This window comes from Canis lupus, chromosome 2 (assembly GCF_048164855.1).
Source record: "Canis lupus baileyi chromosome 2, mCanLup2.hap1, whole genome shotgun sequence".
Taxonomy (NCBI): domain Eukaryota; kingdom Metazoa; phylum Chordata; class Mammalia; order Carnivora; family Canidae; genus Canis; species Canis lupus.
In genome coordinates, this window is record NC_132839.1 from 67065866 (window position 1) to 67137954 (window position 72089).

Consider the following 72089-nt stretch of genomic DNA (forward strand, 5'->3'; position numbering starts at 1 on the left):
TGACTTACTTCACTCAGCATAATACCCTCCAGTTCCATCCACGTTGAAGCAAATGGTGGGTATTTGTCATTTCTAATAGCTGAGTAATATTCCATTGTATACATAAACCACATCTTCTTTATCCATTCATCTTTCGTTGGACACCGAGGCTCCTTCCACAGTTTGGCTATAGTGGCCATTGCTGCTAGAAACATCGGGGTGCAGGTGTCCCGGCGTTTCATTGCATTTGTAATTAATATTGTGAAAATGTCAATGTTACCCAGGGCAATATACACGTTTAATGCAATCCCTATCAAAATACCATGGACTTTCTTCAGAGAGTTAGAACAAATTATTTTAAGATTTGTGTGGAATCAGAAAAGACCCCGAATAGCCAGGGGAATTTTAAAAAAGAAAACCATATCTGGGGGCATCACAATGCCAGATTTCAGGTTGTACTACAAAGCTGTGGTCATCAAGACAGTGTGGTACTGGCACAAAAACAGACACATAGATCAGTGGAACAGAATAGAGAATCCAGAAGTGGACCCTGAACTTTATGGGCAACTAATATTCGATAAAGGAGGAAAGACTATCCATTGGAAGAAAGACAGTCTCTTCAATAAATGGTGCTGGGAAAATTGGACATCCACATGCAGAAGAATGAAACTAGACCACTCTCTTTCACCATACACAAAGATAAACTCAAAATGGATGAAAGATCTAAATGTGAGACAAGATTCCATCAAAATCCTAGAGAAGAACACAGGCAACACCCTTTTTGAACTCGGCCATAGTAACTTCTTGCAAGATACGTCCACAAAGGCAAAAGAAACAAAAGCAAAAATGAACTATTGGGACTTCATCAAGATAAGAAGCTTTTGCACAGCAAAGGATACAGTCAACAAAACTCAAAGACAACCTACAGAATGGGAGAAGATATTTGCAAATGACATATCAGATAAAGGGCTAGTTTCCAAGATCTGTTCAGCCTTTTTTAAAATTTAGTTTTCCAGAGTAGCAAAAAAGCAAAAAGATAGCTACTTTATAGATATTGGGCTCCAGGAAGTTGAACTTTCACTTCTTTACAGAAGAAAGATGAATGCTTATGGCTTTCCCCACAGTTGCAGTCCGACTACTGGAGTGGTTTGGGTACTGGATTAATCAGTTTAATTAGCCCATGAAATTAGATCAAGGGTCACAGATATCAGATCTTATTACTAAACAAGCCCTCCCCACTATTCACCTTTCTCAATGCATCTTGGGAAAAGACCATGCATTTACTCTACCAAATTAAGCTTAGCTGAAAATTGAAAATTAAAAAAAAATCTGCCAGAAGTTTGTTTTCCACTCCCTATCTCCCCAATCTCTCTGCCAGTTTTATTCTCCAGCCTCTCTTCAATAGACCTGAATTTAACAAGAAAACAGTGACTTCATTTACCCAGCAAGGGAGTGCTTTTTATGTTTGAACTTTGAAATGAAAATTGTCTTTGGACAGGCTTCTCTACAGCTCTATCCAGGAACAGCAGGATCTTTCATTGTGACTATGGACTTGGGGAAAAGAGGCAAGACCTCAGGAGGCAGCGAGAACCCGCAAAATATTTCTTTGGGTAGGGTCCTGTGCTGGTGGAGGACAGAAACTAAAGGTGATGGAAATACAGTGTTTTATTTAGTCTGAGGTGATACCTATCTGATTTTACAGGCTGTAAACATTAAATAAATAACTCCTGTGGCTCTTAATCATAGACCTTAGATATAAATATGACCACTGATCTCAGTCTCTATGCCAAGAGGATTTAAATCCACAGTTTTATGCAACATGTCTATGAATGTTCTTAAAGTAAAATGTGGATACAGGAATAGAAAGGTTATTTCCAGGACAGACTGAATTATTTCAAAACATTTTAACAACATCTATTTTTAGCTGCTGCTTCTGAGTAGTAGGCATACACAGGTGAAAATGGTGTGTTCCCTGTTTTCTCAGGATTTAGGACTTGGTAATAGAAGTAGTCACAGAAATGAGTAATTATGTACATGGTAATCAGTAATATTCTACTCAGGACGCCAACACATACTGTAGGATAAGAGCCTGTACATTAGAATTGCCCATATCTGGGCTTAATCCTGGGCTCTGCCTCTTAACTCTGTGCTTTGGGCAAGTCGCTTCATCCCTCAGAGATGAGGAACATCTGTAAAATGAGAATGACAACATCTCACTTCGTGAATGAAGTTACCCAAATAAGCAATTGCCTGACATGTACAGTAAATGCTCAAAAAATTGCAATTATTGGTGTAGTTCTACACCAATAACTTTGGGATGTGGGGGAAAGAGAAAGAAGTTCTGATTAAGGAGGTGGTTCTGGAGAAAGGTTTATTTCACTGGACTGAGGTTGTTAAAAAAAAAAAAAGGCATTTCAGGGGATCCCTGGGTGGTTCAGCAGTTTAGTGCCTGCCTTTGGCCCAGGGCATGATCCTGGAGTCCCGGGATTGAGTCCCGCATCCGGCTTTCTGCATGGAACCTGCTTCTCCCTTCGTGTATGTCTCTGCCTCTCTCTCTCTGTGTCTTTCATGAATAAATAAATAAGATCTTTAAAAAAGGCATTTCAGATAGAAGTTTGCTGAAGAAAGCAGACATGAAAAGTAGAATATGAGGTTCACAGTGGGCTGATGTGCAGTGGTAGATTACTTCATGAAAATTGGATGGGGCCAATAGAAGACTTTGAATGCCCATCAGAAGAATATGCACTTGATTGAACAGATAATGGGATGTCATTGAAGATTTTTGAGTAGAAAAATGACAGACTGAAATCTTCTCTTCTTCAGGAAGATCACTCAGGAAGTTGTGAGTGGGGTGTTGGATCAGGGGGAGGGGAGCCAGAGAAAGACCTCAGGGTCAGTGCTGTGGTGGGGCAGTTGCAACGGGGTGAATATCAGAACAGAAATGTTACTAGTTTAGTTTGCAAAAATGAAGCATGATTCTGATTTTTTTAGGGACAAAAAGTTAATTTTTGTCCGCAAAGATCAAATGTAAAAGCTAATAACAGAGATGCATGTCAGAAGGAGATAGAATGTACTTTCTTGTCTCTTTACCTCAGAGTGTTGCTCCAGTAAATCATTTTGCAGAAGCAATCAGCACACCTGTTAGTGAGGCTTGGCATTTAATTGGCATTATCTGCTCCTGCACAGAAGCAGACAATGGATGTCACTGCTGTGTGAGTGGAACACATTTGCATTTCATAGACAATTGAGAGGGAGCTAATCACGTTTGTCTGCAGCCCTCCTAGGGAGGACACATCTGGCTAGGACAAGGAGCTACTTGCTTCCTGGAGTCAAAGGACTGTAAGGACTCTGAGACGGCCAGATCCTTCACTCAGTCTTTGATGAGCCCTCATAATAAAGGAAGGTGTGTATAAGACCAAATTGTTCCTCAGAGCTGGCAAGTGGAGCAGGTGTCAGGCTGAGGTCTGGAGGCATCAGTTCTTGTTCTAGTTGCCCTACTTACTACACTCTTGGGCTTGGTCACTTGCATTTTATGTGTTTCAGGTAAATTTTCTGGAAAATGGCTCTGAAAGTAAGGAATCTATGTTGTTGTCAATGGAGGTGTTCCCGTGGCTCTGGTTTTGTCAAGCTGGGTCATTTAGTCGAGCTTGGTAATTTCTCAGACTCTTACTGAGCATTTCAATGTTCTAGGCCCCAGGATCAGCTCTGGGTACTAGAGTACAGTTCAGTAAGATACTTTCTGTTTTCAAGAATTTCACAGTGTAGTGGTACCAACATTTAAACAACTATATTGATTTAAGTGTAGAAAATACTATGAAAGAAGTGGGTACAAAGTCTAATAGAAGTCTGGCAAAATTTAAACAGGACTTTGGGGCATGAGGAGCATTTGCTTTTTAAAAAAATTAATTATTTAAAAATGTTTTATTTATTTATTTGAGAGAAATTGTATGTGTGAGCAGGGGAAGGAGTAGAGGGACAAGGAGAAGCAGACTCTCCATGGAGCAGGAAGCCTGACTGAGGGCTTGATCCCAGGCCCCCAGGATCATGACTAGGAGGCTGCTTAACTGCCTGAGCCACCTAGGTGTCCTGAGAAGTATTTTCTAGAAGGACAGCAGGGGGAATGGCTTTCTCAGTAGAAACAACAACATAAACAAAAACGCAGAGATATTTAAGTATACATCCTTGTTGGGAAACAGTATGTTAAAGTATTTGAGGGGCAAATTGTGAAGGATAAGTTTTTGAAAATGGTTTATGGGTTTAGGTTATGAGAACTCAGAGACTTCTGTTAATACCATCCCATAAACATCTGAGAATTTTTTCAGCTGAGATTAATTTTTGATGGTAATCAATCAATAATACAGTATGGAACATTTACTCTGGTCAAGGCCCCTGAAGGATAGGAGAATAAAATACATTATCTTCACATTAGATTCTCTGCTGAGAAACAAAAAGGCTACTGACACAACAAACCCCAAAACACCCATTCATTTGTTCATATATTCATCCAGTCATTTATAAATCCTAGTGAATCCCTATGATGTTCTAGGGTTCTAGAATAATGAATAAATGAAATAATGCCCTTGTCTTTGGAACGCAGAGACAATGAAATAAATGGTTATACTGCCCAGTGTTACAGATTATGGCAAAGGTACGTACAAGGTTTAGAGATCTAGTGGGAAGTGAATTTAAAGACCTAGTGGGAAGTTGGTTAAGGAGGGCTACCTACAGGAACCAGCAGCAGTGTGACCCCTTAGAGTATAACTATATCAAGCTAAGGAGGGCATGAGTGTTGTGCATGGTCTAGAGGGAGCAGAGAAGACAATTTTCGGAAGGATTTTCAGAGCAGGAAGTGAGGAGATCCTGTGACTGGAAGGAAACATTTATAGGTGGAGGTGGGCATGTCAGGAAATGGCTGGGGCAGGACTAAAACTGAGTAGGCTGAGTAGGGCTTTACACCCAGGATCTGGCTTCAGATGAGGGGCTGTCCATGGTACTGAGGAGCACAGAGGAGGTAGCCTCTCAGTACTGAGACTTTGCAAAACTTCAGAGACAAGAAACTTTTCATAGAAATAGAAAACCTTTTAAAAGGTCTTCTATTTTATTCTGAAGCCTAACTAAAGAAGGTTTCCAGTTCAGAGAAAGAGAGGGAAAAAGGGAAAATTTAGTTTTCACTAAATATTTTTCCCATCCCATCACTCATTTCAGAGCATGGTTCCTTTAGTCTCTGGGAAATGCTCAGATAAAATGAGAAAGAGCTGATGGGAAGATTGAACTCCATCCTCCACCCCTCTCATCCATGCCCCATGAAGGTAAGGCTTTATTTTCCTTTGGTGAAAGCCCCTGGGAGTGGGCTTGTCTACTCTGGGGACTGACTAGATGTCTGAGGCTGTGCAAATGGGAAAGCTCCAGACCCCAATAATGCCCAGAGGCATTATTCACCCAACCTCCCAGAGGGCTTGTCCAAAGCTATCCCAAGGTAGTTCTTAGAGACTTAGTTTAATAATTCACTAATTTTATTGTGTTCCTACTGAAATGCTTCTCAATCAGGACTCCAAAAATCAGTGGCAGAGTGGTATTACTGTTAAGAGAATGAAGTCCAACAGGAGTTCTGATCCTTAATCTTGTCTCTCTCAAACATGTAAAGGAACCATTACTGGAAGGGATTATAGCAGAGTTGTTCAATGCCATACAAGTCAGACTGCCCAGGTGTAAAGGACTTAGCCATTTGCTGGGCTAATTAATTAAGCTCTTAGGCCCTTGGTGTCTGTATTAGTCTCCTGTGATCGTTACAGCAAATTACTATGTATTTGGTAGCTTAAAACAACTGAAATCTATTCTCTCACAGTTCTGGAGGCCATAAATTTGAAACCAACGTCCCTAGGTCAAATCAAGGTATCAGCAGGGTCATGTTCCCCCTGGGATGCTTTTGGGAGAGTGCCTATCTCTTGCTTCTTCTGATGGCTGCTGGTATTCCTTAGTGATGGTGACTGTCTAATATTCAAGGCCAGAATCTTCAAATCTCTCTGAGTTCCATCTTCACATAGCCTTCTCCTCAGGGTGTAGTTAAAATGTTTCTCTGCCTCCCTCTTACAAGAGTATATGTGGCTGCATTTAGGGCCCACCTGGATAATGCAGGATACCCTCTCAAGATCATTTATTTAATCATATCTGAGAAAACCTGTTTTTTTTTTTTTTTTACATATGGAGTATCTTCAGGGTATTTGTTGGGTGGCTACTTTTTCAGCTTACCACATTGTTATTAAATATAACACAGATCTAATGAAAGCATCTACTTTATTGGGTATTTGTGAGGATTAAAGATGGAACTCTTACCTCCAACTTTCTCTTTCTCTCTCTTACACACAAACACACACACACACACACACATCAGTATCTGCCGTATGTATGGTACATGGTCAGTAAATATTAATAATGATTGCTTTTCTGTTAAAAAATACCAAAAAAAAAAAACCACCCAAACTGAAAAAACCCTTTTATTTCTTTTCTCTGCCAAAATTTCTAGGGGCCTTTCTTCCCCCTCTCATCCTATCTTCATTACCTTGTTTTTCTTTTTTTTTAATTCCTTCTTTTTTTCAGTACTTAAGCATTATTTTGATGGCATCATCCATTTCCTTTTGTTAAAAAAATATTTATTTATCTATCTATTGATTTATTTGACAGAGAGAGTGAGAGAGCACACAAGCAGAGGGAGCAGCAGAGGGAGAGGGAGAAGCAGGCTCCCTGCTTCAGCAGGGACACGGGGCTCAATCCCAGGATGAGGATCACAACCTGAGCCAGAGGCAGATGCTCAGCTGACTGAGCCATCCAGGGGCCCCAACATTATCCATTTCTGATGACAACTTTTCTTTTCCCAGGATGAGCTTTCTTCTAGGAATTGACTTCTTTGTCCTTAGTGAATAGGGGGTGAGATTAGAAGTTAGAAGAGAGAGAGTTCGGAACAAATAAGGAGAGAGAAAGGGGAGATCATAAATCTATACACATTAATATTTTCTCTTCCTTTAAGAACTTTTCCTCTCCTAACCTCACTCATATCCCAGAGCATCACCCATGTAACCATGGAAGGGTATATCTATACACCCACATAGGGAAGTTAGAAGGAATCTTGGACTCCTCCCCTTCTCCATGCCTCTTCTGACTCCATTGCTACTCCCCACTTTTCACCAGCTGAAACCCAGTAGAAACATCTCTTGATTGGGCCTCGGTTCTCTAGTCCCAGTGTCAAACTCCTAGTTAGGTCACCACTACTCTTAGGTCACCACTACTCACCACTACACTCTTAGGTCACCACTACTCACGCTGATGATTAAAACAGCCTCCTAATTGGTTTTCAGCCTCTTAATTTGCCCCATCCTTTATACTTTCCAAAAGCTCATTTTTGTTTGTTGGCTTGTTTGTTTTCCTCTTCAGAGGAAAAATGAGAGAATGGTCTTTGGACTCAGATAGGTGAAGATTCAAGCTTTTACTCTGTTGCTCAAGATATGCAATTTTTCTTAGGCTTGAGGATAGCCTAAAAGAGCTATTGTAAAAATTGTCTAGTGAATACAAAGCATGATGCCCAGCATCTAGCAGGTGGCAGATAACTAGTTCCTTTTTCTGCGTTTTATAAGATAAATAAAAACTTCTCATATCATGTTCCTATATACACATCTATCAAGGACCTTGTTTTATCGATTTTTCCTTTTATATGTTGCATCCTCAATAAGTATTCCTTTTGATTAGATCATTCCAATCAGCGTACATAATCACTTGACTTCACTTCTGGGAGTCCTCACCAATTTCTATGTATTTCTCTGCTTCAAATATTGAAATAATTGTCTCTTTTCAATTTCTCTCCTCTTTTCCCTCAAAAGCAATTTAAAAAAGTCTTTCTCTCCACCACTCTGTGGTAACTGCTCACTTCAAGGTCACCACTGAACCCCCAAATTATTGAATCCAGTGGTCAATTCTCAAACTACATCATACTTGATTTACCAGTAGCATTTGACACAGGTGATTCACTTCTCTTTGATATACTTTCTTTACAATCCCCAGGACTCTAAAACTTTATGATGTTTTTCCTACTTTACTGATGATTTTTTTTCTCAGTTTACATTATTGGTACTTTGTTGTTATGACCTCTTTATCTGAGGTTGCCCCAAGCTCAGCATTTGTCTTTTCCCTCTTTCCTTACAAGTTTATTCCCTTGTTGATCATGCAATAGCCAATTTTAAATACCATCTATGTGCTGAAGGATCAAGACCTCTCTCCCAACCTTCAGGTTTAATATTCAGCTGTTTCACATCTCTATTTGGAAGTCTAACAGACCACTCAAATTCAATATGCCAATTACCTTCTCACTCCATCCACTGTCACAGCCTGATCTTTTCAGCCACCTTCCCATCTCATTTGATGACAAATCCTTCCTTCCATTTGCTAAGTCCAAAAATATCTTCAACTTGATCCTCTAGGGTACCATATTTGGTTTTAGCAAAGATGGTTGTGTTCTCACAGTACACTGTATAGACTGTCAATGTGATATTTATCATATTTTTTTCTAATTTATGTTTTTATCTGTGTCTTCTTTCCTTTCTTGTTTAGTTGTACCATCAACTCCCCAATTATCAAGCTAGGGATCTATTTGTTGTGTCTTCTAAGTATTCAGCACAATGCTCAATGTACTATGGTCCATGATTCAAAAAAGTCAATTTAAAATATGTTAAAGGTGATGAATAAATATATGAAAATGCAAGGAAGTAAAAACTAGGTGGAAAATATATAAATATTTAGTTGCTTTTTTTTAGTTGCTTTTTAATTTTATGATTGAACACAGTGATTTTTTTTAACCAATGTCTGATGAAACAGAACAGAAAGGTTGAATAGATCAATTAAAAATCTACTCAATAAAATAGCTTTAGGGCAAACACAGAATGGATGCTGCAGGTTGTATGCACTGGAAGGACCTGAGCTCTAAATCTGGAAGACTTGGACTTGAGTGAGGCTCAGCCTCATCATTCACTAGTTGAAGACTTTGGGCAAGCTATTTCATCTCCTTGAGCTGAAGCTTCCTCATCTGTGAAATGAGCATCATAAATACTCACCTCAAAGAGTTGTTTTGAACATTAAGTGAGGGAAAGCTTGGTTCATCATCAGTACTGAATAAATGGTAGCTATCATTGTTAGCCTCAAGTAATTGTCTCAGTAGCAAGAAATGACTGTCAATTGAGAATTTCCATCTTCTAAATGTTCTGTTTTTTTCTCCCTTTTTTCAAAATTCTTATTTACATGTGTGTGCACGTACATGCATGTGTGCATTTGTGTGTGTGTGTGTGTGTGTGTTTTGTGTTTGTGTGTCTATGGCTATGGGTTAGAGGAAAGAGAGAGGAATGAAAGTGACTGAAAGGCCTCACCATCTAGCTATGGAACCATATGTAGCCACAAAGACTCAGGTTGTTTCTTCAACCTATCCTCCCAACACCTTGCCTGATATCATCCACTGTTAAGTCAACTACTCTCCACTTTGCTCTTTGCCACTATTGCTAGAGAAAGCCACATGGAGAAAGCCATGCCAAGGGTATACTCTCTAACCTCAGCTGTGAGCTCTCACCACATCTCCTTGCCTTATTTATTGTGATCCATTTGCTATGGCATGACTCCACTTGGAAAATCAGCAATATTTAAAGTCCTGAGGAGCCCCAGTAGTTCTCATTTCTTTATCTTCAAAGACAACTTTGTAGGAAGCCATTTCATTTATGGACAAAATATGTTACAAATATTAAATTTCTATGTGAACACAGAGAGTTCCAACAAGAAAATCTTAAACCTTGTAAATGATTAACTGCCCCATTTACATATGAAGAACTCTCCATCCTAATTCTGATGTGTTCATTGCTTCCAGAATCCTAGTCCTGATACTCTGCCAAAGCCTTCAGCCTGGCAGCAACTCAAAAGGGCCCATCAAGTGCATTTGGGGTGAATACCCAGTAGTGCAATTGCTGGATCATAGGGTAGCTCTGTTTTTAACTCTTTGAAGAACCTCCACACAGTTTTCCAGAGTGGCTGTACAGTTCACATTCCCACCAACAGTGCAAGAGGGTTCCCCTTTCTCCAAATCCTCTCTAACACTTGTTGTTTCCTGTCTTGTTAATTTTCCCCATTCTCACTGGTGTGAGGTGGTGTCTTATTGAACTTGGCCAAAGCAACTACTTGCAAAATACATCTATGAAGGTAAGGGAAACAAAAGCAAAAATGAACTATTGGGACTTAATCAAGATAAAAATCTTCTGCACAGCAAAAGAAACGGTCAACAAAACTAAAAGACAACCTACAGAATGGTAGAAGATATTTGTAAATGACATATCAGATAAAGGGCTAGAATCCAAGATCTATAAAGAACTTATTAAACCCAACACCCAAGAAATAAACAATCCAATCATGCAATGGGTAAAAGACAAGAACAGAAATTTCACCAAGGAAGACATACACATGGCCAACAAGCACATGAGAAAATGCTCCTCATCACTTGCCATCAGGGAAGCACAATTATTTACTAACCTGACCCTCACTTTGTTTCTGTTTAATAGGACATGGATATTTCAATCATGGGGTTGTTGTCATGGACAAATGGAGACCCAGTTAATACTTTCACCCTTCCCTTTTGGGTTCCTATTTTAGCTCGCTCGCTCTCTCTCCTACCTTTATATCCCAACAGTCTACTTCATTCACAGTAAGTGCTTGATGAATGTGGTGATCTGGGTTAATGAGGAGCCAGTAGAGGATAAAGCCAGCTCCTGCAGCCTGATATCATATTCTATGTACCCTCTGATATCTCTTGTCCTGGAATACCCTTGTGCACTACTTCACATTCTCTCAACCCCACCTTTTATGCAGCCATTTCTATAGTAACCAGTTACATGGAAGTTGAATTGACCAGGTGAAGCCTGACAGCATCTCACCTAAGCCTGCACTGAATACCTCTTACTTCCTGCCCTAACGATTCTCTGACACTGAAGATTGGGATGCACTGTCCACATAACCTGAAAGTGTAGGAGACATAATGACTATGGGGCTATCCTTGACCTGGGGAATAAATGTCCTACCCATATATCCCTTGTTTAGAAATATTTCATAAAACTTTAGAAAGTCATTCAGGATTGATGACCAGTTGGATTTCCCTTGTTTTGTGACCCGAACCGCCACTCCTCCTTTCTGAGATCACATTTCTAAATAAACTATCTGTAGACAAGCCTTTGCCTCAGTCTTTACTTACAGGAAACTCAAGCTAAAGCCTTTCAACCCACTAAAGCACATTGTAGTTCCTTGAACATAGTACAGTAAATAGTCGATGCAATTGTTTACTTCACGCATTCACTTCATTGCAGTGAGAACAAATAAAAGATTCACTAAAGTTTCCCCTCTCAGACTGACCTCTTGAACATTTTTTTTCTTCCTCTTGAGTCTTTTCACCATTCACATTTCCTTATGTTTTGAATAAGTAATGCTGCAACCCTTGGATATAGCTGTTGATTGAATGGCGGACATCTGACCCAGAGGGAATCCATTCCTCAGTAGGGTGAGCTAATCAAATTTCCTCCCCAGAATTTGTTATCAGTATGTGGTGACACTAATCTCATTTGGTTGGATTATTAACTGGGAGATACTAAAACATCAAGAAGAAGATATAATAAGAGTGTAGAGAAAACCAGACTGTAGATAAAAAAGATTCAAATATATGAGATGAGAGGACGCAATAAACACAGGAATTGAAAAGGGAAAGCTGGGCAGGCCTGGTGGCCCAGCAGTTTAGTGCTGTCTTCAGCCCAGGATGTGATCCTGGAGACCCGGGATCGAGTCCCACATCGGGCTCCCTGCATGGAGCCTGCTTCTCCCTCTGCCTCTCTCTCTGTGTCTCTCATGAATGGATAGATAAAATCTTTTAAAAAAAAAAGAGAGAGAGAAAAGGTAAAGCTTTCCTATTTCTGTTTCTAGTCCTTATAGAAGAGCAATTGTACTCCCTGCCCTTTGGTTTTTAGTTATACTCTTGTCCTTATAACAATTAATTACTGAGTTTAAATCACTTCAGTGGCTTTCTTTCCTATGGACTTGGATCCTCTTTAGAACATTCAAGGTGATGACTAGTCCTTTTATCCATAGGATAGCAAGACCCTTAAAGGCCAGAGTTGTGTTCTGCTTATACGTGTATCCCCAGTGTCTCACTTACAGCGCTACATGGTAGATTTACATGTTTGATAAATAACTGACTAAAAGAATAAGCCCTTCCTTTATTTCTTTTATTCTCCCTTATCTTCCTAGTCAACCTGAACACCAGCATACAGTCCACCCCTGCACCCTTCTACCACTCTGAGGTTTTCTTTTTTTTTTTTTTTTTAGTTTTTTTTTTTTTAATAGAAGTAATGTCTATTGGTGTTCAATTTACTAACATACAGAATAACACCCAGTGCCCGTCACCCATTCACTCCCACCCCCCGCCCTCCTCCCCTTCTACCACCCCTAGTTCGTTTCCCAGAGTTAGCAGTCTTTACGTTCTGTCTCCCTTTCTGATATTTCCCACACTTCCAACTTTAACTTCCTTAGTTCTCATCTTCCTAACACCCTGACCCAGTTGGTCCACTTTCAAGTCTATTGGTTTTTCTGTGCTCCATGCCAGCCCCTGCTGCTTAAGGAAATCACACATGTATGATAGTCAAATCAATGACAAGTTAATTCCATTTAACCTCAGTTTAAATCTGCCCACAGCTTAGCATCCCTAGGTTTATCTTTAAAGGGATCTGATATATTACCAAAGCAACAGCTACAAACCTTTTACATTGTCACCCCAATTCTTTACCCACTTACTCACCACTGACTCACTTCCTGCCTCACCAGAAAAATTGGTGAGATGTGCCATAGCTATTATATATCTTTACACAGTTTCTCTTCTATTGTTTCTTCTTCCTTGTTTGCCCAAATTAATAATTTTACTTCTTCACTAGGTCACCATGCCCACCTTTTTTTTAAAGATGTCATTCCATCTCTCTACTTAGTTTTGCTATAAGGATCTTAAAAATGTCTTATTTATATACAGCCTCAGTGTTATTATGATCCAGTTGGTCCTTCTGTAATCTGGGTTCCATTCATATACCTCTACTAAATTGATGGGTTGACAGTGCCCTTACAATTTCCAAAATTGTTCTGTCCTCATCATCCTCCAACACATCTGATTTTGCTGACTACTTACCTTCACTCTTCAGGCTTTTGTAAAACGTATTTCTCTTGGTCTTCCTGCCAACTTGATGGGTATTCTTTGCATGAAAATCATCCTTAAGCTTTAGTTATCTTTGCATTTTCTTGGAGCTATCTTCCTCTGTGGTATTGCTATAAGTATTGGATGGCTCCCCCAAGGACAATAAGGGAATTAGCTTCTCTTGTATATTCTGGTCTTGAATTTCTAATGATTGGAGTTTCCTTGGTTCTTCCCTAAACTGTTATATACTAAACATCTACTTTTACCAAAAAGACTAAATCTATATGACTTGTATGACTGATTCAGAGGGGGAATGCCGGAAAAGAGAGAAAGATGGAGAAAAGCAAAAAATGGGTTTTAGATTTTTAGCCACTGCTTTACTAGTGGTAATGTAGATAGAAAAAGCTTAGAGGCATTGGGTCATTCCTCTATCCATTCCTACTTCCAAGATAATTGGGTAGGAGGGGAATGGTTAATTATTGAGTTCCTACTGCATGCCAGACATTAACATACGTATTTTATTTTTTAAAACTTTAAAAAATTTTTAATTTCAGTATGGTTTACATACAATGTTATATTAGTTTCAGATGTACAATATAGTGATTCAACAATTCCATCTATCACCTAGGACATGTGCACTTTTTAATCCTCATCACCTATTTTACCCATTCTCCTCACCAACTTCCCCCTCTGGCAACTCTCAGTTTGTTCTCCATAGTTAAGAGTCTGTTTCTTGGCTTGTTCCCCCGCCCCCCTTCCTTTGCTCATTTGTTTTGTTTCTTAAGTTCATATGAGTGGAATCATGAAGTATTTGTCTTTCTCTGATTGACTTATTTCACTTAGCATTACACTGTCTGACTCCATCCATGTTCTTGCAAATGACAATATTTCATTCTGTTTTATGGCTGAATAACATTGAATAACATTACATTATATATATATATATATATATATATATATATATATATATATATATATACCACCTCTTCTTTATCCATTCATCTGTCAATGGACACTTGGGTTGCTTCCAATTTGGTATTGTAAATAATGCTGCTATAAACTTAGGAGTGCATGTATCCCTTTGAATTACAGGTTTTATATATATGAATGTCCAGTAGTGTGATTACTAGATCATAGGATAGTTCTATTTTTAACTTTTGAGGAACCTCCATACTCTTTTCCAGAGGGGTTACACCAGTTTGCATTCCCACCAACAGTGCAAGAGGGTTTGACATAGGCATTTTAAATGGGCTATTTCATTTAATTTTCAAAACAATTTTGTTTTACATACTTTCTATTACTGATTATATTTTACAGGACTACAGTATTTTAAGTGAGATTTTTCAAGATTATATAATGAGTTGTAAGCCCAAGATTTGTCCTGTCTATTCAACTTCAAAAACTATCTTTCTCATCATAGCTCATAATATGGAAATATAAGGAAATACATAAAGCCTTGAAGATTAAAGCAAAATTAATGACTGGCTTTAAATTCACATTTACAGCCAGAGTCAAGGTAGGCTTTTGTTTTGTTTTGTTTTGTTTTGTTTTAAATTGTGGTGGTCAGTTTAAGTCCTAGTCCTTCTATTTAGGAAATTCTTCTTTCAGATATTACTGAGAAAAAACTCATTTTATTCAGGGTTTCTCTTCAACTAGAACTCTGGAACACAACTCTTCTTTTGGTACTCTTATTTATACTTTTTAAATATGATTTTATTTTTTATTAATCTCTGCACCCAATGTGAGGCTTTAACTTACAATACCAAGGTCAAGAGTCACAGGCTTTACCAGCTGAGCCAGCCAGACACCCCTATAATCTTTTTTTTTTTAAACACACAAACACATTCCTACATCAGGGCTTCTCACCATGTTATTGGCATTTGGTGCTAAAATTCTTAATGTGGGTAAGGCTATCTTGTGCATTGTAGCAAGTTTATCAGCTCTCTGGTCTTTTATCACTAACTGATAGCATCTTCACATTGAATGACAACCAAAAATTCTCCAGATATTGTCAAATGCCTTCTTAGGGGTTCCATATCCATATCATCCAATAAAAATGCTTGTGTGGTTCAAGAAGGCTGAGATTTATTAGTCTTGCTCACAACTCTATCCCAGTACCTGGAAAAATACCTTACACATGCACAGCACAAAATGCAATAAATATTTATTGAGTAAATAAGTAAATGAAGAGGAAGAAGCAATTTTTAAATGGAGAAACTATTTTATGCTATATCCTTCATTAAGAAATTTCCTTCAAAACAACTCTGCGAGGTTAATAATAATAAACTTATTTCCTAGATGAGAAAATAGAGGATCAGAAAGGATGACTTCCCCGAATCACACAGCTAGTTAGTGTAAGAATTGTCATTTCAATCTGATTCTGTCTATATTAAATTTTACCCTTTTTCCCAGGATACCAAATTGTGGTATAGAATTATAAGAATGAGAGTTTAAGACTGGACAGATGAATTGCTAATTATCATTCCAACTTTTTGCAGGGAAAATGTCTTTGAAATCATGTGTTGTCCAAAATAGAATTTTTGAGTACTCTTCTCCAAACTTTCCCTACTTCCTACCATGGGCAACCTTATTTCTCAAGTGAAATGTTTAGTGATTTGTCGTGATTTGTTTCTTTTCCTCACTGCACATCAGAAGCATGCAGACTTAAAGCTAAATTGTTGCCCCATGTGTTTTGCCCAATTTGATCCCTCCTTCTTGGACTTCTTCTCATATGGCTATCCTCCTTGTTCATTAACTTCTCATCAACTGCCCTTTTTGCCCCTGCATATGTCACTCACATCAATGTCATGGATGTTTTTGTACTTGGTTTTCCCTGTCTTTGAAATGTTGTTTGAAATGCTTATTTTGTAAATAAAGTTTTATTACAACACAACTATGCCTATTTATTTGCATATTGCCTGTAACTTCATTCATGCTACAATGGCAGAGTTGAGTAGTTGTGACAATGGATGATCAGTGATAAAAAAGGAAAAGGAACATCTTTTATGGAGTGCTTACAACAAATTTTGCAATGCTCCAACAACCTTGGCTTGGATGCAAATCCTGAGCCTATAAAGATAAGCTTATAGATTTAGGGGAAGAAATCAAATAACAACCAATATATTACCCTGGGGAAAATGGAGTGGTGAAATATTAAGGAAATGTCCTTTTACCAGTTTTGATCAGGTAAGATTAGAAGAAGAGATTGACTTTTTCAAAATGATACCCAATACTGTAATTATTCATTTCTGTTTTCTTTCCAGAGAACACTACAAATTGTAAAGTTACATTGCTTCCTGAAAAGAATAAGTTTTTCATCTGCTTGGCCACTCAGTGATGTGAACATGTTCCCAAATTGCTTATGACACATTCGTTGCCCAGATACAAGGGCTTGGTGAGGTTGATCAGCTAGGTCTAGCTGCCACTTTACCCATAGCTGAGAATCACAATCTGAAAACCAGCAATCTTTGACAAAAGTATTATTTCCAAGCACTTCAAGGAAATACGCTCTTTACTTTGTTGTTTGGAAGAAGCCTGGAAAGAAAATGGACAAATGCATCAAGATTTTTCTCTTGACCTAAACTTCAGATATCAGAAAGATTGTAATGAGTTCCCAGGCTAAAAAGTTTCTTTGATTGGAATGACTTCAGTATAACAGTGGAGTTTCAAGTGTTCATTCTTTTCTCTTAAAAGTGAAAAGTTATGTGATAATAATTCTAATGATGATAATAATAATGTTAAGCAAGGTGAGCTGCATGCTATAATAAAGAATCTGAGGGTAGCTTAGAAATATTGATATTCCCAGTGAAGCAGACCTCCTGGGTACCTTGTTTCCAATGAACACCTCAGGGATGCTGGCTTCTTGCAGCTTTCAAAGCCACCATACTCATCACTGGGCCTCCATTGCAGTGGAAAGAGAGGACATGATGAATGTTTGCCATGTATTTGAATTCCTTGTCCTGGAATTAACACATACCATTTCTGCTCATGTTGGCCATACGTAACAGGACCCCACATAGAGTAAATACAAGGGGATTGGAAAGCATAATCCCTGGTTTGGCAATGACTTCCCAGCAACAACTCTATAGCATAGAAAGGGAACATGAATCATTGGTAGTCTGCATTTATTGTATATTTTAGGCACATTCTTAAATTATACAAGGTTAATTAGGTTCATTTCCATAATACTTTTCACTACAAGTAAAAAAAAGTATGGTATCATTGATCTTTTTTTCTATTAAATAAGGTTGTAATATGAATTAAATAGGTTAGTAAATGCAAAATGTTTAGAATAATGAATGGCACATAGTAAGTATAATGATTGATATCTATCATTTTTGTTATGTTTTCTGAAAAAAAAAACACCTTTTAGCTTTATTTTTTAATAGTTATTCAGGGATTCCCAACAAGACCCTGTTCTACATTGGTATTCAATTCAGTCCATTTGGTTCTACAGATATTTATTTAATACCTACCATGACTGAAAAGTTTATTTTCCATGGCTGTCTCTTCCTTCTCTGACCTATTATGAAATCCGTAAGCTATCTGAGGTTCCACTGAACAGATGAAGGGATATTCCATTTTATGTTCCATAATCAATCAACAGGTACAAATTCATGAGACTAATAAATCCCCAGACTAATGTGGTTTCTGTGGTGTTGGGGCTACTGCTAGCAAAGTTCAACAATTGCTTCCATATCTTTAACTGTATTAATTTCCTGTGGCTACCAAAACAAATTAATACAAACTTGGTGACTTAAACAGCAGAAATTATTGTTTCATAGTTCTGGAAGTTAGAAGTCTGAAATCAAAGTGTTGACATGGACAATTTCTCCTGGAGGCTCTGAAGGAGAGTATTCCATGCCTCTCTCCCAGGTTCTGGTGATTGCTGACAGTCCCTGGTATTCTTTGGTTTCTAGTTGCACCACTCTGATCTCTGTCTTCTCTTTCCATGTCATTCTTCCTGTGCCTCTGGGGCCAAACTATCTTCTTATGACACCAATCATTGAATTAGGGCTCATCGTAATCCGTTATGACTTCACCCTACTTGATTATGTCAAAGATCCTATTTCCAAATAAGGTCATATTAATGGGTGCTGGATTTTAGGATATGAAAATGCATTTTATGGTGAATGCAATTCAATCCACAGAACTAATTAAATTGATTATACTGAGATGATGATGATAAGGTAAACATTTATTATATGCTTGTTATATACCAGGCATTAGGTTAGGTATTTTATAAGGATTGCCTTATTTAATCAGAACACGCTATTGAAGCAAGGATATTATTATTTTTACTATTACTATCATCATCATCATCATCATCATCATCATCATCACACCATTTTCAAATGAGTTGACTGAGATATGGAAATGTATGGATGCTTTGCCGTAGGTGAGAAAATGAATTGACAGAGCTGGGGGTGGAATAAAGTCAGTGTGAGTCCAGATCCAATGCTGTCATTTAATATATTGTACAGTCAACATCTGTTTCTAACTCAGTAACTGCTCCTGAAGCCAATAAAAATGTAGATCCTTCCTCCAGTTCCAATACAGCACATGGGGCCCTTCTCTTGCTGCTGTTCCCTTCTTATGTTTTCCCTTTGATCCTTCCTGTTTATATAAATGTTTTCCCCATTTCCATCTCAGAGCTTTCAGAAGATGCTGCTCTTCTCAGTTAACCACAGCCAAAGAAGATTAGCTGAACCTTTTCCTGAAGCTGTGCTCTGGCTCAAGGCAAGCTTTCAATGCCAGCTTCCTTCCTTGGAATCTCTGGCTAATATGTCATGTAATTGCAGAGCAGAGAAGCCTTTCTACTCATCCTGTTTGGCCTGAATGTTTGCACAGGGCTTTGTAAAGAACTTGGGTTATTGTTCCTCCTACCTAAAGAGAAATCAGAAATTACTATTTTGGTGGGAAGAAAACTTTTTTCTTCATCTGAGGTTTATAAATTATAATCACTGAGGCAGTCTGGGTGGCTCAGCAGTTTAGCACTGCCTTCAGCCCAGGGCCTGATCCTGGAGACCCGGGATCGAGTCCCACATTGGGCTCCCTGCATGGAGACTGCTTCTCCTTCTGCCTGTGTCTCTGCCTCTCTCTCTCTCTCTCTCTCAATCTCTCATGAATAAATAAATAAATTCTTTAAAAAATAAAATAAAAAAAACAAATTACAATCACCTGTTATAGTAGGTAAAAATTAAGGACAGAAACAAAGCTATATAATGGCCTAATGATCCCCTCCACAGTAATACCTGCATTTCCATGCTTCTGAGGCAGCCAGTGTCAGTCAATAAGCTCATATACACCCTTCTGTTTTTCCCACTGTTCTGATACATGTATATAAAATAAGTGTAAAATAAAATAAAATAAAATAAAATAAAATAAAATAAAATAAAAAAGTGTTTAGACTCATTTTAAACCAAACAGAATCATACTATACACATTACTTTGAAACTTGTTCTTTAAAACAAATCTATCATTCATATATATATATACACATATATATAATATATATAATTCATATATATAATATATATATAATTCATATATATAATATATATAACATACATCATGGCTATTTTCATCCAGAGTTTAATCCTTAGACCTCTTCTCCAACTCATTGTTCTCTTGGAGATACCATGCAGTCCCAAGCCATTGCAAGTCTCTAGGTTGCTGACTCCCAAATTTATATCTCCAGTCTGGGTCTTTGCCTGAATATCAGACTTGCATATCCTATTATGTCTTCATCATCACTCTTTGCATGTATTATAAAATTTAGCATTCTCACACAGAACTCTAATACTCTCTTCAAAACAGACTCTATTTGTGCTCTGTCCCATCTTAGTTTATGGAAATCTCATCATTCCATTGACTCAGGTCCCAAAAATCTTATAGCTGTGCATATGTCCTCTCCTTCTTTCCAAGGATAAAATCCTTACCAAATTGTTCAGCAAATCCCTTTGTCTCTCTTTCAGTGTATATCCAGAGTCAATCACTTCTTATTCCTTCATTATTTTCATTCTGGTTTAAATCAGAATCTAAATTTTATGATATATAATATAACATACACTCACACATATTTATAATTAATAATGTATTTAATTATATATTATATTCCATAACATTATATAGAAATTATATATATAATACATATAATCTTTGTTCTAAATTGACATTTTACACAAGTGGGATTATACTATGTATGTTATTCTACTGTCATCTTTCCTCTCATTCTCCTATTTTTATTTTCAATTTCTGCTGTTTTTCTTGCCACACATTTACCTTATCTACTCTCCCCATGGTAAAAAAAAAAAATGCATCTTTTTATGCATAATTTCTCCAACCTTTATAAACATTTAAAATATATAGATATCTATTCACTTATAAATATATAAATTAAGGGATTAAGGAGTTCCTTGTTTGCTTTAGAAAAAAACTGAATTATATCTCCCATATGTTTTCTATATCTTATTTTTTCGACTTGTCAGTAAATAGAAATCTCGCAAGTTAACCTTTATTGCTCAAATTCATTTTAATGACTGGTCAGTAGTCCATGAAAAATGTAGATGCAGTAAGATTTATTTAATCTCATTCTCCTGGTGGATATGCCTTGTTTCTGATTTTTTTCCCCCTGTGAAACAATGCTGGAATAAACACTCTTACATTCAGTTCCTTTTATTTCTAGGGTAGGTTCCGGAGAGTGAGACTTCTGGGTTGAAAGAGATTCCTAGGTCAAAGGTGTATTTTTATTTTGAATAGATGTTTTCAGGTTTCTTTCCAAAATGGTTGTAATAAGTAACGTGTCTACAAGTGATGCATGTGAGTATATTCCTCCATTGTTGTCAGTAGTCAGTGTTATTGTACCTTTTAAACTTTGACAGGAAATAGATATATAAGGTAATACTTTGCTCTTTCTCATCTACCAGTGAACTCGAGCATCTTTTCATATATTTGTTGTCCATTTGAATTTTCTCTTCTACAACTTACATGTATGTAGACTTTACTATTTTATTTTTTTGATAATATGTGATAACTCCATGTTATAGATACTACTTCTTTATCTGTCAACTGTATTGCTACCCCTCCCCCTCATTCTTCCCATTTTATTGACTTTATAGTATCTTTTCTCCCATTTCTATGGCCATTTGTGTCTATATTCTTTTAAGTGCTTCTGGGTTTTCTGTGTTTATTGAGGTCTCTCCAAACCCTAGGTTGCTGTGTGCTTTTGTCCTTTAATTTTGTTTTTCACATTTAAATAGTTTATCCATTGACTTTTTTCTTATATTTAGCATGAGATAGATATCCAACCTTATTTTTCTTTAGGAAGATAATCAACTGTGTTAGAACTACTAAATAATTTATCATTTTTCCATTGTCTTAAAATACCACCTTTGACATATATTACATTTTTATATATACTGAGGTTGTTTTCTGGAATATTTTTGTAGTTTTTCTATTTGTAGATTACTGTTCAATACTATATTAGTATGAATACAGAGGAGTTGACATTCAGGTCACATTCTATACCAGTTAGCTATTATTACTTAGTGCCTTACAGCAATGATCTTTCTTTCCTTTTTCTCCTTCTTCTCCTCTTCCTCCTTCTTCTTCTCCTCCCCCTTCTCTTCCTCCTCCTCTTCCTCTTTCTTCTTCTTCTTCTTCTTCTTCTTCTTCTTCTTCTTCTTCTTCTTCTTCTTCTTCTTCTTCTTCTTTCTTCTTTTCTTCTCCTTCTTCTTCTTCTTCTTCTTCTTCTTCTTCTTCTTCTTCTTCTTCTTCTTCTTCCATCTATTTTGTTAGTTGGCTGGGTGGCTTTTCTGGTCTGAGTAACTTCTGATCCCTTCTGGGCTTTCCCATAGACCTGTGGTCAGCTAATGCCTTGTCCAGTAGCTGGATGATCTAGGATGGTCACACCCATAATGCCTGACTGTTGTAGGCTGTGCACTCTGGTGCCTCAGTCTTCTCCACTTGACCTCTCCTACTTTAGCAAACTAGTTTGGGTTCAGGTCCATGGTCATCTTAGGTCATCTCAGGTCATCATCTCAGGATTCTGAGTATGGTGAGAGAGAGAAAGTCCTAATGTGCAAGAACTTTCAACCTTGTTTATGTCATGCTTATTAATGAGCTAGTGGTCAAAGCAAGCAAAAGCCCAAATTCATATTCAAAGAAGGAAGGGTGAAAATTTACTCTGCCTCTTGATTAAAGAGATATGTATGCAGGAATTGGAAGACTTTGTAGCCATTTTCAGAATCTTCCACACATTAAGAATCTGAATGAGACTTTGCTTTCCAGTGTCAAATAGGATCCTGCCACTCTCCATCTTATAAAATTGCCTTGGCATCTTTTGATCTTCAGAACTCTCAGCATGACATGGTCTGGTCTCTACCTACCTCACATCAGCAATGCCCATTCACAATACCCTGGGCTCCATCATGCAGAACTATTTTATTTTCCTTTTACCTGTACCTTTGCTCAACTTAAGACAATAAGATAGCTTTCTTGCTTTCATGTTTCTGCTTTGATTCATATTGGAAGTAAATGTTTCCCTTGATTCACTATGCCCTTGCTTGTTCCTACTCTCCAAAAAGAGGCTATTTTCCCTGGAAATATACTAGCAGCCACTGGCCACTGGCCTTCACACTTGATGATCCTTAGGAGAAAGGTCACTGTTCTCTTGCACCTGCAATACTTGGGAGGAGCACTCCCTCTCTTTCTTCCTCATCTCTTGTGGTCTACCCATCAAGACTGTTCCTTTCCCTGAGGAGGAAGCTCATCAGGGACTGGGTGGTAAGTCACAAGTGAGATAGGAAATAAAAGGTCCTGTCACATCCTCCAATCAATAACTTCACTTTTGCAAAGGTTTGGGCCCATGCTTGCTATAAAAAAGCAGATAATCCCACCCTGTCTTAGGTAATTAATTCTCATCTTTGTTAGGTAGACTCTGGACAGAACAATGGTGATGTCTTACATCCTATGTTCCTGTGTCTAGAATGTTCTTCTTTCCCTTTTCATTAATCTGCCCTTTCAATTGATATTTACTGACTGCCTGCTACATGCCATTGTGCTAGATGTTGAAGATACAACAACAGATTAGATCAACCCAGTCCCTGTTCTGATGGTGTTTGTAAGTCAAAGTGATTCTCTTATAAAGTCTTTCCCCATTTCACTCACATCCATTCCTACTTCCTATAGCAAGTACATCTTTTTTTTAAGATTTTATTTATTTATTCATGAGACACACACACACACATACACACACACACACACACACACAGAGAGAGAGAGAATGAGAGAGAGAGAGAGGCAGAGACACAAGCAGAGGAAGAAACAGGCTCCATGCAGGGAGCCCGATGTGGGACTCTATCCAGGGTCTCCAGGATCATGCGCTGGGCTGAAGGCAGACACCAAACCCCTGAGCCACCTAGGGATCCCCGTCAAGTGTATCTTTTAATCTTTGGTATTACTATAATTTTAGCTCATTTGTCATTCTCCAGGGGAAGTATATACATGCACATGCACACACATATCTAGGCTTGCTTCCCCAAGTTATACATGCTAGGAGAAGGACGATAACACAACAGTAAGGAAAAGGCACTTTTGTATTTTTTTTAAATATTATATTTATTTATTCATGAGAGACACAGAGAGAGACAGAGACCTAGGCAGAGGGAGAAGCAGGCTCTCTGCAGGGATCCTGATGTGGAACTCCATCTCAGGACCCTGGGTTCAGGACCTGAGCCAAAGGTTCAGATGCCCCAGGAAAAGGCACATTTGCATTGGAGCTTACACCCAAGAATTACTATGAATCCAATCCTTTGACTTTCTTTCCTTTCCCTTCAGGATCCCTGAAAGTTCACACATTTTGGGGGGTGATTAGTAAAGTGCTTTCCTGGTAGTTCAAGGACTGATTTCTATTTTCTTTCTTGTGGCTGTAGCCAGAGCTACTGACTGTCTCTTGTATTCAGCTCTCTGAGACCACAGGCTCTGGACTCAGACACTCACTGCAGCTCTGTAGTTCTGGTTGGGGTGGGAAACAGGTACTTTTCTGGGGTTAAAGCTGTCTATTTAACTCCTCGATGTAACAGTGCTACACTTTCAGGTTGGTTGGTTGGTTGGTTTGTTTATTTATTTATTTATTCATTCATTCATTCATTCATTCATTCATTCATTCATTTGACAGAGAGAGAGCAAGCACAAGCAGGGGGAGCTGCAATAGGAGAGGGAGAAGCAGACTCCCCACTGAGCAGGGAGCCATGTGGAGTTCTATCCCAGGACCCTGGGATCATGACCTGAGCCAAAGGCAGATGCTTCAGTGACTGAGCCCCCCAGGCACCACGACTTTCAGTTTTCATATGGAATATTTTTTAAATAGTTCTGGAACAAGTTCACCTATTTCTGATTCAGAAAACACTTTTTTATGAGTTTTTTTTATGAGCAGAAAACATTTTATGGATCTTTTTGTTTTCACTTTAAAGGATAATATCATTATTATGATGATGATGATCATCATTATTATTATTTAGTATGCAGTTGCTGGATCTTCTTTTTATTTCTGTATGAATTTTATTTTTCAGTTGAAAATATAGAATGCTTCACAAATTCGTGTGTCATGCTTGCTCAGGGTCCATCCTAATTTTCTCTGTATTGTTCCAATTTTGGTACATGTTCTGCTAAGCAAGAACTAAATATATTTCCTCTTTAGTGCTTAGTGACACTAACAAATCTACTCATTTTATGAATGAGGGATCAAAGGCCCAGAAAAAAGCCTTGCTCAGAGGCAAGTAATTCTCTCCCTGTCCCTCAGTCTTGTTCTCAATGTCCCAGGCTGGATTTTCAGCTCAAGTATTCATCAGGTTCTGAAGCAAAGAGGTTTGCTGGTGGTCTTTGGGGGCTTTCTGAGGAGTCTATATGAGCAAACAGATTAGGTCTCACCTCTTCCTCAACACTATCTTCATTTGTTGAGGGACATTTGATTGGCTGAACATGAGAGAGCACTCTGTCCTTTTCATCTCTTGGGTCTTGGAACCCAACTCAGGTCATTACTATCTAGCGGATTGTAATGAATTAAAATCTATTGGAAAATTATGAGGGTGAGACATACCCTGGCTCTTTGCTCCAGTCTAAGATAGTGATCTAATCCAAGTTCCTAAGGAAGTGTACCTGTGTAAACTTGTGAATATCATGGGACAAATAATCACCCTTCTAGTTCCCAAGCCTCTGACCATCCAGTAGAAACACCTTGCCTACTAATGCATCAGAAATAGAACAGAAATCATAATAGCTGCTACTTGTGATATGGTGCTTATATACCCACTGCAACTTTAAACTAATTACATGTATTGTCTCATTTAGTCTTAACACACCTTAAGAAGGCATTGCATTTTTTCCATTTTATAAATGAAAACACTAAAGCAGAGGAAAAAGTAACCTGCTAATGTAACACTTCAAATGACAGAGCTAGTCTTCAAATCAAGACACTATGACTTCAGTACTCGAGTTTGTAAAAAAGAGATGACAAAACAATCTCTTCATGACATTTCAGAAAATGTCTTGAAAACCACATGGGGCTTTGCTTTGTTTTGGCATTAATAAGACAGAGCAGTAGGACTGGAGCTGACCCAATAGTGAGTCAAAAATCCCAGATTCTCATCCTGACTCTGACAACTTGCATAGGCTTCTTGGACTGCAATGTCTTCATTTGTAGAATGATAGATGGAGCTAGCTGGTCATGACAAAGATGTCATGGGCTTTGTAGTCAGACAAGGTCTAAAGTTGATTTCACCATATACTAACTGTGCTTGCTAAGGCAGGTATCTTAATCATTCTGAATGTTTTTTTTTCCACATGTGGAGTGGGATTTAAAACCTTATATTAAAAGCTACTGGGGCAGATAAATGTGTCATATAAGAAGAGAAGCTCAGGTGAGGCTTGTGACAGATGCCTGATCAATGCTCCATAATATGTTCAGGTCTTTCAGCTGGTGAGTCTAGAAACAAGATGTGGTTCCCAGAGCTCCTCTCTCTTTAGCACCTTTATTTCCATTGACATCCAAGGCTGAGCTACCCTCCTGATCTGTGGCTATGGAGTTTGTGGTTTGAATGTTTATGAAGCTTATCTCCCTGGAAGCCATAATCAGTGCCAGGATTCTCCCTATGGCTCCTTGTTTTAACAACTCACTTTTCTTGGCACATTTGACTGCTCTGGGTATAGGATTTCTATGATCTCTCAATATCCTGTTTCTGAAGTCCTTGAGGGAATCTGAGCAACCCTACATCCTTTCATCCTTTTCCCCACTGAGGTGCTTTACTAAGAGAATGATACACATAAGGCAGCAAAAGAAAAAAAAATCAGAAGAAAAATGCTTTGTTAATAGCCAAGAATTTAGCATCCATTAATATATAAATACCTGATAATTTTGAGTTAAGAGTTAATAAATAAAAGAGGAAGTGAAGTGTCTTATCTTCCCCAAGTTTAGATATTGAGACCCATGGGCTGAAGGATGCCTGTGGGTGAAGGAACATGTAAATGGGCACAAAGCTCCCTGAATGTATTTACCCAACTGGACATGGGGGTGGGAAGAAGTAGGCTAAGAAGGAAGACAAGCCTACCTTAGAACTGAGATTTTTTGCAGCAGAAGACAAAATGAGAAAGAGATGGGCAATGTAGGTTCCTGCATTAAAAGGTACAGTGGCCTCATGCTCCAGTAAGTGTAGCCCAATGAATACATAAGCTCTGATCAGTCAGCTCAACAAAATAGGCCTGGCATGAGAAACAATTTCAACATTTGAAGGAAAAATTCTAGAAGTCTTCTCTCTCATAGCTTATTAATCAGAAAGGACTCTAATGTATTTCCTTTTCAAATTGCCAGATAATTCACTTAAACATTTTCATGCTAAATTCCTAGAGTATCAAGGTGGAAAGAATCCTTGAAGACATCTATTCTACCAACCAATCTTTTGAATGAATAAATAACAAAATTCCAGAAAGAAATGACTTGTCTAGAGTTGTTCCAGGGTTCTATATTCCTTAACAAGTATTCTCTCCTCTACTATAGTATATCATTAATCTTGAAATGCTGTTGTTGTTTCTTTGTTCTCTGTGCTTCTTCCTTCTTGTTATTTTAAAAATTTATTTCCAATACTGATGTATATTCTCCATATATCCAGAAAGGATTTCCTCATGTACACAGAAGACTACTAAAGAAGCAATTCATTCTAGATATGCACCCATTAGACTATACACATATCCACCAAAATAATTATATACAAATGCTCACAATTAGCTTTATTTATAATATTATCAAGCTAGAAACAACTCATATGACCATCGACAGAAACATAGATAAAAAATTTGTGATGTACTTAACATTCCATTTTACAATGGAATATTACACAGCAATATAAAGGACAAACTACTGATAAGTGCAATGAGGTAGATGGATTTCAAAGACATTATATTAAGTAAGAGAAGTTAGACACAGAAAATTAGGTATTCTATGATCTTATTTATATGAAGCTCAAGGAAGGCCAAAACTAATCAATGTAACAGAAGTCAAGTGACAGAGTTGAAGTTGAGAGCTATTGATTGGGAAGGGGTACAAGCATAGGGGAGTATGAAAATAATCAATGTCTTATTCTGGGTGGTGGTTGTAAGGGTGTGAAAATATGCAGACATGCATAAGTCTGCATATTTTATAAGTACCTAAATTATACCTATGTATAATCTTTAAAACAAATCTTTAAAAGAGCAGTAGAAAAGCTGGAACTATCCCAATGGAAAGAATAATTAACATACTCCAAACCTAGGCTAATAGAATTAATATCATTGAATACCAAATTTCATTTTAAGATAGCAGCCAATGGAAAAAAATCCTAATCATTTGTCACTCCCATTTTTTAAAATAAAAAAAAATCACCAGGAGAGAGATTTTAGAAGTGACATTTTTCTTGTAAAATTAACTTATCATATAGTCTTTTAAATGAAAGGCATTAGACAATATAATGAATAAAATTTCTGATATTAACTCAGCAGAAATGTTGAAATATCTTAATACGCCCATATTTTTCTACCAGTCTTTCATAAAGATGACATTTATGATGAAATGGGATGAAGAGATTTTCTCAGAGGAAAAGATAATGAGATCCAGGTGATCATGACTTACCTAATTGACCAGAGGACAGAGCTTTGACCAACATGTCTCAACTATGACATGTATAGGAACCACCTGGGGATCTTGTTAAAATGTGGAAGATTCAACAAGTTAGGAATAGGGCTGAGATTCTGTATTTCTAACAAATCTCTGGGTGATACAGTTGTTGTTGGAACAAAGACCACACTTTGAGTAACAAGGGCTTAGACCACTCAGGAAGTGTTAACTCATCATTTACATTACTTGTATTGGGGTGTTTGTTAAAAATAAGATTTCTGGGCTCCGTCTCCATAGGAGGTGTGATCAAAGATGTTTTTTTTTTCTTTAATAAATCTCAAGAAGATTATGGCATATGTTAAAATTGTCTAGCCACTGACTAAGAGAAATGGACTTGTGACATGCCCTTTATAGTTTTCCAGAAACTATAATTGTTGCATCTGATTTCACATATCAGGAGAAAGGAAAAGAAAGGGAAAGAACATATTTTCAATATCTTATATACATCAGTCACTTAATGGATGTGCAATTAACTTTAGTTCATTTAATCCTAATGAATATCCTATAAGGTAGGAATTATTTTCAATATTTTAGAGTAAAAGATAATAGTTGATAATTATTCAACACCTACTATGTCCTAGACACTAATAAATGCTTTAAAAGTATCATCTCAATGAGTAGCATGATGAAATAGGCTTTGTTGTTTCATCACCATTTTATATTTCAAATAATGACACCACTCTGGAATCTGTCTTTCTAGAGCTCAAGCCTCAACCCCTAAATGATATCATCTAAGAAGGCCAGGTTGCAACCCAGGTATTGTTTATTTATTTATTTTCTTTCAACTTTAGTTTGACCAAATAGCACATCTTATTTTCTTTTCATTATGCTGTTATTACTCCATCATTCAATTATTTTGTTTTGAGAAGTATCAATGAAAAGACTTAGGGTATTAAACTATAGTTATTGACATCTGTACAGTATTTTAAAACTTATATATAGATTGTTTACAAAATATTTTAGCTGATTCGATTCTCCATGTATCCTCATTTTATGTATCCTCATTTTATGAATGCCAAGTGCCAGAAAAATGGAATTAATTCTCTGTATTTCAGATGTCAAACTTCTCACTCCAAATCTGCAAGCTTCCCTTAGGTCAGTCTGCTAAGGGAAGAAAGAGAAGAATACGGGAAGTGGGACAAGCAATTACTTGGGAATCAGCAGCATTGCATTCTGGTCCTTGCCCTGCCAATAGTGGAATGAAAACTTGGGCAGTCTGGTTTCTGTCTTTGAACTATAACTTTTTCCATCTTAAAAAAAGGGATTAGAGTATACTTGTTATTTTTAAATAGTGTTGACTCATTTTTATCAAAGCTCTTTCTTTAAAATAAATCTTACAAAAAAAAATAAATAAAATAAATCTTACAATGGACCACTAACTCATAAAGTAAATCTTATGGTAGATAGTTAACAACTAAACACTGAGAACCCATCACTTTCCATTCTAGGGCAGGGCCAGAATCACATTCATTTTGTTACTAAGTTCCCAGATCAGAACAGTGGGTACTCATAAATACCTTTGAATGAACAAGGCTCCTTTATGGATTCTCTGGAGCTCCCTGGGGCACAGTGTGAAGACTATTGGGTCAACAGGTGTCAAGCTTTTTTGTGATTCTAAGAGGCCACATTTCTTAGAAACTAAAACTTCTCATAAGAGTTCAGACAAAAAGCAGAGATATCTCTGAATATCCCTACTATACAGGGACCCCAGGTGTTTCCAGGTAAAGTCATTTCCACAAAGGCAGAATTCTACAGTGCTATTTTTCACATGATGAAGTATCTTATGCTTAAGGATTGGACAATTTGTTCTCCCATTCATTCTCAAGAAAATACCAACTGAATAACAAAGCAAAACAGACAAAAAACTAGATCTACTTAGTGACTTATTTTTTTATTTTTTCTTTGCTGTGAACTCCGTGCACAAATCTATTCTTCTCCCAACTCTTCTGCAAAATTCTTGGGTCCTCATGGAAATTAGTTTTATTTGTATGTTGTCTACATATCTAACTATGACACAACTGACACTTTATTTTTCTATTTTTAGATTTTAAAAAGAGGTTTTATTATGAAAAACTTCAAAAATACAAAAAAGTGGGATGAATTACTAGCACAATATTTAGAATTACTAATCACTTAGAGTTATGAATACAGTATATTCTCATACACTGCTCAGTTCTACTGTTTGTCTCATTTACTTTACCGATCCCCATTTTCCTTTGTGAAGAATTTTAAAAGTAGTTTGATGAGATGAGCACTGAGTGTTATAGTATATGTTGGCAAATTGAATTTAAATAATTTTTTTGAAAAAAAGAATGTTCACAGAGAGGATCTCAGTGTCTAAAACCAAGAGCAAAATGCTTCAAATGGCCAACCGAGAAGCTAGTCTTCATGGAAGGTCAGATATAGGCAGAGGGATGGCCATACTACCTAGCACAATCACCAAACCCTTTGCATCTAGCCCCAGTCAATAGCCCTCACTTCACTGTCTTCCCCAAGAAGATCATATTCTATTTACCCACACCATGGGCCATCCTGAGTCAGCTATAAATAGGGTCCTTCTCTGAAATGTCCTTATCTCCCTTTCATAGCTGAGAAAACTCTCACTCATTTTCAAGACGTAGCATCAATGTCTCATTCTCTGGATTAAATTAGTCATATTTCCTTATTGATAAAGTACTCTATAAACAAAGATATGGTAAACTTATCAAAGCCTTTAATTATATATTATAAATCATCAAAAATATGTAATTGCTTATGAACATTTATAATTTATTTGTGTAGGCAAGGCATCTATTCATTCTCTAGGTAGATTCTAGGTGTGTGTTTGTGCCTGGCTAAATCCTTTGTAATCTTTCTCAGGACACCCTCATTTCCACCTGTGATCCTGTGTAACAAACTGATGCATACACTCATTGGCAACAGTAGAGCTATGGGCCCATTCAAATTGCTGCCTGTCATCTAGAAACAGATCTTAACTTATTACACAGATATAATGGAGCTAGATTGTATCTGCCTATTTCAGGGGGCTGATTGTACACCTCTATTCCTAATTCCCCTTTGGTGACATTACATTGGTGGTTTAACAGAAAGCCCAGTGGAAGTATTTATACTACGGAAGTGGGCAAACACTCCACATCATTCTTTTTCCCCTAGAAAGTTCGCTGCTGAACCTTTATCAGAATTGTAGTGCTCATTTGTCATTTCCTGATCTCTCAAATTGAAGCATGTCATTACATATTGTCATAACCATGCTCCTCTCCTTTGTAGTACTTACCTTTGTTGTAAATTGATATTCATTTCCACTAAGAAGATTAATTGGGATCATATATATTAAATACTGAGTATAGGTCTTGGATATTTATTAAGTTTAAATTATTAAGTTTATTATTATGTAAGTATCTGATAAGGTTATTTTCCCCTCCACAAAACTTTCCATGAAAGCAAGATAATATTTGTCTTCTATCCTCAGGATCTAGCACAGTACCTGGCCCATGATAGATGAGCAATTACATTGCAATAAATTAATAAATAAAATCACTTTTTTTTTTTTTTTGCTGTTGACAACAGCCCTCTGATCTACCACACACTTAACCCCCTTTGTGTTTGCTTCTCAAAAGTAAGAGAGTTTGGATTTTGCATATTATCTGCATAGGGGGTGCGAATGAGTGTCCTATGATTCTGTCACATTAGTCATGAGCATTTGTGTCTGTCCCTGTCTTTTAGTAAATTATTAGTATGAGGACAGGTTTCCTGAGAGACTAAGTAACCTTTAAAAATATTTAGTGAGTAGGAAAAACAAACGTATCTTGGGGATTCATGTCTAGGAAATAGACTTAATTAGGTACTTAACCATTCACTATTATCCTCTCCCTTCTATGTAATAATGTGGCTTTGATTTGGTTACTATGGCTGTCCCCAAGTTGTCCTTGTTTTAAGAAAACTCATTTTTTTCCACTTGTCATTTCTGAGGATGTTACAAAAAGATAGTTATGAAGTATTTTTAGCTTTCCCTTTTCTCATTTGATTCATTAGTGGGAATGTAGCTAAAATGTGGCTTCATTAGGTCTTTTCATTGATGAGCATACATTCATTAAAAAAAAGCTTGGCCTTCCAATGCTGACTTTCATCCATCCAGGGATTCCTGTTCACAAGTTAGACCTTGCATCTTTAACAAGAACATCAGGGTGCTTAGCAGTGAGGGCTGCATAGGTGAGGCACCATGGATGGATTTAAAGGTCAATCCAGGAAAGTGAAATAATTTTGTTTTTAGTCCTTTGTTCTGCAAACAAGTGATTTGGAATATCTCAGACCTTACAGCACCAGGAATCCAATGTGTAAGTTTGTATAATTCTGGTGGCTACCCATGACATTGTATTCTTAGCATAAATGTATTGCTAACATGAGAGGCCCCTTGGGATTCTGGAAGGGACATTTGGCTGAAGGTCAGGAGACCTGAGCCCCCAGTCTGTCCCTGGTATTAATAATAATGATAATAATAAAAATAGTTCACACATTTTGAGTTCTTGTTTGTGATAGACAAGATTTTAAGAGATTTATAAGTATGAGGATATTGAAGAGATGCACAGGCTGAATGTAATTCTTTTATTCCTTGTATGTTTGCTCTAGTCTTCCTGCTCAATCCCATGCACTGGTGTCTAGGAAATAAATAAGACATTTAGTCCAATCTAAATTTAGTCATAATGAATACTTTTAACCTGAACTGTCCAAAATGGTAATCACCATCCACATATTCCTAGTTTGAGCACTTAAAATTTGGCTAACTCAGATTGACATAAAAAATTGTATAAAATACCATCAAATTTTAATATTTTGAGAAAAAGAATACAAATCTGTTTCATAATTATTATACTGATTGCATGTTGAAGCATTTTAGATAGTTGGATTATAATGCATTGTTCAAATTAATTTCATTGCTTACTTTTATTTTAATTTAATGTGGCTACTGCAAAGTTTAAAACTATATATGTGTCTACTATTAATGTATTCATCCAGGCAGAGAAACAGCATGTGTTAAGGATCTGAGTCTTAAATAACTTGGTGCTTTTGAAGAAATGGAAGACAACACAGTATCTTGGAGTGCAGCGAACAATTCAGAGAGTGTATAAAAGGCAGGGAATGAGATAAAGGTAGAGAGTGAGGGATCATATCATGCAGGAACTTGTAGTCTCTGGTAAGAAATTTGAATTATTCTAAAAACAATGAGAAACTGTTGAAACGTTTAGGCAGCAGAGGTAGGATATGATATATATTTGATATCACCTCTCTAAATTCTCATTTCCCTGCCTTTATTTTTTTATTTTTATTTTTTTAATAATAAATTTATTTTTTTGTGTGTTCAATTTGCCAACATACAGAACAACACCCAGTGCTCATCCCGTCAAGTGCCCCCCTCAGTGCCCGTCACCCATTCACCCCCACCCCCCGCCCTCCTCCCCTTCCACCACCCCTAGTTCGTTTCCCAGAGTTAGGAGTCTTTATGTTCTGTCTCCCTTTCTGATATTTCCTACCCATTTCTTCTCCCTTCCCTTCTATTCCCTTTCACTATTATTTATATTCCCCAAATGAATGAGACCATATAATGTTTGTCCTTCTCCGATTGACTTATTTCACTCAGCATAATACCCTCCAGTTCCATCCACATTGAAGCAAATGGTGGGTATTTGTCATTTCTAATGGCTGAGGAATATTCCATTGTATACATAGACCACATCTTCTTTATCCATTCATCTTTCGATGGACACCGAGGCTCCTTCCACAGTTTGGCTATTGTGGCCATTGCTGCTAGAAACATCGGGGTGCAGGTGTCCCGGCGTTTCACTGCATCTGTATCTTTGGGGTAAATCCCCAGCAGTGCAATTGCTGGGTCGTAGGGCAGGTCTATTTTTAACTCTTTGAGGAACCTCCACACAGTTTTCCACAGTGGCTGCACCAGTTCACATTCCCACCAACAGTGTAAGAGGGTTCCCTTTTCTCCGCATCCTCTTCAGCATTTGTGGTTTCCTGTCTTGTTAATTCTCCCCATTCTCACTGGTGTGAGGTGGTATCTCATTGTGGTTTTGATTTGTATTTCCCTGATGGCCAGTGATGCAGAGCATTTTCTCATGTGCGTGTTGACCATGTCTATGTCTCCCTCTGTGAGATTTCTGTTCATGTCTTTTGCCCATTTCATAACAGGCCCCTCCCCCAGAAGACCAGCTAGATGGAGAAGTTCCAGGGGAAGTCAAGGGACTTAAAGTATACAGAATCAGAAGATACTCCCCCGTGTTTTTTTTTTTTTTTTTTTTGCTTTTTGATGTCTGTTTGCTTCCCCCACCCTTTTTTTCCCTTTCTTTATTTTTCTTTCTCTTTTTCTTCTCTTTCTTTCTTTTTTTCTTCCTTTTTTTCTTTTTTCTTTTTCTCTTTTCTTTCCTTCTTTCTCTCCTCTCTTTTTCTCCTTTTCCCAATACAACTTGTTTTTGGCCACTCTGCACTGAGCAAAATGACTAGAAGGAAAACCTCATCTCAAAAGAAAGAATCAGAAACAGTCCTCTCTCCCACAGAGTTACAAAATTTGGATTACAATTCAATGTCAGAAAGCCAATTCAGAAGCACTATTATAAAGCTACTGGTGGCTCTAGAAAAAAGCATTTCCCTGCCTTTAAAATAGGTATAATATTAATGCCTTCAAAATACCATTAAATAAGATAATGCTTCAATAATCACTCTAAATGCTGTACCATGCTATAGAGGTATAAATTAATCTCATCACTATGACTAGTGCTCAGAAATCTTCAATGATTCCCTGACATCCGTGGCATAAGGTCTTCCATCTGTTAGTCACAACTGACCAACAGAAACATTTATCTTCCATCATGTCCCAATATATACCTCCAGTGTTCTCCCCATTGCACCTCTGCTCCTATACCTGGCCTTCGTTCATGATGGACAGCAGTTCACTTAGAATGCCCTCACCACTTATCTCCACCTATTCTAATCCAATTCACATCTGCACGTGTATTAGTAAGGACTCTTTTGGTCACAAGGAACTGAAATACCTCAAATTGTCTTGAACTGTTAAAGGAATTTGTGAATAATATAAATGAAAAGTCCATGGGGACATCTAGTTCCTTCAGGAATGAATGGATCTGACAACTCATGAAACTTTGCCCAGAATCTGTATTTTGGGTTTCCATCTTGAAGTTTCTCCCATAATTTACCAAGATGATTATTTGGAGCTCCAGATTTTATCCTACCAAGTTAACTTCAGTAGAAAGAGAATTTTTCTTTCTAGTGCATTTTAGCAAGAGCCTCATGTTTTACCATATTGATCTAAATATATTATACATCCTTAACAATCCTATGTAATACTTATTACCAAACCCAACGCCAGAGCCTGCCCATGGATTGATGGTACCAAGTGGGGTTAGTCCCAATTCTATTGAAATGGATAAAGTAGAATTGAGAAAATATTCTAAAAGAAAAAGAATTAGGAAATGGACACTGGACAGGCAAAAAGAAAGGAAAACAAAAAACTCACCCAGATATCTACCATAATGATATGGCTCATGTCCCATGTCCTCTATGAGGCCTGCCTTGATGACTTCAGGCAATAATTATCTTTTTCCTTCTTGACTTTTCTTCATACTTGGTCTCTGAAGCATACACTTTTGGTTCTTGATATTCCATTCTGCACTTTATTACAACCATAAAATTTTTATTGCTTGATTAGACCTTGGTGGTAATCTCATCCTGGAGATGTGAAAGCCCAGAAGGAAAAATAATAAATTTTGGATTATTTTGAAAACATTTCTTAAGGACTTTAGGTTATATCTGGGGGAAAATAATATAAAAATTCTTTTAAAAACCCTTAGCTTTATTCCCAGAAATCTTCCCTTATTTTCCTCATCCTTAAAATTTCTAAGTATGTCAATGACAATTTTATGAACAAACTAAGTAATACGTGGTGTAATTATAAATATCTAACCAACTGTGTCTTTTGATCTACAAAGAAGGAATGTATTTCTCCTTTCAATGAATAGATCTAAGTATGTATATGTTTGTGTGTGTGTATTTACTTAATTCATTTGTTTTCCTTTGTCTTTACTTTCTAACTTTTTTCCCCAACACTCCTTTAGGTCTAAATGTGCTTGAATCTGCCTGCCTGTCATTCCTGTTATGTTCTTGTTTGTGTCTTACAGTTGTCTATGAGTTGAGAGGTATCTACCCAAGGGCAATTGAGTATCTGTGTCTGTTATAAGTCTAGGAGCTGCTCTGTATCTAAATGTATCTGTTTCCCGCCCCCCCCAGCTTTATTGAGATATAATTGATAAATAACATTGTGTAAGCTCAAGGTATATAGTGTGATGATTTGATACATACATATATTGGGAGATGTTTCCTGCTATAAGGTTAGTTAACACATCCTTCATCTCACATAATTATCATTTTATTGTTATTTTTATGGTGAGAACTTTAAAGCTATACCCTCATAGCAGTTTCTGAGTATACAATACATTATTGTTAACCATAGTCACCATGTTGCACATTATATCTTTGGAATTTGTTCATCTTATAACTAAAAGTTTGTACCCTTTGATTAACATTTCCCCATTTCCCTTACCCCTGTATCCCTGACAGCCACCATACTACTCTCTGTTTCTATGAGTTCGATGTTTTCTTTTCCAGATATAGTTTTCTTTTCCATATATATATATATGTGGTATTTGCCTTTCTTTAACTTATTTCACTTAGCATAATGCCATCAAAGTCCATCCATATGGTAAATGGAAGGATTTCTCTTTTATGGCTGAGTAATATTCCACTGTGTGTGTGTGTGTGTGTGTGTGTGATATGTATATACGACATTTTATTTGTCCATTCATCTGTTATGTACTATTGGATTGTATCTATATCTTGACTATTATGAATATTACTGCAATAAATATGAGAGTGCAGATATCTCTTTGCAGTAGTGATCTCATCCCTTTCAGATATATGCCTATAAGTGGGATTGCTGGATCATATTAAACTTTTCTGACTTCTGATTTCACAGATAGGAAAAGAATAGTAAGACCTTTTTGGTTGAACACACCTGGGGTTAACATTTGCTTTAACATTGAATAATTTTGAGTATTCCAGTACCATCTTTACCCTCTATTCTTTGATGTTCTCACTTTCAAAATATAGCAAATAAGGCCTATTTTATAGGGTGGCCATAAGAATTAAATAAAGTGAAGCATATAAAGCACCAAGAGCAATTCCCAGCATATAATAATCCATTCATTTATTTATTCTATTTACTAAATATTTTCTTAAGAGTTTACTCTGCCACTGGGTATTATTCTAGGTACTGAGGATGCATAGATGAATAGCATAAAAACCTCATGAAGCTCACTTTATAGTGAGAAATTGGTCAATGAGGGATACTTCTCTTCTGATACACCTTTTCCAACATCTCATGGTTTATTAGTAGCACTCTTAGGGCTAGAATCTGACATGAGGACACAGTTGTCCTGAATCCCAGACAAATGCTTGAATCACCAAATTTTCCTATTACATACTGACAAATATGAATCAGTATTGTGTATGTGTTTTTTAAATAAGTTTCTTAAAGGTTAGCATCATAATTTGGGGAGGAGGGAAGCTTAGAGGTATAGAGAAAAATAAGCTGAATGGAAAGGGCCATACCAGGATTTAGAGCACCCGCACTCTAATCCTGTTCCTCTGCTCCCAGCAAACTGTGAGAGCCTTTTCTTAATAGGCTCTGCCATTCTGGATCTCTATTTGCTTCAATATTAACTGAGAGTTTTGGATTAGATGCACGTGAATCTAACACTGATGTTTCTAATTACAAAAGATTTCCTTCAGTATCCATGAGTTCATTCATGTATTCCTTTATTTAATAGTTATTGAGTTGCCTCTTTATGCAGTGCAAGTTGGTAGACATTAGGAGTACCAATAGGATAAAATACATGACTCCAATACCCTTAGAGAGTACATTTTAATTAAAGAGGTTAACAGGTATGCAATGAATGATAACATAATGTGCAGAAAGCTACAGTATAGGTGTGAAGAAAAGGCTGTTGTACTGAAAATGAGACTGGACTTATTTCCATTTGTAAGGATGGTGGAGAGAGCCTTGACAGAGGAGACGGTGTTCAACCATGGCATTTGATGGATATTGATAGATACAATTCAGATAGGCAAGGAATTGAGGAAGGAAAGTTCAGGCAAAGATGACTCTGAAAGTTTATGTCACTTTATGGCAATGACTAGTAGTTTGGTTTGGTCAGGTAATATTGTACTTTAAGAGGAGTGACCTACATCATTAGAGATGTAAGTTGGAGTCTGATTGCAGAGCATAGAGACTATCAGATTTAGGAATTTGAACTTCATCTACTAGGTAATGGTTAAGTGTATATTTTCAGGTAGAGAAGTGGCATGATTAATTTACTTAAAAAAATAGAATTCTGGTGGTAGAATTGTAGATGAATTAGAGGGCAGTGAAGTGGAAGTTCAATTAGGAAGCAATAAAGATCCCAAGTAGGGCAATAAGAATTGAAATGAAGAAGTGGATTAGACACAATTAAGAAAAAAGTGACAAGTTTTAGTAACCATTTGAGTATAGGGGCACTGGACAGGAGAAGCTGGAGATGAATATGTCATGTCTCACTTAGGTGACTAGACACTCCTAGTTACATAGGGGAGAGAAGGGCGAACTTTGAGAGAAGGATGAAGGTTCTGGTTTGCAACTGAGGAGATGTCCTAGTGTGACAGACACCTAGATGGATGAATCTGATATATATGGACATTGGAGTCTGGAGCCAGCAAAAGAGACTTTGAGCCCTGTTGTCAGTGTATCCATCCATGAAATAAAATTATAATATAGGTGAGAAAATAGAGTTTATGGAGCAAATAGAGCTTCATATGGAGAAAACAGAGCATGAAGGAGTTAAAAGATAGTCCTGGTCCTCCTCAAACAGTGACCCTGTACCCAAGGGGAATTGCTCAATGTCATCTCAAAGAGGCAAAAGCCCAAGTGAGTTACTACAGGTAGAGATTCCTAGGGTATTAAATTCTGTGGTCAACAATCAAGAAGATAAGATTGAAGTGAGGGTATGCAGGAAGTAGAGCAAAGAATAGCATTATGGAAAGGTTGGTTAGGCAAAGTCTGACAAGGATCCAGAGGTGGGATCAAGTCCTGAGGGTAAGATTTTCTGAATTGCTCATGGGATGCTTTTATTAGTAGGTTAGGTTCATCTAAAGGGTCTGGTGTGTGATGAATGTTTTAACGACTTTTCCTTATTGTGCTATGAAGGACAACATATATTCAGAACAACTAAGCCATAAAGAGAATTTTTGAGGTAAAATGACTGAAAAGTATAGTGGTATGGCTTCACCTAGATAGCTCAAGTTTAGGTCAACAGCATTTATTTTATATGTCATCTTTGTTTATGTATTTATTTTTTTAGAGTCATTGTTGACTATTGTAAATTTTATAATAATAGGAAAGCACATCATTTAAGGAAAGAGTGAAGAAATTATTTTCCGGTTCTATGCATATTGGATTATTAGTGGCAACATTAGCTGCCATTTTTGTTGAAAACAAACATGTATATATTTTTAAAAACAACTTTTGTTTGAGTAAAGTTGACATACTGTCTGTGTTTATATTGGCCTCATTATCAGTCAAGCTCTTCTAGTGGTGGAAAAATGGCTCTAAGTCGTGTGTCTTTTCACCATCAGGAGCAGAAGAGAGGTGAGAACTACTTCACTGTAGAAGCCACAACATATCAGAGGCTCTAAGCTAGTTATGAACTAATGTCTGAGCCAATCAGTGTGGCCAGAAGCATGGCCAGATGATGTGCTTCTGGTCAATGGGGCCTCACTTCTGGAAGTAGTTTAAACTACCTTAAACATATTGGCTAAAATTGAGGGGCATGCATTCCCAAAAGTACAAGAATGGTAAAGACACAAGCAAATGACCACTCTAATTTATCAAGGTGATTCTTTGTTATTTTGAAAGAATGCTACTCAGAGACAGGAGTTAGTTTTATTTCTCTCTGTCTGCTCCCCCATCTCTCTTTCTCATTTCCTAGTTGAATATAGAGGCAAAGATGTAAAGCTTCAGGAGGATCCAAGGCAAAAATACATAGGTAAAATAAGTCTAAGACACCAGGAAAGTGGTACATCAATGTCACCTGAGATTGCTGGTAATTTGAAATGCTAGAGACAGAGTTTGTTGTGACTTCTTATTAGCTATCCGAGGCTCTATGACCATGTCTGACTTGTATCCATTGCTTCAGATTTATTTTAGCTTCTAGGAAAGAATCATTGGCCTGAATACTTCATTTTCCAACCAACCTCAATAGCAATGATATTTGGTGTAATTTTGCAGGTTGGCTTTGTTTCAAACCATCAACTTTCCATCAACACGTTTTGTCTCTGAAGGCAAAATCACAGTTTCTGCCCTGTACATTTTTATGAAGGTTCTCATCTCTGGGGATGCTATATTCAAAGTTACCAGATGTGCAAATACAGCCTCAGGCTGAATCTGTGGCCCCATTATAATCGGACTTCCTGTTTTGACAACTCTCCGCTCATACAAAGAGGAACAGGTAGCATCTTGAAGTGAATTCACTGCAACCATTTGGAATGAAACCTTCCAGGTGCAGCAACTGACAACTACCTCAATAGAGAAAATGACAGCATTTGCAGCTTGGAGAGTCACCTCATAAATCTGCTGTCCCACTTTTAGTATACAGATTTTAATTTAGACTTGATTTATTAGAAAATTTCCAAGCTACTGAGAAATTAAGCATGGACTGAAATGCCTTTCATCAGAGAATTAATGTCAAGATCACTGGTGATGTAACATAGAGAAGAAATTACAGCTCAAATATAATGAAAAAAAAATCTTATTTAAAGTCAAGAGAATTGAGTTCTAGTTCATGAGTTGGCCCTGAGTAGCTGTGTGACCTTGGGCAATGTCCTTGTAGGATCTCATTTTCTTTACTTGTAAATAAAAGGCTGCAGTTGGAGGACTTTCAGTCCTAGTAATCTATTCCATTTTTGCATTCGTTACTCACAAGCTAAGAGAAAAAAGGAGATAGAAAAGAATGATAAAACACATCAGCACTGAATCTACTCAACACTCACCATCATAATAAAATATATTTAAAAAGTTGCAAAAGGAAAAAATCTATTATACTTTATTTTCGACTCAGTTACCTAATTTCAGTGAACAAATGACCTCTAGTTACATTTACTTAGACCTAACTGGTTAAATTGTGTGGAAATTTTATTATATTTCAGAGGATCTTTAAATTTTTATTCTGCATCAGCACATCTGTGGGGTAGCATCCACTAACACCATTTAACCCCAAAAGCTTGTCTTTGGTGGATGGGCCACCCTCAGGTTACAACAGCCTCTCATGGAGTAGGAACTGAAGTGGACATAGAGATGTGTCACCTGGGATCTGTTACCTACCTTATGAGGCCCAGGGCACAAAATGCGGGGATCCATTTTTCAGTTACCAAGAATTTTCAGACAGCAACAGCAGAGCATTGACCCAAATAAAGGCCCCTGAGGGACCCTGAGTGACTGAAAAAATGATATACCCATAAAGCAGGCCCTGGTTTTACCCAGATGTCCCTATAAGGAAAGACTTGTTGCCTCAGCTGTCAGGAATGCCAAGGATGACATCAGCTGTGGCAAGCCACCTTGCTCAAGATCAGTAGCTTCTTGGGGTGGACCATATCCGACTGTGGCAGGGATAAAAAGGACCGGTCATTTTAGGCCTAAGTGAGACAACTTGGATGTGCCATTTCCACACCTTCTCAAGGGTCTGCTGAAGCTTGGTCTGTATCACAATTTACTACTTAGTTCTGCCTCCCCTGTCTAGTCCATAGCTGTTGTTTCCAATAGTACTTTCTGTATCCTAAATGTTGTCAGAGGCTGCTTCTGAAGACCCCATATTATTATTTATTTTAAGAATAAGAACTTTGAAAATTATGTAGTTTTAATTAAAAACATACAAGAAGAATCTTTACAAGAGAAGATAAGAATAAAATCACACAAATGTTTCACACCCAGTAAGGATAGCATTTGTATGTGTTAAACCTTATCTCAAGTTTCGCTCTGGGCCTGTGTACAGATAGAAGGGTTTGATGGTTCCGTAAAGAGATAGATGCAGATAGATATAAATAAAAATAAAGTAAATGTGAGGACTAAACAATATCACATACTAAGTCCACACAAAGAATTCAAAACACCACTAGGCACATAAGGGATAATGTCCCCAAATCCCTCCCTGTACATGTATTTCAATTGAAATTCTATTATATCACTGTTTTCCCACTGCAAATATCACTGGATGTTCACATATAAATGAGGTTCCAGGGAGAAGTTCACAACAGTAAAAGAAATATAAAAGGTGCTAAGCTTTTGGATGGATGCTGCTTAGTTGGTAGTTCCTTTACTGTAAGACGTAATAGCTCCCATGTGTTAATTATAATGACAATTGATCTTTCAAGGTCAAAACTCTGGAGGAGGAAAACCTTTCAAATTAGCAGCCAATGTAAGTTGAAATTGTCATCAGTGCCTTTGGCCTGAATAATATGTTTTTGCAAGCTAGGAAGCCTTAATCACCAACAGAACCATAATAGAAACAGAAATATAATTCAGAATTCTCTTCCTGGAAGCTTTCTTCACTGAAGAAAAAAAAAAAAAATCAGGTAGAATATTTGGTTGCAGGGTTTATTGTTACCCGAACAGTGCAGGTTTCTTTGACAGCCTTCTAATTGTAAGGAGTACTGGGAGTCTTGGTCCCTATTGTAGTGCATTCACCTCTAAAATCTGAGGGTTTGACTGAATATGGTAGTGTGGAATAAGGCTCGGCGACTTGGAGGTCCAATTTAGGATCATCACAGAAACCTAATATATAACCCAACAACAACAGATCCATCATTAAATCCCAATTAGAAAAAAAAAAAATTCAGCTAGCCAAAAGGAGTATGTGTTTATCTGAAATAAGAACAGTACTTTGGGGCAGCCCGGGTGGCTCAGCAGTTTAGCACCGCCTTCAGCCCAGGGCCTGATCCTGGAGACCCGGGATCGAGTCCTACGTCGGGCTCCCTGCATGAAGCCTGCTTCTCCCTCTGCCTGTGTCTCTGCCTCTCTCTCTCTGTGTCTCTCATAAATAAATAAAATCTTAAAAAAAAAAAAAAAGAACAGTACTTTGAAGCAAACCAAATATGAAACATCTTCTTCTGCCCAGATGATGTCCTAGAAGAATGCTTTGCCAGATGTATGTTTCAAGTTAGAAGGAGTGCTCCTAGAGCCTCAAACTAAAGCTATCTTCGGTAAAAAGACAGAAGAATTGCAAGAATCATCTGCAAACAGACTTGACAGCCCTTGAGTAAATCTTTGGAAAGTCTAAAATCACCAGAATTTGAAGTCCTAGTGAATCATAAGTGGGCCATGTGCTGTGCTGATTGCAGCTCTGCAGGGTGGAGCCATGCGGGAATGGGTATGAATCCTAGCCCAGTCACATTTCATCTGTAAGAGTCGTCCAGTCTCTTAACCTCTTTACACAATAAATTCCTTACCTGTAAGTGGTGATGTAAACCACATCAAGTGTCATTGTGAAAGTGGTTTCAGATAACTTACATTAGGCACCAGGACAGAGCTGGCACACAATGCATGACAGCTATTACTCCTCATGGTATCATCTTTCAGAATTCTGCGGCACATGGGAAAGAGGGAGAAAAAGACAGAAATAGCAAGCCAAAGAAACATGAAGTTTGAAGCTTTCGAGGCATTTTAAGATTCAAAGAACAACTTGAAACACAAAGTGTTGCAGCAGGAAATGAGACACACAAACCTGGATGCTTAAAACATAGGAGGAGGTTTTCAATAGAAATAAAAATATGTATAAGAAAGTCTTCTATAAAGGGCACAGCCCTGCACTGTTCCTACCAAGAGTGTTGTTTGGGAGTTCAGTGATAAACAGAGCACCACGACAGCAGCCGCCATGGCCGAACATTAACAGCTTATTATGCATAAAGACATGCTAAATGCTCACCATGGATGTCTTATTTTATATTTTTATATCTTAATTTATATTTTATATTTATGAATATTCTTATTCATTTTATATAAATATATATTGTTTAGATGAAATTTATGTATTTATGTATATATTATTTGATTTTTTATTTTCATACTGGAAAAGTCCCCAGACATTGGCTTTTTTTTTTTAGAGTTTGCAATGTAATGTTTTGTATATGTTTCACAATATACATTGTGAAATGATTACCACAACCAAGATAATTAATATATCCATCACTTTATATAGTTACTGTTTTGAAACATGGGTTAAAAAGACTTATGAACTACTCTCAGGAAATTTCAACTATCCAACCCAGTATTATTAACTATAGTCACCATGCTATTCATTGTATCTCCAGAGCCTATTCATCTTCCATAATTGAAACTTTCTGCACTTTGACTAACATCTCTTCATTTTATTATTATTAACCCTATTTTATAAATGTGGAAAAAAGGCACATGTTCGGCAACATGCTCAGCATCTCACAAGCAGAAAATGGAGGATCCCAGTTGCCAGTTTGAGTCCTGCCTGTACATTTCTCATCTGCCATCTTGTGCCACAGACTGTGGAATGCCACGGGCTTCGCAGTTATCAGGAGCCTGCTTGGCACTACTACATGTTAGTTGTTTACTTCCTGGCCACACAATTATTCAGTTTTTCTTAACTACCATTTATTTATTAAATAAGGAGTATACCAGTTCCTTCCTTGCAGGGTTGTTGTAGAGTTGCTATTATTATTAGTGTTTTTATTAATGTAGAAGATATTTACTCATTTCGTTGTTAATTTTCTTGTCTTTTAAGGGGCAAAAACACTTTTCATAACACTTTTCAAGCAGAAATCACTCTTCTGGTCCAGTGTTCTCCATTTTCTTCCTCATCTCTAAGAATTTTACATTTATTTATGTATAAGCTTATAATATTATTAGTCTTTCTCCCTGTAAGTTGCCTAATATGTAAGTTGACGACAATTTAAATATCTACTGTAATCTCATCCAAAGCAATAAAATCTGTGAAATCTCAAAGCAGATGAGATACTTTGATTTTTGGTTGTACTAAAATAACCAAATGACCATCACAAATTAAAATTCCAACCCTGTCCTGACAGGCTAGCTTTTGTGCCCTCAGTGGTATGAACACTGCACTTTGGAGAACAGCATTTAATCAACCTTCACACAAGAGTGCTGAGACCCAGAGGTGCAAAATGCTCCTGGGCATACAGATAATTCATGGCCAAGCTTGGAACTCACACTTCCAAATGGCTTACCAACTATACAAGATGGCAATCCTGTTCTTCAAAGCCAAGTTGCAGGTCCTTGGACTGAAGCTTAGGAAGGAAGTGTGAGATTGTTGAATCAGTTCATTTGAGGGGAACAACTGAGTCCCCTGTGTTGTGAAATGTGTCTCTGAAACTTAACACAGATCACACATTTTCATTCCTACTAAAAATCCTGTCAGAGTTTCCTCAAACTGGGCTTTGAACTCTTGGCTAAGTTTGAATTACATATGCTTTGGCACTGTTTAGGAGGAAGTGTTCTGGATAATGTTTCTCTACTAATAGAGGGAGACTTTCAACACTCTCATTGAAATGTTACTGAATTGGAATCCTTTTCTGTTCATTGTGCTTAGCAAGGAAGACACTGTTTTCTTTTTGATGTAGACAGAGTAAACAAATACTACTGTTACTACTGTGTATGTCAGGACAACACTCATTCCTTTGAAATGTCCAAGTGTGATGCTACTTCCCAAACCCAGATGGATGTTCAATGTACTAATTTCCTGTGCCATTCTGGATATGGTCTGTCAACATCTGGCAGACCATGAGATGAAAGAGGTCATAGTTTGAAACTGGAAAACCAGCTCTGACACTAAGTAATCATACAATCTTAGATGACCATATGACCTTAGATGATGAACTTAACTCATCTGGACTCTACTTTCTTCCTTTGGAAAATGAAGAGGATAATAATGCCTGGTCAATGAAAGTCACACAGATGTAATGAGGGTGAGAAAAAATATGTATGGAAGAGTCATTTATCAAAGGCGCAGCATTACATAACAATTACCAAGGATGAACTCTATTTTGGAGTTCAATTATAATATTGGAATGCACTTTAACACACCTTCTTTTTTTAGATTTTTTTTCCTAGATATTTTATTTATTTATTTGAGAAAGAGAAAGAGTGTAAGTGAGTGAGAGAGAGAGAGAGCACAAGGGTGGGGAGCAGAGGAGAAGCAAAGTCCCCACGGAACAGAAAGCCCTGATACAGGGCTCGATCTCAGGACCCTGGGATCATGACCTGAGCTGAAGGCAGATGCTTAACTAACTGAATCACCCAGGCACCCCTAAGACACTTTTGAAGGTGAAAAATGTTGGTTTAAAAAGTGGAAATGTGCACTTATGCTGTCACTCATTTTTTCTTCTATAAACTATGTTATTGGCTCCTCCAATTCTTATTTTTTTAATTCTTTAAACTAACTGGGCAGAGATGCTGAAGAAAGGTTCCTGGTGAATTGTTTTGTTACTTAGTTCAGAATAATAAGATGTTGCCAAATTCATTAAACTACATTTTAGGTTGGTACAGTATAATTTTCATCATGCTTGGGAAAAAAATAGAAACTACTCTTTTTGAGATTAATTTTATTTTTGCCAAGAAATTCATGTGCATAGTGAAAATAATTAAATATTATGAAAAAGGCTCTAAGTAAATATAGCAGGAACTTTGTTCATCTCTTCCTATGCACGAATCTTTTCTTTTGAGGTATCCTCTTTCAGCTCTCAAAGCCATTATTTCTGATTTTTATCTCTAAAACTCTAAATAACATGTTTATAGTTTTCTTTCTTTATTGATTAAATGCGAATATTATCTATTGACTCTGTATCATGGTAGTTAGTGAGTATTTAGCTCTCTTACATCTAGATTTCTGTTCTCTTCCTATGATAGGTTAGAGTTGACTGCAAAATCTGTGTCACCTTTTCCATTTGAGAGGTAGGACCTACTTCCCTCCCCTTGAATATGGACTAGCCTATAACTACTTTGATCACTGGAGTGAAGCAGAAGTGATGCTATGCTATTTCTGAACCTAGCCATTAGGAAGACTGGTAGTTTTGCCTTGATACTCTTGGATTACTTGAAGACTATTTGCTAGGTAGGAAGACTGAAGAATTTTAGACATGTTGTCCCACAGCAACCTCACAGTCAACCAAAAAGTATAGGGATGCCTTTGTAAGAAAGATTTATAGATATGAATATCATCTAATATAGTAGGCCCTAATAATATTCAAAAGAAACTCATGAAGTTTTAAAAATAATTTAAATGGTGTATATATCACCAGCTTTGTGTGAAGAGTCAGAGAGAGCTCAGAGTAAGAGCTGTCAGAGCCTCTAACCTCTCAGTAGGAATCAGACTGGACCATGTGCTATCTAGTTTTCTTCTTATGGAAAAAGAAAGATAATTCATGATGGAACTGGAAACCCAGAAGACAGTCAAGAGCAATGGAGAACTTTCCCAAGAAGCAGGACCAGGATGGAATATAAGTACTAACAACACATGTCTAGTTAGGTGCCAAAATTTCTCTAGAGTAGTGACTGCAACATGAGTCTTAATAATCTCTTCTTTTTAAATAGGAGCCTCTGTGGTAGCTATTCTCCCTCTGTTCCAGCACTGTGTATTTGGTGTTCAGGGGTCATGTAACTTTGTGTTTTGTTTCTAGGTCTTTACATTGAAAGGACTATACTCATAGAACCATGCCTGAAAAGTCTCACCACTTTTTCCTTATTCATTCATTTTGTCCTCTTGTACCAGGGCTGACCTATGACTGCTTTGACAAATGGAGCATGGGGGAAGTGATGCTTTTTCAGTCTATGCATCACATTTAAGAGGACTGTAAACTTCTGCCTAAGTCTCTTGGATGCCTGAATATATGCCATGAAATAGATCACATAGAGAGGTCCTGAGACTACATGGAGAGAGAGAAGGGTCTAGCTAATCTAGGGAAGGTCCAGGCATGTGAGTAAGACTATCTTACATTCTCTTTTTTGTCAGTGTTTGGAAATAAAAAATGGCACTTGATTTTTCCCCCATTCACTGTGCAGAATTCTATGTAATTTTGCATTTTCAGTGCCTTACTCTCAGCTTCTACCAGATATGGTGACTTCCAGGGCCTCTCTGATTCTCATTTCTTGAAAGAATAAATTCTGTTTTTTTTTTTAATAGGAGAAGGAATAAAATTTAGTTAGTTATTTCTTCATGGGGTAGGAGAAGGAATATGGGGGGTCAAATCCACATTTAAGCTTATCTAAATTTTCCATAGTACACAGTACACCAATTTTGAACATTTCTGGGATTCTTTGGGTTTAATCAAATACTTCTCACCATCATTCCCCTCCCAGGTGTTTAAGTTCAGATTTATAGTGTTATTTTGGTATGTTAACAACATAACAAATGCATGCTATTTATATAGACACTTGTGTTAAGAATTCAACAAATTATAGCTTTGCTTACATTGTTATCTCTATCTGTATGGTAAAGGATATACTGCATCTGTATAATGTAGAACACAGGAACACAGGAACTATACTGTCTGGGTTCAGATCTTCATTCTGCTATTTCATAGTTAGGAGATGCTGAGCAAATTCCTTCTCTCTTTCCATTCTTTGCATCAGTAACCCTATCTGTAACGATGGGACCAATTAAACTATCTCATAGGGAGATATATAGCAATCAATATAAATCACCAAACCTTTAGATAATATTGAATGAGTATTAGCTACTCTTATTAATAACATCTCTAGATCCTCTCCAACTCAATGATTCTCAAATGAAGTATCTCTATAATGACATTTATTTGATCAAAATAAAGTATTGAATATGATGGAAGAGTTACTGTTTATTCATCTCTTTGACAGCTCATTAATCATCTCTGTAGGTTGTCTGGGAGGTTGGCTTTTGAGGGTTCAGCTTCTAGGTCTTTTTTACTTTCTCTCTGAGAGGCTACTGTGTACAGAATCATGGGCTAGTTGCATTTCTAGTGTCTTTATTATAAAGCTGGGATATAGAGTTTCTTCCCAGAAATCCAGCAAGACATTTTCACATTGTTATGGTACCATGGGTTTTATAAGTTACTTGCTCTTTGTAATGGATTGAAACCTGATCATTGTCTTCTTTAGATAGAACTTCATTAGCAAAGAAAGCATACTCCAAACTACAAAAAGAATGTTGTCCTTTAAAAGCAGTTGAACCTTGGAAACAAAAAAAAAATCTCAGTCAACCTTAAACAGAGGCATACACTTGGGCCTTATTTTGTGCAATAGAAGTCTTATGAAAAATCTGTATGAATCTTATTTTTGAAAAAGATAAGTACAGCGTCCAATTGTCTATGTGGTTATTTTAGTAATTTTCTGTGAGCAATGGATACTTACTGACAATTCAGGAAATGTATTAACATCTCCAGCATCAGTTATGTTTCTCTTCACTGAGTATATGTGGTTTCTCTCCCCAGGGAGTCCATAATCTAGTGATGCAAATGGACACAGAAATGAGTAATACTCAATGTATTCAAAAGTCATAGAAAATTTAGTAAGCCTACCTCCTCCTGTAATCTACTTCCTTATTCCATAATGATCTTCATCTTTAGTGTGCCTTCAAAATTTTTCCTCTGTAATTGTTTTCATTTGTTCATTCATAAACCAACATTTACTCTAAGCATATTTCTAGACCAAATGTTAGTTTTGGAGAAACCAAAGCAAAGAAGTCTATGTATTAAATAAGTAATTCCAATGGTTTTGGGACTGTATAGAATGATATCTGCATAGGGCCGGGGAAAGCCCTGTGGAAAAGATAGTAAAGTTGAGATATATAAAACAAATGGGGTTTACCCAAAACAGAAGGGCAGGAGAAAACCCAAGGTGCAAGAAGTCATACAGTGTATTGGGAAAATGGAATAGAGTTCATTCTGCCTTCAGTGAAAGATTCAGGATGTGGAGTTGGAGGATATGAGGTCAAAGAGGTAGGTAAGGGTCAAGTTGTAGAGAATCTTACAAGTCATATTACAAAGTGATAGGTTTATATTTTAGTATAAAAATTCATTAATCTATTGATTGATATTTAGATTGCTTCTATATCTTGGCTATTGTAAATAATTCTGTAATGAACATAGGGGTACATATTTTTTTTTTCAAATTAGTGTTTTTATCATCCTTGGATGAATACCTAGAAGTAGAATTGATGGATTGTATGGTCATTCTAATTTGAATTTCTTTGAGGAAACTCTGTACTGTTTACCATAGGGGCTGTACCAGTTATATCCCACCAACAGTGCATAAGAGTTCCCTTTTTTCTACATCTTCACCAGCACTTGTTATTTATTATTTTTTGGTAATAGCCATTCTGCTGGGTGTGAGGTGATAACTCATTGTGGTTTTGAGTTATCATTTGCATTTCCCTGATGATGGGTGATTTTGAGCATCTTTTCATGTATCTGTTGGACCTCTGTTTATCTTCTTTGGAAAATGTCTGTTTAAGGATTCTGTCCATTTTTAAATCAGATTGCTTTTACTTATATAAAGAGTTTTATCAGTTCTTTGTATATTTTGGATGTTAACCTCTTATCAGATATATCGTTTGCAAATATCTTCTCTTATTCAGTAAATAAAAAAAAACCACTTTAAATTGTTGTCTGACTGGGTAATTTCCTTAACTGCTCCATCCTTTCTTTTTCTCATCTGCAAAATGAGCATAATAACAGTACTGGCACCTTCCATATAAAGTTGTTACAAAGATTAAGTGAGGCAACAATCTAAAATCATGACTGCCCTTAAGATATAGGGAAAGGCTCAATATGTTTCATCTACTCTCATTTTCATTGCCATCATCATCATTACCATGAAGACTTATTCTTCAGAATACATAAAAACAAATGTGAGGAAGTTGAGACTCATTAGAGCAATTTTTGAAAGTCTCAAGGAGTTAATGGAAGAGACAGGGTATCTTTGAAGATTTTTGAGTCAGTGGTAATAAAGGTGAATAATGGTAACCTGGGAAAGATTCATCCAACTTCACTATAGAAAATGCATTATTGAGGGTGGAAAGAGAAAGAGAAAGTCAGAAAGAAAGATAACAGATACATCTGCTCTAAGAGAAGATATCACAGAATTAATAAATAAATTAGAGATAGCAAAGAGTAAAATAGAATAGTTGAAAATTGAGTGTCTGTCCTAAAACAAAGTCTTGGGATAGTCACAATGAACAAAGAAGAAAAAGATAGAGACTAAGAAAATCCAAAGGAGAGGATAGATTGGAAGGCAGAAAATGTGATCTTAACAGATGAAAGAAAAGATACTTATATAATGCAAACAAACTCCTTGAAAGCAATAAAAAAATGAATTCATAGCTAGAAAGTAAAATTCTGATTGACTAATATTGGGACACATTCTAATGGAGATATCGGTTGGTTGTCAAAGATAAAGAAAGAATGCTTCCAATAACCTGGCCAGGAAAAAAAAAAAAAAAGAGCCACCTATAAGGGAAATTAGTAGTCAGGATTTTGACCTCTTGACAGTAATATTCAATGCCAAAATATAATGGAGAAATACCTACCTGGATCTAGTAGCATGTATAGAGATTATAGTGGTGTTAGGCATAAATACTCTAGAAATACAAGAACAGTGGGTCTCCATTGCAACAAAACAAACAAAATTGATAATTAGCATAAAACACACAGAATTTGAAAATGAAAAAGCTGTGTTAAAAGGCCTGGAATGAATATTAAACTTTCTTAATTGTAACTAAAACTTAGGTAATTAAATATGCAAAACACAATGTGACTATTATAAAACCCGATAATATAAAAATAATAATATAGTTTACAAAGATTAGAAGTAGAGAACGGTTGAGTGCAGAGGAATTATTGGCAGGGTAGGCTCACCACCTGATCTGACATGGTTCATAATAAAGAATGAATTTAAACTTTCCGAAATTAAAGCATGTAGTCAAAAGAACTAATGAATTCAATCTTATAATAATTTTTTCAAGTCATTTTTTTCTTAACTATAAAGGAATGTTTTTAGTAAATGACATTTCTTTTTGTGAAGGAATTGTGTGAATTCAACAGTTTCCTTAATTTTACTTATTAAAATTAAGTTCAATATAAATTTTTAAAAATTAATAAATAGGATTTATCAGAATGATTCTTTCCTCTAGAAATTACTTCCATTTACTCATGTCTTTAGCCTTTTCACTGTATATATGCATAAATTGATATCTAGAATTATATTGTCTAATAATAATGATAAATAATAGTAGGAGCTTCTAGCACTATTTACTGAGCACTTACTCAATGCAGGAATTTTCCTGAGCACTGTGCATGCAATACTTCATTTAATCTCACAACAACATTGAGAGCCAAGTACCATCATTATCATAGCCATTCTATAGATGAGAGAATTGAGGCATAGGAGGGGTTTAGTAAAGTAGCAACATAGGTATTGAAGATAAAGCCATGATTCTAACCCAGATAGCTTTCAATTACTAACATTAAAGTTTCTAGGTACTGAGATTTTAGGATAACTTGTTTCTTTTTTTTAAATTGAAATATAACTGGCATATATTCTTATGTTACTTCAGGTGTGCAACATAGTGATTCAACAATTCTACACATTACTCAGTGCTCATCATGATAAGTGTAGTTACCTTCTGTCACAATGTTATTACAGTATAATTGACAATATTCCCTATGCTGTATTTTAATCTCTGTGGCTTATTTATTTTATACTTGGAATTTCATACCTCTTAATCCCCTTCACTTATTTTGTCTATCTCTCACCCACCCCAACTCTGGTAACTACCAGTCTATTGTTTGTATTTAAGAGTCTGTTTGCTTGTTTTTTTTTTTTTTTGTTGTTGTTGTTTGTTTGTTTGTTTTTTAGATTCTACATATAAGTGAAATAATATGATATTTGTCTGTCTGACCTATCTTATGTAGCATAATATACCATAAGCCCATCCATATGGTCACAAATGGCAATATTCTATTCTTTTCTATGCCTGAGTAATATTCTATTATATATCTGTTATATATGCATATGTGTATATATATGTATATATGTGTGTGTGTGTTGCTTCCATATTCTGGCTGTTGTAAACAAAGCCACAATAAACATAGAAGTGCATGTATATTCAAATTAATATTTCTGTTTTCTTTGGGTAAACAATCAGTAGTGGAATTATTGGGTCATATGGTATTTCTGTTTTTAACTTAAAAGAAAACAAAACCCCCCAAAAATTCCATACTGTTTTCCACAGTAGTTGCATTGTTTTCATTTTTGTAGTTCCTTACTTCTTGAATTTTATGTTACAAATATATGTATACATTTATATGTACATATATATTTGTCTGAGAGATATATATTTATTTATTCACATGTAAAGATAGAAAAAAAGAAATGTGCTAGGGGAGAGCTCTGAGGAGAAAGAGGGTTAAGGGAGATAAGAAAAAAACAGAGGCTGGAAAACATCTTTAGGCTAAATCTGACTTGCTAGAAATTAAAAAAAAAGTCTTAAAATATCAGGGAAATTTAATATTCAATATGAATGTATTTTCTACATGCTATTGTGATGTGAATCCACTAGGGAATTATAATCTACTAAAAGCAGCTGAGAAACCAATGAGATGTACACATGTCTAAATTCAGATTTACACTGGAGCAGAAATAAATAACAAGCCACAAGATGCAGGGTAATGATTGAGAGTTTAGCAGAAGGTAGAAATTAAAGCTGAAAGTGACTGGGAAAGAAGCAAAATCTCAGGAGTTCCCAAAAGTCTTGTGAAGGAGTTTTCACAGTGTGTGAGATCAGATATGATGAGGTTCAATTGGTTCAATTACTCAAATGATTCAATTGACACTGTGTATGACTCACATACATCTTCACACCAACACTGTCTGGTACTTTATTATACCCATTCTTTTTTTAAAAACTTAAATTAAATTAGCCACTATACAGTACATCATTAGTTTCAGATGTATTATTCAATATCCCCATGTTGACATAGAGGAGGAAAGCCAATGAACCTTGAAGAAGGGAAAAGTTCTCCCCAAGTGTACCCCAGTCAGCTTAGTGGCAGAGGATGAATTCACAGCTATGTCTTACTGTCAGCAAAGCCCAGAATCTTTCACAATTTCTTCTTCTGAGTAGTGTAATATGCTTTATTATCTCACCTCAAGAGAGAGAGAATACATTAAAAGTGATATAAGCTGTGTGGCTACTCCTCTGTTAGCAGCCAATTCAGGCTCATCCCGTCAGGGAAACTCTCAGATCAACCTAGTTATTCTTCAAGTCAGTGTGAGCCCATAATTTAATAACTTGCCAGCATAAAATTTAGTTTTGAGGCAAATTCCCAGGTGACATCATAGTACATTGCCTACTATGTGATTAAAGAAAAAAAGATCTTAAAAAAGAGGAAAATATCACTTGTTGTGAGCCACAAGTAAACAACTAGTATAGGATTTTCAAATCAGTATTCGTATATCTGAAACTAATATAACATTGTGTGCCAACTATACTTCAGTAATAAAATTTTATAAATAAATTCATGAACACAGCAGCACAGGTAGTGAATGAGAAATGTCCATCAAACAGCATAATTCTGTCCCTTGACATCAGGATATTACATAGTATCTCATAATGCCTCCTGGAGAATTCAGACATTTTCCTTTGTTGACTCTATCTATACCTCTTACATGGCTGGAACTACTGCTGCTCTGAGATTTATCTACTGCCATCAACTGGTGCCTGGCTTGGACAATTTCTGCTACTGTTCCCTTTCTTTGGTACTTCTAGCAAATGCGTACAATAAAAATATGAGACATGTTTTATAAATATACATAATATTTATATATAATATCTATAACACCATATATAATATCTATAAGTATGTTATAGATATTATATTGTACTGAGCACTATATTATTATTATTATTATTATTATTATTAATTATTTGAGGCAAACCACCTCTTGTGCTTCATCACCCCTAGAATATGGCCCATGAAAAGTATTCAGATTTCTTACATGCATCTAGAGAGACCCAGGAAAGATGCTGATACAGGCTGACTCAAGAAATTCTTATGCCCAATCAAGCTATTATCCCATGGCTACCATCTTGTCTTTAATATATGGAATGGTGGAATGGAACCATCAGAGGCACTGCCACTCTCAATGGCCCCAGGAAGGAACGGGATTAACTATTTCTTTAGCTTTCAAATTTCCAGCCTTCAAAGGAGGGTTTCCTTATATCTCCATGTGCTCAAGACATTCCATTCCTTTCTACTTCTTTCTGTCATGTAATTAGTTGTCAAAAAGATAGAAATAAGTACTTTTATTTGAGGTGATAAATGTTACTTACTGGATGATTTTATTATTTATTGAGCTCTTAGGGTGAAGTTGAACAAAATTTTCTAGAAATAAGACAGATGAAACTATATGAGAGACCTCTAATTCTTCATGATTTCTGAGTTCATGCATTTTAAGAAGTCCAATGGTCCCTATCAAATATCAAAATGGTGGGAAAGTCCACAGAAATGTTAACTTGTAAAGACATTTGGTATCTATGAAATGAACTAAGAAAAATTAATATTGTATGAATTTAGTGATTTAATTGTGCTTGGATTAGTTAATTAGATAATTAAAATAAGAATGTGCTTTTCATATTAGCTTTCTATATATTAATAATGGAACTGCTCATAAGATGAGAAAACCAGACATTGGGAATTGCTAATGAATTTCAGAAATGGAACCTGCTAATTGCTAAAGTACTTTCTCCTTGTGTCCTTTAGAGAAGTGCCATAGCACACCATTTGCCGGACTATCTTTTGCCTTGCTGATTGATGGCTTTGTTTTTCAACATTTATTTTTTTACTTTTCACATTCTTTTAAAAGCAAATATAAATCAGAGAGGGAAGCAAACCATGGGAGACTCTAAACTCTGGGAAAGAAACTGGGTTGCGGAAGGGGACTTGGGTGGGGAGATGGGGTAACTGAGTGATGGACATTAAGGAGGGCCCTTGATGTGATGAGCACTGGATATTATATGCAACTGATAAATTATTGAAAACTACATCTGAAAATAATACTGTAATATTTGTTGGTTAATTGAATTTAAATAAAAAAAGTAAAATATGCTTAAAAAGCAAATATAAATATAATCAAATACATTTCCACATGCCTGCATGAAATAATCTACATAATTGCTTCCATGGCTTTCTACACAGAATTCTGGCAATTCTTTGCATTCTATCAAGTTGTATTTCTCTCTGAAAAATACTTTAATTCATGGGGTACATTCGTTAGTACAAACATGTAGCTTCTAATATATAGAGTCCCCAAAATCTAGTGGTTTAAATAAATAGAAAATTATATTTTAATGTAACCATGCATTCAGTTTCACTTCTACTTTCCTCCTGAGTGGGTTGTGAATAGTTGGAAGCCTGGCAAACTGGCCTTTCCCAACTCAACTGCATGCAATTGCCTCTTTAAGACAGAATGGCATTGACAATTCTTCCTTTATTGATCTTATGGTTGTAGCAGTCTTTGAAGATTAAAAAATACTCAGTAAACAACCCCTCTCTCTCATATTCAAGTTCTCAAACTATTAAAAATAAAAATATCACTTTTATTACTGATAAAGGTAATATTAGGGAGATAGTGAATCCCATGAGCAACTGGGACCCATTACATTGAACTAAAAAATTATACAGACTTGCCTAGTAAATGTTTCAAATATGAGAAAATATAAGAAGAAAGGAAGAAGACCCAACATAGAGAAATCAAGGAACTGAAAAGGACTCATATTTTTAGCCAGGAAATATTTAAAAGGATTAGATGTTTATAAGTGAATACTTAAGAGTCACTTTGAAGTACACAAAAGATTTTTTTTTTTTTCATCTTATAAGGATGCCAAATTCTACAGATCTGGGACTGTGAAACAAGAAGTTTAAAGCTTTTGATACTTCTGATTAGTTTGGCATTTTTTAGCTCTTTTCCTTCTAAGGATTTTCAGAAATTTCTCATTTTTAGGAAAAATTCCTAAATGCAAATTTAATGCATAGTCATTAGAAGGAAGTATAATTCTTTAAAGTTTGGATGTTAACATTTACACAATTATTAGGATCAATTTGCTTATTTGTGTTACATAAAAAACATATTTTTATTGACTAATTTTAAAAATATATGCTATGTTTGCTGCAGCATTACTGACAATAAGTCAAGATATGGAAGCAACTCAGGTGGTCACTGCTAGATGAATGGATAAAGAAGAAGTAGAATACTATTCAGCCATAAAAATGAATAAAATCTTGCTATTTTCAAGACAAATGCCATATGATTTCACTTATATATAGAATCTAAAAAAAACAAAACAAATGAATAAACAAACAAAAAGCAGAAATGTTCTTATAAATACAGAGAACAAACAGGTGGTTGTCAGAGGGAAAGGGTTTTCGAGATGGGAAAATGGGTGAAGGGGAGTGAGAGATAGAGACTTCCAGTTATAGAATAAATAAGTCATGTGAATAAATGTTACAGCAAAGGGAATATAATCAATGGTATTTTTACTTTTTTATTTTATTTTATTTTATTTTTTTCAATGGTATTTTTAATAGCACTCCATGGTGACAGATGGTAGCTATACTTGTGGTGAGCATAGCATAACATATAGACTTGTAGAATCACTTTTGTGTATACCTGACACTAATGTAATGTTGTTTGTCAACCATACTTAAAAATAATTATGTTGATAGTCAGAGAGCTCTTTATCTATCTCAATATTCCTTATTTGGTGTTTCTTATTTCATTAGTCTTTCTCTTGTCCTTTCTCTTTCTGTCTCTCTCTTTGACTCTTCAAAAATTGAACTCATGGTATTATCATCTCTCATTTTTAAAAATTTCATTGTTTTTTATTTTAATAGCATATGATTTTTTCTTCATGTTTCCTTTTCTTTTATTTTCTTATTCTTTTAGTGTATAGAATTGAATAGCTTGATCATTTATTCATTCCTGTTTTCTAATAAGTGCATTTAAGCCTATCTCAACAATTTAGTGTGGTGTCTTCTTATTTGATTCCATGTTATATAACTTCAGTTTTGATTTACTATAAAATAATTGAGCTTATTATTCGATACCTTGTTGAATATCAAATTAGAACAGATTGCATGTGCAATAATTCTGAAAGTTTTTATTTTGGGTATCTTTCTTAGAAGTAGCTCAATAAAGAAGATGGTGTCGAATATTAGTGATAAGGGCCCCGAGTTATTAGTGGAGTAATGGAAAATCTCAGAGATCAATGATCCAGAGGGAAACAGGCTTATAATGAGAAATTTAGTGTTTATGTCTTACGCAGGAAGATCACATAAATCTTATTATATATTTAGGATTGTGTGTGCTCTTTCTATGTTTCTTTAATATTAATATCATGTTCAAAAGCAAATATATACTCTTTGCCATGACTCATAAGATCTTGCTTGCTCCATATGTCAAGCTGTTCAAAGACTCATAATTTTCCCACCAATATGGTACTACCTCTTCAGTATTCTAGGTATGAGGGCGACTACAATAAAGAAAATTTACAATATCACTTCTCTCAAGGAGATGATTATATTCTAAAAGGTGAGAGAGACAGTAAGTTATTAAAAACAAAATGATCAAGATTGTTTCTAAGGAGGGCACATGATGTAATAAGCACTGGATTTTATATGCACCTGATAAATTATTGAACAGTATATCTGAAATTAATGATATACTATATGTTGCTAATTGAATTTAAATAAAAAACAAATGAAAACAAAATGAAAAAGAAAGAAAAAAGATTGTTTCAATTCTTTCCGAGAGTACTGAAATGTATTTAAAAATGTTGATAGTGATATGAAGATAATCAGGAAAGACCCTTCTGAGGAGGTAAAGAGAGAACAGAAGAACAAGAAGAGTCTGAAAATTTAACTGTCTGAAGGAAGACTATTTCAGGTAGAGAGGTCAAGTAGAAGGAACAACAAATACGAAGGCCCTAGGACAAGAAGCCTCTAGGCTTGGACAAGGAGAAGAAAGAAGGCCAGGGTTGCTGGAGTGCAATTAGTGGCAGGGAATGTGATTGAAGAGGTAGGAAGAAGCAACCATCAAATATTTGAAACAATATAATAAGGGCATATATTATAGTTATAATAATTTTATTATATTATAATAAGGGCAATACAAAAGTAAACAATTCCCATCTTCAAAGTGGAAAAGACTTAAAAGCTTGATAATATCACATATTGAGTAAAGAAACTGCTCACAATTACTTCTTGTACAAATTGGTAGAACTACTTTGAAGAGTGAATTTCAAAAATGTCCATTCTTATGATCCAGTTCCCCAGAGAAATGATCTCACGGATGCACCAGATGGTTCATTGCATTGTTGTTGTGAATAGCAAAACAAACAAACAAACAAACCTGCAAAAATATTGACTGGAAACAATCTAAATGTACATTATTGGGAAGATAAATAATAAGTTATGGAATAGTATACAGTGAAAATTCTGTATCAGTGGAAATTAATAAATAAGAGCTGTAGTCATCCCCTGGATGAAGCTCACAATGTTGAGGGACAAAATGTTGAAGAACAAAAAAATTACATCAGAGCATATAGAGTGCAATTCCATTTGTATACATTTTTTATATTTTTATTTTGGAATAATTATAGACCCTCAAGAAGTTTCACAAGAGTGCAGTGAGATCAAATCCACCCATTACTAAGATACCATCAGTAAAAACATCTTACGTATATATAATACATTATTAAAATTAGAAAGTTGACATCAGCCAATTAACTAGACTGCAAACCAAGCTCAGATTTCATCAGTTTTTATATGTAGTCATTTTTTATGCCCATAGTTTACATGTGCAAGTTCTATGCCATTTTATCACTTGTATAGATTTATATGACAACTGCCACAGTCAAGATACAGGACTATTTTTTTTTTTCAGTACATAGGAAGTCCTTCATGCTATCCCTTTATAATCACAACTTTATCTTAAATCCTAACACTAATTTATTCTCCATTTCTATAATTTTGTAATTTTGAGGATGATATATAAATGGAGTCATAGAGTGTGCAATCTTTTGAAACTGTTTTTTTTTTATTATTATTATTGACCATGATGCTCTTGAGATCTCTCTATCCAATAACTCATTTCTTTTTTGCTGAGTATTATTCCCTTGTGTGATGTACCAGAGTTTGTTTAACCATTTACTTCTTGAGGGGTATTTGTATTGTTTCCAGTTATTCCAGCTATTTTAAATAAAGCTGCTATGAATATTTGTATTTAGTATTAGTGTAAATATATGTTTTCAATTTTCTTGGGTAAATGCCCCAGAAAGGGCATTGCTGGATCTTGTAGTGAATACATGCTTAACTTTAAAAGAAAGTGACAAATTCTTTTCCATAGTGGCTTTATGGGTTCCATTCCTTTTAGCAGTGTGTGAGAGATCTGCTTTCTTCACATGGTCTCCAGGATTTGGTACTATCAGTATTATATCAGACATTTTAATAGATTTTTAGTAGTATCTAATTGTGATTTTAATTTGCATTTCTTTAATGGCAAGTGATGTTGAAAATCTTTTCACATGCTTATTCAGCATTCATATATCTTCTTTGGCAAAATGTCTGTTCAAATCTATTTTTTTTTTCACTTTCTAATCGGATTGCATTTTTCTCCCTCACTATTGAGTTTAGGTTGTTTTTAAAATATAGTCTAGATAGAAGTCCTTTGTCAGATACGTGATTTGCAAAGAGTTTTTTTTCTCATTGTTAGCTTGTCTTTTTATCCTTTTAACAGGATTTTTCACAGAGGAAACATTTTAAATTTCAATTAAGTCTATCTTAACCACTTTGTTTTTTTAGATCTCTCATAGATCATTGTGTCTAAGAATTTTTGTCCAACTCTAGGTCACAGAAATGCTCTCATGTTCTCTTCTAAAAATTTTATGGTTTTACATTTTACTTTTAGATCTGTGATTTATTTTCAGTTAATTTTTATTAAAAAAATCCATTTTAGTTTGAAATTTATTTTTTGCCTTTTGATTTTCAGTTGTTCCAGTATCATTGGTTGAAAATACTACCCTTCTTCTTGAGTTGCCTTGGCACCTTTTTCAAAAATCAGAGAAGTATATTTTGTAGATCCGTTTCTGGGCTTTTTATTCTGTTCCATTGTCTATGTGCCAATCCTTCTACCAATACCTCACTGTATTAATTATTGTAGTTACATTATAAGTCTTACAATGGGAAAATGTGAATCTTTCCACTGTACTCTTCCTCTTCAAAATAAGTTTAGTTATGCTTTGCCTTTACATATGTAAGTTAAAATAAATTTGTCAACATCTATAAAAGTTTTGATTGGGTTTTGGTAGGAATTGTGTTAAATCTATATATCAACATGGATAGAATTGACATTTTTACTATGTCTTCCACTGCATTTATATTATGTCTCTCCATTTAATTAGATCTTGTTTGCTTCCTTTCATCAGAGTTCTATAGTTTTCTACATATTTAACCCACTGGTGCTTTATTAGATTTGCACCTACATGTTTTAATTTTTATAGTGGTTACAAGTGGTTTGTGCTTTGAATTTTGGTTTCTGATAGATTAATGATGGTATAAAGAAACGCAATTAGGGACGACTGGGTGGCTCAGCGGTTGAGTGTTTGCCTTCAGCTCAGGGTGTGATCCTGGTCCGGGATCCAGTCCCGCGTCAGGCTCCTTGTGGGGTGTCTGCTTCTCCTTCTGCCTGTGTTTCTGCCTCTCTCTCTCTCTCTCTCATGAATAAAGAAATTAAAAAAAAATTTTTTAAAGAAATGCGATTGAATTTTGTGAGTTTATTTGTACCTTGTGACATATAATTTAATAGGATAATATCCATATAAGTCAGTTCTAAAATTAATCTGGGAATGTAATTTAAAGCAAGACAAAGGAACAATTGTTTCACTGGACTTAAGGTATAATATATGAAATAGTAGTAATTAGCACAATATTATTGGCATAAGAATAGGTAAATGAGGGGCTCCCTGGGTGGTTCAGTGGTTACCGCCTGCCTTCCGCCTGGGGCGTGGTCCTGGAGACCCTGGATCAAGTTCCATGTCGGGCTCCCTGCATAGAGCCTGCTTCTCCCTCTGCCTCTCTCTCTCTCTCTCTCTCTCTCTCTCTCTGTGTCTCTCATGAATAAATAAATTTTAAAAAATTAAAAAAAAGAATAGGTAAATGAACAATAGGTTTATTCTCTATTCTTTATTCTAAATAGAAAATCCACAGACTCATGATCATTTGGTAGGAGAAGAGCTTTGGGCTATTGGGCTTCCAATGAAGGTTGATGAAGTGATTATTTTTAGCCAATATCCACATAAGAAGCTTTAGCTTTCCCATATGGTTCATTCAGTTTTCTCAGACAACAGACTCCACTTCATGACTATGGGTAGATGTCAGTTCACCTTGGTGTTGTGCAAAGGGAGAACAATAGTTAAGGAGATCTTAAATTATTCCATGTTTTACAGTCCACTTCTCATTTCAATCTTCCAGTGCACTTGTTGATCTTGAATGAGCCAGTGGATTTTTTGAGTCCCTATGAGCAGAGGGGCCCTCACCTCCTCTGTAACCTCCTGTAGCAGGTTCTTTAACGCCACTTTTTCTGAATATTCATCCATGAACTTGTTTTTATTCTCTTCTATTTAGTAATTTGCTGAACTCTCTCCACTGTCATCAGTAGTGACTCCTCCAGTCCTTTGTTTTCTGCTATAAATGTGCTCCTTTTTGTACTTCTAGAGTTTCATTTCAGTGAAGACTCAGGAGAGACAGAAGATAAATGTAGAAATCACATCCTCCATCTTGAAGCTGACAGTACTTGTCTATTGAATGAATGAAAAGTTGTTCAGATTATCAAAAAAAATTGTTGAGTGAATGAGTAATTATTAAACAGAATTTGGAAACAAAGCACATATCCCAATAGAAAGTAAAATCAATTTAGATAACAAAATCAAAGCAAGATTTTTCAGGTTATGATAAATTTAATTCAAGAAGTGTTTTTCAGAATGTTTGATGTACTTTGTTCTTTACTATGAACAGGCACTTGGTCCATGATATGGAATTAAATCTAACACCTGCTCTTGCTGTATGGTGATCACAGAATAATTTTTGTTCCCAATGTTTAGTAGCAACCCCAGCAGACCCCACAGAATTAATTTCTTTGCAATAATCTGTCTCAATGTCACTTATTCCTTTCTGATATCATCTCTTTCTCACTCTTTATCCAAGGGATCTCGAAGGCATTGTTGGAATAGATTCAGTTTCTGGCTTTCATCTTCTGTTCCCCTCCTTCACAGACACTACAGTCTGGCCATGCTTCACACAATTCCCTATTTTTGAGTTTTCTGACCTCTGTGATACTGCTCCCTGGGTCTGTCTCCCTGGAATGTACTCCTTCATTCTGATCCATAATCAACACAAATTGTGTTTGCCTGCTTACTAAGGAGTCCTTAATGACCCTGCCCTCCCCCCTGGGCAGGAAGTGCATTTTTGACTAAATGCACTGTACCAGTTGAACTCTTTCCTTAGAATTTGAGCACAGGAATAGAGATGTCAAGTCATGAAATGCAGCTACAAGCTAGTTATTTCTTGGCTGCATCCTAAAAAGAAGTCAAGTGCCTCTGTTGCTGACATGTCTGGACATCTATCTCCTGGTTCTTGGCCTTTCCTCAAGCTTGTATTTTAACTCTTTAATGCATCTTTCCAATAAATCTTTTCTTTCCTTTAAGAGAACTATTACTTTTTTTTTTTTTTTTCCTTTGCTGTCTGGTGCATACAACCAGGAACTTTAACCTACCTTAAACCCTATCTCTTCAGATCTACCTTTGCTTTCCATTTAAGGTCACATTCAAAATCTTTCTTTCTCTGTAAGGAATCTTTATGCCATACACAAGTAGAAGCCTCTCCATTCTCTGAATTTTCACAGTCCTTTGCCTTCACCTCTCTCATGACAATCACCACTTATAACTTATCAGAAGCATATTAACATATGGTGAATATCTCCCCATATGAGAACAGTAGTTCATTAATATCATGACTTGCATTTTTTTCCACAGTGCCTTTATGATACTTGCACAGAGCAAATATTCAAAAAACAATAGTTAGTTTTTAAACTTGCATATTGGAAAAGAGCTTCCCCATCCAGGCATTAGACACTGAGAGTGGCCTTTGTTCAGATGCCATTTAATTTAATTTAATTTAATTTAATTTAATTTAATTTGATTTAATTTATTTTGAAAGAGAGAAAGCATGTGTGTGAGCAGTGGGGGAGGGACTAGAAGGGAGGGCCAAAGGGAAAGGGAGAGAGAGATTCTTAAGTAGACCCCACACTCAGTGTTTAAGATCCTGACCTGAGCCAACTGTGAGATCATGACCTAAGCTGAAATCAAGAGTCAGATGCTTAACCAACTGAGCCACCCAGGTGCCCCCAGAAGCCATTTTATTAATAGCAGCTACCCTCTTCTTAAGTGTACCTTCGTGCTATTTCATGCTACTTTCTTAACTTTGCTGCAAAATAGATAATATTATGCCTACTTTCTAAATAAGGAAGAAGTTCAGAGAAGTGGAATATCTTTTCCAAGGTTTAATTGTGATTCAGAAATGTACCTGAATCTTAGTTCTGATTTGGATTCTGCTTTGATATAGCTCACAAGTTCCCTTATTAGAGATTGCTTCTGTCCAAGCCACATCTACAATTCCTGGGTACTTAAAGGAGTAGGAATGCTGGAAGCAAGTGAAAGGGGACAATTTCTTGTCTGATCTCCAAGCACTCATTCCTTGAGCTCTGAAGCAGACAGCGCTCGGGACCAGTGATATATTTGTGATGAAAGTATAAGTGCAGATTTTTTAGCCCTCATTATTCCACAATGAAGTGAGCCATTACTGCAAGTTAGAAGATGTTTTGAAAGATGTCACTGACAAAATGTCCCAGAGGGACTAAACGAGTGATGGAGGAAAATATTCTGTTATTCAACACCTGGAAATAAGAAAAAGCAGTGCTTATTTTTAGGCCTGGACCAGTATCAGTGCCAGTATGAGCATCCACAGACATTTGCATGTTTATTTCCATTTTAGAGATTAAGTAACTGAGACTCAGAGAAAAATATCTGACTCCTCTTCATACAGAGAGTGTCAGAGTCAGTATTCACATTAAAATCTTATCTCATTCTCTGGTACTTTTTCACTGTGTTGCATTGTTTAACAGAAATCAAGTAACTCAGGAGTAATAATGGAAGTCGTAGTCAAAAATGGTCAAAAATGGTAGATCAACCCTACACAGAGACTACTGATGAATAATTCTGTGTGATCTCCAAGTCAGCCATCTCTTGGGGCACCACAGTGTAACCAGGGCACAGGATTGCAAGAGCACCAGGTTTCAGGGGTCCCAAACAGACCAGGTTTGACCACTAGCTGCTGACAAAATCCAAAGGCAGAGGGACAAGTTATGGTGAACCAAGAAAGGAGTTTATTTCAGTGAGGCCCACACCAGGACGATAGTGGAATATCTCAAAGACTGTGTCCAAAGTCCAAACCAAAATACCTCTAGGTTTATATAAGGAACATGTGGGACAAAAGTCAGTGGATACATACTGGTGGGCAATGAGGTCAAGTGGATCGTTGTCTTGGGTCTTGCTGATGTCAGGGCCTGAGGGGGTAGTTTTGGTTCCCATCATGGGATGCATTACCTGTAGGGTCTTTTGCCTGAGTTAAGAAGTAAGCTGGAAAGAAGAGCTTAATCAATTAGAAAGTATAGTCTGAGGTCTGAATGGTGGTAGTCAAAGTCTTTCTACAGGGTTCTCCTGATCTCATCTTGGACAACATTTTTTTTTTCAAATAAAGGATGTACACAGACATGGAGACAAGCTTGCTAAAAGGGCCAGAGAAGAGGGGGTTGGTAATTCTTATGACTAAACAAAAGAGAATGAGATTTAAATAATCTCTGGAGGCACAAATGCTCTGAAAAACTGTAAAAGTAAAAAACAATAAAGGTGAAATTACAAAAAAAAAGAAAACAAGGTGAAATTGCTCATGAGAGAAGGCTTAAAGAGAAATTTCATTACTTCAGGAAGGAAGAGGATTGATCAGACAGTTGCTCACTGGGAGATAACTGAGGATTTGCTTGATTGCCAGCCTTACATACACCTGCCGAAGACTGATGGATTGAACAAGCAGGGTCTCACTGCTATAGCCCCTCATTTTTGTGCAGTGGACAGTTTCTGGTGGGATATGCCATTTTTATGCTTTTGGAAGCATATAGACAAACCAAAGACTGAGAGATTTTGTGCTTACTCATTGGCACATTCTAGTCCCTCTGCTCGGAATGTCTCTTTTCCTGGGGGGCACCAGGCAAAGTCAGTTGGTTTATCCAGTCTCCTTTCAAATTTTTGCTCCACTATGGAGTCTTCCTTGTCATCTCCAGGCAAAATGCACCTCCATAAAAGGAATGACCACAGACTGGATTTGTGGGGGTGTCTATCTCTCCACAGGTTGAGAAGTCCTGCCTGATAGATTTTCCAATCCACATCTTATACCACTTCACTCTGTGAGGTGTGAAGTATTACAAGTTATTGTCATTATGTGTCAGCTTGTAAACCAAGCAGTATACTTTCTAAAGATTTAATTAACTCCCAGTGTGTCAATGAGCCAGCAATGAAAGCTCAAGACTTTGTTTATGCCTTGGGCTTTTAAACTTCTCTTTATCCATGTAACATAATAAAAAGGAATGTTTTCTGAGTGTGCTACAATGCTCTGATTCAGATCAATGCAATCTGAGCTGTGTCAAATAGTATATTGTGAAATATTGGATTTCACAGAAAGACAGAGGTTCAATTTATTTTTCTGCTGGCGTGCCCATCTAATCAGAAGAATAGACCCACTGCAGATTTTTTCTAGACATGATACCTAAGGAAGATGAAAGTGCAATTACATTCTGCTATTGCGTGGCAGTTTGAAAGGTGTGTGTGTGTGTGTGTGTGTGTGTGTGTGTATGTGTGAAGGAAGGGGGAGAGAGAACGAGAGACAGAGAGAGAGAGAGAGAGAGAGCATGGAGACAATGGATGCCCTCCACACAATGAATTGTGGGAGACGGAGCCAGCGAGAGGGACAGGTGATGTTTAAATGATGACAAGCAGTGATGGGCTTGGGAGTCACTTCACGTGTCTGCCAGGCATCAGTCAAACAATAATTCTCTGTTTGTTTGTTGGGAGCCTGAGAAAACACTTTCAACTCGACTGAACATAATTGCTTCCTGAAAATAGATTCTGGCGAGTGAATTGAGACTACTCCCTTGTAGCTGTAGCCTTTTAGAGTTTTTAGAGTTTACACAGCATTTTCCCACACACTGTCTCAAGCATTGTTTTGAGCCCTCTGCCAGGCACTGGCAGTGCTACATCGAGCAGGATCAGACATAGTGTACATCCTTGGGAAGGCACTAGTACAAGTACAGGTAGATATTAAGCAAATAATCACAAAAGGAAGTGTACTGTTGAGATTCTTTTTATTACACTGGTATTTAAAAACATTAAGTCCATTAGAGGTACTTCTGCAACAGCTATGGAAATCGGGGGGCGGGGGATTAAAGGACAGGTTGTGGTCCTTATCTCTGTTTCAGTTAACAGCATGCAGGTTTTGTTTGACATACCAATATTTATAGTAAGCTTTTACTTGAAAAAAGTTTAATTGTATGCAAAATACCAACAACTTCTGAACTCTACATTTAGGAGAATGGGTAATGTGCTATTTACTAGAATAATTGTATTTTTCCTGGTGTGCTGCTGTTTCTAAGCATAACACTTATGTGTTTCTCTCCTTGAATGCCACTTTGTTCAGTTAGTGAAGGTCTATTCTCTGAGAATTCCAAATGTGACTCCAGCAGGGTGTCAGTGAGGGAGGCTACCTGACTTACCAAGGCCAAGGGGACCCACCTGTCAGGGCCCGTGCAGCCTTCACTTAGCATTAGATGCCCAGAATGCCACTTCTCCTCACAAGAGGTAGCTGACCTTTTCAAGACAAGCCCTCCCTTCTTACAAATATCTGTGCAGTCTGAACACCTTTTCAAAGGTCATACATAATGTTTTAGTCTTTGGCTGATGTGAACTTTGACTTTCCTTGGGGCTTTTTTCAGGGTCAGGTATAGGTGTTACTTAGCCGTCAGGATAATCACATGAAGTAGGCCCTTAGCGTCACTGTGCTTTCTGGGATTATGGTCATTGAAAAGGTGAAGTGCCTAAAAACTGCAAGTTTCTCTGTCTTTTCTCACACCCTGATCAGCTTCTACTGATCCCACAAACTTCTGAAGGTCCCATTTGAGAAAATTGAAGACTTGTGTCAATCATCTGAGGAGTCACTTACAACACTAAATAGGTATTTGGGCAAGGTTGGTCAACCAGTGAGATCTCTCTGGATATTTTCCTTTTATCTGTAAATGGGTGAATGGCTCAGGTGGTCCTGAGCCAGCTATACCAGCAATACGATTCAGTAGTTCTTTGGCACAATTTTTAACAATCATAATTCTCATATTTTCAGCTCAATCCATTGAATGTATCTTATTTCCCTTTGAGTATTAGTCTCTTTATCTATTAGGTGAGTTACAATCCAGGTTGCACAGAATTGGGAAAAATTAATTAAAGTATGATAGGTATGAGTTTGTCCTCCTCCTCCTCATCTGCCTTATGGTTCTCCTTGTTTTTTATCTCTTTTAACCTGTCCTTGTTACCTTCCTCCTCCATCATCAGTCACTGTATCCCTTTTCTTTGTTTTCAATAGTCCTGAAATCCTTCCATCTTATTTGTCTCTAATAATGTTGCATTTAGAAACTCCATCACATGAATCATTATGTGAGTCACAGGTCATTAATGCTTATTGTCACTCATTAGTTATTTGTGTATTTTTTAAAAACTTATTTATTTGAGTGAGGAAGGGTCAGGGGGAGAGGGGGAGAGAGAGAATCTCAAAGAGTCTCTACTCTATGACTTGGGGTTAAATCTCACCACTCTGAGATCATGACCTGAGCCAAAATCAAGACTCAGATGCTTAGCCAACTGAGCCACCCAGGTGTCCCTGGTCATTTGTGTATTGAATCCCTAAATACAGGGCCCAGAGCCAAGCCTGGGAGAGAGCAGAAAGTAACACTGACCTCAAAGAGTTTACAGTCCTCTAGGAAGACCAATTTCAAACATGTAATTTCAGTAATGAGTGAAAAATGTTTGATAGGACATTTAGCAAAGGAAATCTAATGTTCTTATAGGTTGAGATCTGAATTATTCATTCCATATTAATTCAACACATACTAACTTAGTCTTACTATATACCAGTCTCTATTTTAGGCACTAGTACTTCAGGAGTTAACAAAACAGACAAAATTCCCTGCCCTCTTGAAGTTTATATTATACTGCCCACCTGCTCCGAGGGCATGAGGAGGAAGAGGAAGAGTGGAGCTTGACCAGAGTTCCAAGTGCTCTGAGTCCCATTTAGAGTCAACAGATGTTTACAGAGTCAGGCCATTTGAGTTCCTCCCAAGATTCATTTCAATTAATTAGGCTTTAAGACTATGTATAATTCTGAAAATTATTTCTGCATTTGTTCTGAAATTATCATAGAGGATGGTGTATACCACACAAGTAAGTGGACACCCAGTAGAATGACCCATATGGAGATCAGTTTTGAAGGTTGAAACAAGAAAACTATAATAATAGTTATTTCCAGGAAACTGAGACCTTCCTTCCTGTATAATGAAATTCAGTAACTTAGCACATTGCACTTTTTGCTCTCACAACCAGAAAACTCAGGGAAAAATCAGCCATCAATATTTAGGCTTCAGGTATTTGCTTCCTATTCATTTGTTTTAAATTTATATTTTGTTAACATTGCTATATGAATATTTTTTATTTGGTTAGTCTAGATCCTAAATATGGGCTTTGGTTATAAAACTGTCAAGAATGATGACTCAGAATTTTCTGTTATTTTCACCTCGTTTTGCTATATCTCTGGTAGCATATAATACGACAATAATGCCAGGGGCCAAGAGGGAGAAGATCATTCTTCTCTCTTAAATGAAGCTTTGACATTTCTCTCTGTATATTCACATTTATCTATCAGTTGAGTTTCTTTGACTGCTCATGCTTCCCATGCCCTGCTAACTTTGTCTTCATATGGCTTTGTCTTCCTGTCTTTTTCCCTCTATGATTCTTGCTTCTGATAATTCTAGATACCTCCCTTTGGCTTTTGCCCATATTACTCACTACTTTGGTCCTTCTGTTCTTGTATTTTAAGTTAATGAGTGAGGCATCTGATTGAATCATCTTTTCATGTCAGATAAAAGATCTACATCTACTTGTAGAACTATTCTGTCCATGGGCCAGGTACATACACTGGTCTAATTGGCTTTTGCTAGCTAAGGTCAGGTTATGTCTGACAAAATAACACTGAATGTTCCTTACCACAGATGGAGAGGTACCTTTACAAGGACTAGAGGTGGAGCAGGAGCAATGATATCTCTAGTTACATGGCTTTCCTGATACATGCTTAGGAATAGGGATAGAGAACCTTCATCAATCCACTCAACATTGCAATGATCTTGCATGGGATGTGCTCTCTGCCTAGAACTTGGAGTTCTTTTTCTGCCTACACCTGCCTTCTTCAGTTTTCTCCCCTGATCATCTTGTGCTCATCCATTGAGGCTCAGTCCTTTTATTGCAGGTCAAGGAAGGTGTCCTTAACTTCTGTCCCTGTGCAGGTCTTTTGATTCTGATCTCAGAGAACCCTGTGCTTGCCTCTCTTGAATCTTTTTCCATTTTATTAGTTGTCTTTTTCCTTATTTGGTTCCTCCTGCTAGGTCTTGACAACACTGACAAAGTTAGCTTCTCATTTCTGTACATTTAGTCCCTGAAACAGCATCTGGCCCTCATTAGGACACACTATGAGATGGAACAGGGAATTGAGGCTCTTCTTCTTCTGTCCCAGGTTAGGACAAAAATCCATTTTCTGGAACAGATATTAATTTGGTGCTCACATTTGTATAACAACCCACTGGAATGAGAATTAAAAGTCCTAGACCAAATGTTGAGACCACAACCAAGTATTCCTTTCCATAGACTTCCTGGAAATTTCTTCCTTTGCCAGTTTCTTATCTCTTTTCTATCCCCACACTCTATGTCAACTTGTTCCACACTCATCATCTTCTTATAATTTACCATCCCTTCCTTCTAGGTCTTTGCATATAACCCCTACTGGCCTCTGTTGAAATCTAAGCCTCTGTTGAGCTCATCTTTTGAGAAGGTTGGCTTGGAAAACTTAGAGTGAAAGACTTAGCTCCACATCTCTGAAGTAGGTGACTGCAAACAAGTCACTTGATCTCCTTTTCTCTAAAGTGAGAATCACAATTCCTTTTCTGCTCTTTTCAAGAACTGCTGAGATTATTCAGTGATATAAACACAGAATAAGGTTTTTAAATCCTGT

The 72089-nt window shown here is 36.5% G+C and overlaps 1 non-coding gene across 1 annotated transcript; it reads right to left on the reverse strand.

Annotated features, from left to right (window-relative positions):
- Window positions 1-24794: 24794 nt before the first annotated feature.
- LOC140624134 (U6 spliceosomal RNA) lies at window positions 24795-24900 on the reverse strand. Its single transcript, XR_012023664.1, has one exon. It is a non-coding gene; the product is annotated as a U6 spliceosomal RNA (small nuclear RNA).
- Window positions 24901-72089: the final 47189 nt, after the last annotated feature.